The sequence below is a fragment of the Vicia villosa genome, linkage group LG3 (genome assembly GCF_029867415.1).
Source record: "Vicia villosa cultivar HV-30 ecotype Madison, WI linkage group LG3, Vvil1.0, whole genome shotgun sequence".
NCBI classification, from domain to species: Eukaryota; Viridiplantae; Streptophyta; class Magnoliopsida; order Fabales; family Fabaceae; genus Vicia; species Vicia villosa.
The window spans coordinates 39,316,290-39,388,378 of record NC_081182.1 but is presented as its reverse complement, the minus strand read 5'-3'; the positions used below and the strand labels follow the sequence as shown (position 1 = coordinate 39,388,378).

Below are 72,089 nucleotides of genomic sequence, written 5' to 3'. Positions count from 1 at the left end.
CTTAACCGTGTTTAGAAAAGATTCAGGAAGAAAAAAACGCTTCATTTAAAAGATGGTTGATGAAAGTGGAAAGTCTACATCTACACCTGCATCTACATCTGGCTCTGCTGAGCAATACAACGGAAACAATGGTTATACTAGACCGCCGGTATTTGATGGTGAAAACTTTGAATACTGGAAAGATAAACTGGAAAGTTATTTTCTGGGTCTAGATGGTGATCTATGGGATCTTCTAATGGATGGTTACAAACATCCAGTAAATGCCAGTGGCGTGAAGCTGTCAAGGCAAGAAATGAATGATGATCAAAAGAAGCTTTTCAGGAATCATCATAAATGTAGAACTGTTTTGCTGAATGCTATCTCTCATGCTGAGTATGAGAAGATATCTAACAGGGAAACGGCCTATGACATATATGAGTCCTTGAAAATGACTCATGAAGGAAATGCTCAAGTCAAGGAGACAAAAGCTCTTGCCTTAATCCAGAAGTATGAAGCCTTCAAGATGGAGGATGATGAAGACATTGAAAAGATGTTTTCGAGATTTCAAACTCTGACTGCTGGATTGAGAGTTCTTGACAAAGGATACACCAAGGCTGATCATGTGAAGAAGATCATCAGAAGCTTACCCAGAAGATGGGGTCCTATGGTGACTGCATTCAAGATTGCAAAGAATCTGAATGAAGTTTCTCTGGAAGAGCTTATCAGCGCCTTGAGAAGTCATGAAATAGAGCTGGACGCAAATGAGCCTCAAAAGAAAGGTAAGTCTATTGCATTAAAATCAAATATCAAGAAATGCACTAACGCTTTTCAGGCCAGAGAAGAAGATCCTGAAGAATCAGAATCTGAAGAAGAAGAAGATGAACTGTCCCTGATCTCCAGAAGGCTAAATCAACTCTGGAAGACCAAGCAAAGGAAGTTCAGAGGCTTCAGAAGTTCAAGGAAATTTGAACGTGGAGAATCTTCTGATGAAAGAAGATTTGACAAGAAGAAGGTCATGTGCTATGAATGCAATGAGCCTGGACACTACAAGAATGAATGTCCAAATCTTCAGAAGGAAAGTCCCAAGAAAAAGCTTCATAAGAAGAAAGGTCTTATGGCAACCTGGGATGATTCAGAAGATGAGCAGGCCAACTGTGCGCTGATGGCGACAGAAGATGACGGATCAGAATCTACATCAGAATCAGATTCTGAAGAGGTATTTTCTGAACTTACTAGAGATGAGTTAGTTTCCGGTCTAACTGAACTTCTGGAACTCAAGTCTCAGATTAGTCTCAAATACAAAAAGCTGAAGAAGCAATTTGAATTTGAAACAAAGAAGCTTGAGTTGGAAAATTCTGAATTAAAAGAAAAACTTTTAAAATTATCCAATAATGTTGGATCTCCTTCTGATTCAGAAAAATCCACTCCTAGTCTAAACCATATTCTGAAAGAATATGATTTAAGTTTCAGGAAGTTCTTATCTAGAAGTATTGGCAGAAGTCAGCTAGCTTCTATGATATATGCCGTATCTGGAAACAAAAGAGTTGGCATTGGTTTTGAGGGTGAAACCCCATACAAACTTGAACCTGTTGATGAAATGAAAATTACATATAAGCCATTGTATGATCAGTTCAAGTATGGCCACTCTCATGATATTAGGCACACTTCACATGCTCAAAGTTTTCACATAACACACACCAAAAAGCATGTGACACAACCTAGGAAATATCATGAAACTCACATTAAGAATTATCATGCTGTTCCTTCTATTGCTTATAATGTCAAACCCAAGTTCAATCAGAACTTGAGAAAATCTAACAAGAAAGGACCCAAGAAAATGTGGGTACCTAAGGATAAGATTATTCCTATTGCAGATATCCTTGGCTGCAAGAAGGACAAAGCACAACATGTCATGGTACCTGGACTCTGGATGCTCACGACACATGACAGGAAGAAGGTCTATGTTCCAAGACCTGGTGCTTAAGTCTGGAGGAGAAGTCAAGTTTGGAGGAGATCAGAAGGGCAAGATAATTGGCTCTGGAACTATAAAGTCTGGTAACTCTCCTTCCATTTCTAATGTACTTCTTGTTGAAGGATTAACTCATAACCTCTTATCTATCAGTCAATTGAGTGACAATGGTTATGATATAATCTTTAATCAAAAGTCTTGCAAGGCTGTAAATCAGAAGGATGGCTCAATCCTATTTACAGGCAAGAGGAAGAACAACATTTATAAGACAGATCTGCAAGATCTTATGAGTCAGAAGGTGACCTGTCTTATGTCTGTTTCTGAAGAGCAGTGGGTCTGGCACAGAAGATTAGGTCATGCTAGTTTGAGAAAGATTTCTCAGATTAACAAACTAAATCTGGTCAGAGGACTCCCTAATCTGAAATTCAAATCAGATGCTCTTTGTGAAGCATGTCAGAAGGGCAAGTTCTCCAAACCTGCATTCAAGTCTAAGAATGTTGTTTCTACCTCAAGGCCATTAGAACTCTTGCACATTGATCTGTTTGGACCAGTCAAAACAGCATCTGTCAGAGGAAAGAAATATGGATTAGTCATCGTAGATGATTATAGCCGCTGGACTTGGGTAAAATTCTTAAAACACAAGGATGAGACTCATTCAGTGTTCTTTGATTTCTGCATTCAGATTCAATCTGAAAAAGAGTGTAAAATCATAAAGGTCAGAAGTGATCATGGTGATGAATTTGAGAACGGATCCTTTGAAGAATTCTTCAAAGAGAATGGTATTGCCCATGATTTCTCTTGTCCTAGAACTCCACAGCAAAATGGGGTTGTAGAGCGAAAGAATAGGACTCTGCAAGAAATGGCCAGAACCATGATCAATGAAACCAATATGGCTAAGCATTTCTGGGCAGAAGCAATAAACACTGCATGCTATATTCAGAATAGAATCTCTATCAGACCTATTCTAAATAAGACTCCTTATGAATTGTGGAAGAATAGAAAGCCCAACATTTCATATTTCCATCCTTTTGGATGTGTATGCTTTATTCTGAACAATAAAGATCATCTTGGTAAGTTTGATTCCAAAGCTCAAAAGTGTTTCCTTCTTGGATATTCTGAACGCTCAAAAGGCTACAGAGTATACAATACTGAAACATTGGTTGTAGAAGAATCAATCAATATCAGGTTTGATGATAAGCTTGGTTCTGAAAAACCAAAGCAGTTTGATAATTTTGCAGATTGTGATATTGATATATCAGAAGTTGTTGAGCCAAGAAGCAACGCATCAGAAGCAGAGCTCCTCAGAAGCAAAGAACCAGAAGATCAAGTATCAGCCTCTCTGGAGGATCTAAGTATTTCTGAAGAACCATCTGTCAGAAGATCATCCAGACTCATCTCTGGTCATTCAGAAGATGTCATTCTTGGAAAGAAGGATGATCCAATCAGAACAAGAGCATTCCTTAAGAACAATGCAGACTGTCAATTAGGTCTTGTATCTTTGATCGAGCCAACTTCTGTTGATCATGCTCTAGAAGATCCAGACTGGATAATTGCTATGCAAGAAGAACTGAATCAGTTTACAAGGAATGATGTTTGGGATCTTGTTCCTAGACCAGATGGATTCAATATAATTGGTACAAAATGGGTCTTCAGAAACAAGCTCAGTGAGAAAGGTGAAGTGGTAACAAACAAAGCCAGACTGGTGGCTCAGGGTTATAGTCAGCAAGAAGGGATTGATTATACAGAAACCTTTGCACCAGTGGCCAGGTTAGAATCTATTCGTCTATTAATTTCTTTTGCCACTCAACATAACATCACTCTCTATCAAATGGATGTTAAGAGTGCCTTCTTAAATGGTTATATAGATGAAGAAGTTTATGTCCATCAACCTCCTGGTTTTGAAGACTCTATGTCTCCGAATCATGTGTTTAAACTAAAGAAATCATTATATGGATTGAAGCAAGCTCCCAGAGCTTGGTATGAACGCTTAAGTTCTTTCCTTCTAGATAATGGTTTCACTAGAGGAAAAGTGGACACTACTCTCTTTTGTAAAACCTTTGAAAAGGATATTTTAATTTGTCAAATATATGTAGATGATATTATTTTTGGAACATCTAATGCTACACTTGGAAAGGAGTTTGCTAAGTCTATGCAGGCTGAGTTTGAAATGAGCATGATGGGAGAACTCAAGTATTTCCTTGGAATACAAATAAATCAAACATCAGAAGGAACATATGTTCACCAAACCAAGTATGTGAAGGAACTTCTGAAGAAGTTTAATCTTCTGGATTGCAAAGAAGCCAAAACTCCTATGCATCCAACATGCATCCTAGGTAAGGATGAGGTAAGTAAGAAGGTAGATCAGAAGTTATACAGAGGTATGATTGGATCTCTTCTATATCTGACTGCTTCTAGACCTGACATTCTGTTCAGTGTTTGTTTGTGTGCTAGATTCCAATCAGATCCTAGAGAATCTCATTTAACTGCTGTTAAGAGAATTCTAAGGTATCTGAAAGGTACTACTAATGTTGGCTTAGTTTACAGAAAATCTAAAGAATACAACTTAGTAGGATTCTGCGATGCTGATTATGCAGGAGATAAAATTGAAAGAAAAAGTACTTCAGGAAGTTGCCAATTTCTTGGAAGTCATTTGATCTCTTGGTACAGCAAGAAGCAAGCAACTATTGCTCTATCAACGACAGAAGCAGAATATGTAGCTGCTGCTGGTTGTAGTACACAGATGCTCTGGATGAAGAGTCAGTTAGAAGATTATCAGATATTTGAGAGTAACATTCCTATATTCTGTGATAATACTTCTGCTATATGTTTATCTAAGAATCCTATTCTTCATTCAAAAGCTAAACATATTGAGATTAAACATCATTTCATAAGGGACTATGTTCAGAAGGGTGTCATATCTTTAAACTTTGTTGATACAGACCATCAATGGGCTGATATCTTTACAAAACCCCTGGCTGAATATAGGTTTAAGTTCATTCTGAAGAACATCAGTATGGATTTATGCCCAGAATGAGAAGATGAGAAGTTCTCATGTATGAGTATCTTCTGAAATGAATGTGGAACATTTTTTTTGTCAGAAGTTCTGATTGAAATCTTTTAGAAATTATGATTCGGTTATTACTAACGTTTCATTGTCTAAGTTGATTCAGAACCTCTTTTAAAGCAAAACAGCTGTTACGTTTTATCTCGGGATGGTAAACCTGTCGTTACTATTCATGGATAAGCGCGCGTGCAGTTGAAGGGACGCCGACCATAGGTAACTGTGCTAGTCACCTCATTTGTCTTTATTATCTCTCCTCACGTCACGTAACATTAAATGCTTTTCTTCATTCGTTTCACTTTATTTTCTTTTAAATACTCTTCAAAATGGTTTTTGGTTTCCTATCTCTTTGTCTTCCTCTTAAAGTTTTTTTTCTCTCTCTCTCTCTCTCTCTCTCTCTCGTTTTTCATTTCTTCTCTCAAAACCTAGCGTTCACTCTAAGTCTGTTGAAGCTCCATGACTCAAAGGCGACAGATCTCTGTGCATCTCGGGATGGCTCTTCTAATACCGCTCAAGTCAGACTCTTCTTTGATGTTGTTATCAACTTTCATCCAAAGACAGAAGACTTTCTTGAGTTGTAGGAAGATATGCTCAACTTTTATGTTGAGTTTCTTGACCGAATGTTGTCTTTTTTAATTTTTGTAGTCATTTCCTCTTTGGAAATTCTACTTTGTATTTGCTAGGAATGTTTTTTTTTCTTGTTAAAACATAGGAACCTTTTGTAATATCTTTTGATTATCAATGAAAAGTTTCTTTGTGTTTTACATTCCAGTAAATATTTTATTTGTCGATTTATGCATCTGAATTTTTTTTAATATCCTTTTTTGATGTTATGACAAAAAGGGGGAGAAGATAAATGATAAATGATTTGATTAATCTATCAGTTGCTGGGTAAAGGCTCCCACACATTCTCTAACAAGAACTGCAAGTTCTATATGGTTTAAGTGTTTTGCAGGTACAGAGAAATGAAGTGAATCTTCAGAAGCAAACACTAGAAGCAAAACCATGGAAACTGAAGCAAGCTGAGTGCTGTCAAGCTTCAGAGATCAGAAGCAAGAAAGAAGAATGAATCAGAAGCACTGATAATAGAATTTGAATATCATTGTCTATCCTGTTCTGACAAAATTCTATTTGCTATGATACATATAATGTTATGGCTCTGATACATTATTTGCTCTGATACATTATTTCAGCCTATATGGCTCTGATACATATAATGTGTTCAAACATACATTTTATGTTCTAACTCGTTCATGCTGACTTTTGTCGTTTAGTTTTTGTTCTGTAACATTTCAGGATGTAGAGATGCTCTGATGATGCTCTGGTACATTCAACAATGTTCTGATACAAATCTAGCATGAAGTGATGTTGGTAGACATTCAAAGTTCTGAAGCTATCCGAGGGAAGCAGAAATCGGAAGATGTGAATGTTCTAAAAGATCCAGAAAATTCAAGTTCTGAAGCTGTCCTGAATGGAAGCAGAAGTCAGAAGCTGTGAATGTTCTGAAGATCAAAGAAATTCAAGTTCTGAAGCTGTCCACGATGGAAGCAGGAATCAGAAGCTGTGAGTGTTCTAAGGATCTAAAGAAATTCAAGTTCTGAAGCTGTCCAATGGAAGCAGAAGTCAGAAGCTATGAATTCTCTGAAGGCAGAAGCTTATATGATCGTCTCTACCGAAATAATCAGGGAAGTCTTTTATCAAAGTTCTTCGAGTATTTATTTCAGGGGGAGATTATTTATCTCAGGGGGAGATTGTTAATCTCAGGGGGAGACATATTCATATGCTTATGCTATAGCTGTGTAATTTGTCTTTTGCCGTCTACTCTTTCTGATCGCAAATTCATATCATTTATATATGTTTTTGTCATCATCAAAAAGGGGGAGATTGTTAGAACAAGATTTGTTCTTATCAATTATCTTAGTTTTGATGATAACAATAATATGAATTTTGCTTAAGATAATATGGTACTCTAATCCAATGCAATTTCCCTTTCAGGAAATATATAAAGAGTACGCATAATTCAGCGCTCAGAAGTTGTATCTCAAATGGTTCAGCATGCAACATCAGAACATGGTCTGGCAAGACATCAGAAGATGGTCGAAGCAGAATCAGAACATGGGTCTATGGAAGCATCAGAAGAACATGAGATCAGAAGCACTGAAGATCAGAAGATGGTATCACGCTCAGAAGCACTTCAAGGTCAGAAGATCAGAAGATGCTATGCACCAAGCTGTTTTGACTCTGATGATATTCAAACGTCGTATTCACAAACATCAGATCAGAAGGAAGTATAGGTGGCAGACTACGCTGACTGACAAAAGGAACGTTAAAAGCTACTAAAGGCTACGTCAGTAGACACAGCGTGAACAAGGCTCGAGGTAGTTGACAAAAGCGTATAACATTAAATGCAATGCTGTACGGAACACGCAAAGCATTAAATGAATTCAACGGTCATCTTCTCAACGCCTATAAATATGAAGTTCTGATGAGAAGCAAGGTTACCAATTCTTATCAACTCTGAACGAAAATAAACTTGCTGAAACGCTGTTCAATCAAAGCTCAGAATCTTCATCAACTCACTACATTGTTGTTGTAATATTTTAGTGAGATTAAGCTTAAACGTTAAGAGAAATATCACAGTTGTGATTATCGCTTTTAAGAAGCATTTGTAATACTCTTAGAATTACATTAAGTTGTAAGGAACTAGAGTGATCAGTGTGATCAGTATACTCTAGGAAGTCTTAGCAGTTGGCTGAGCAGTTTGTAACTAGAGTGATCGTGTTGATCAGAATACTCTAGGGAAGTCTTAGGAGTGAACTAAGCCTAGAGTGATCGTGTTGATCAGTAGACTCTAGAAAAGTCTTAGAGGGTATCTAAGCAGTTGTTCCTGGAGTGATCAGTGTGTGATCAGAAGACTCTGGAAGACTTAGTTGCGGACTAAGTGGAAAACCATTGTAATCCGTGCGATTAGTGGATTAAATCCTCAGTTGAGGTAAATCATCTCTGCGGGGGTGGACTGGAGTAGCTTCGTTAACAGCGAACCAGGATAAAAATAATTGTGCAATTTATTTTTATCGTCCAAGATTTAAAGTCACACTTATTCAATCCCCCCCTTTTTAAGTGTTTTTCTATCCTTCAAGCTACAACTGAAAGATGATAGCATATATAGAAAATGCCAATTATGTCCCCTTTCCGATAGCCTAAAACAAAAGATGCACTATTATCCAGCATATCAGTATATAAGGCCACCTTTAGTGCAGCATCATTGAGTTGAAGCTTCTCAAGTGCATCCCGTAGATCAGGAAATCTGGTAACAGAACAAAAAGAATTATTATTAACTCCAGCAACATTAATGAGTAACAATACAACTCTCTAGTTCAACAAGAAAAACAAAAGCAGATAAGAAATCAATACTGGTCAGCATCAACGGGAAACAGGCCACAGAACACCATAGGAGTGGCTTCCTCGTATCCAGGTAGTGAACTGTCTGCCTTATTAAAATGGTGAGTGATTGTGTCACCCACTCTAGCATCAGCTACTGTTCTAATTGATGCAGATAGATAGCCCACCTATTAGAGCAGAACACAAGATATCAATATTCATAATGAATTATAATTGTTTCTTTTATATTTCGATACAAAATTAACAGCAACAAAGAGTCATTTCAACACAAAATTGTGAAGCCATAAAACATGCTAGACAAACACAAACATATTCAGGAGAAACAATACATCAGTGTCACATATTATCTCTCATAATATTTGTTATGTCAATTTAAAAGTTGTTTATCTCTTATTTATTTCCACGCTTCACATGGCACAAGCAATGGAAAAGGATGAGGAGATAGTTGAAACAAAAGTACTATACAATAACAACAACAGCCACTAGATTTTGTTTTTCCACAAGGTGAGTGACTTCATGGATCAATCGATGCCACAAAATCTTTTCATGTATTAGATCCAAAGGGCAATGGTAGACATTTTCATGTATTCAGGAGAAACAATACATCAGTGTCACATATTATCTCTCGTAATATTTGTTATGTCAACTTAAAAGTTGTTTATCTCTTATCTATTTCCACGCTTCACATGGCACAAGCAATGGAAAAGGAGGAGGAGATATTCGAAACAAAAGTACTATACAATAACAACAACAGCCACTAGATTTTGTTTTTCCACAAGGTGAGTGACTTCATGGATCAATCGATGCCACAAAATCTTTTCATGTATTAGATCCAAAGGGCAATGGTAGACATTTTCATGTATTCAGGAGAAACAATACATCAGTGTCACATATTATCTCTCATAATATTTGTTATGTCAACTTAAAAGTTGTTTATCTCTTATCTATTTCCACGCTTCACATGGCACAAGCAATGGAAAAGGAGGAGATAGTTGAAACAAAAGTACTATACAATAACAACAGCCACTAGATTTTGTTTTTCCACAAGGTGAGTGACTTCATGGATCAATCGATGCCACAAAATCTTTTCATGTATTAGATCCAAAGGGCAATGGTAGACATTTACTACTAAATCTCTCAGTGATTTGGCATATGGTTTTCTTCATCTCAGCAGTTGTATTATCCTCCATCGACTAACCCTCGTCATTGTTGCAACTAAAGGTCTTTACACACATACATGCCACCTAAAATGATGCTCTACCAGACTACCATATTTTCTAGAATTACTACTACTTGCTTTTCTCTCTAATGATAGCATTTTAGCTCTTGTCTTATCTTTTGTAACTACTACTCACCCATTGGTAACATTCGCATCGCTTCAATATGTATTTTACTTTTTGCCTTTTTACTACCTATTATTATTTTTCATACAACATTGTAGTTCTTATTGTCGTTCGAAACATTCTCCATTTCATTCACCATGCTTGTTTCCTATGGTTTATTTCCCCCACTTTGTATGGATGACCGAGGGCACGTCAAATAAGAGAATAGTGGTACTATATGTTCTCCATTTTTCACTTCTATGTCACAATTTGTGTATATATTGCTAAACGTGCATTCTATATATATACTATATCTTGCTTCTATTTGAGCAGGAATCATGTTTCCAATATTTGACTCCATATCTTTGACTTTTCATTTATTTCTTTTTCCTGACTTTTATGTATTTGATTTTTCATTTATTTCCCTCACGAGTTTTTATTTATTTCATAGACCTTATAATCTCATTAAACAATTTTGTGAGCCATCCTATGTCTTTTGATCTAGACTGTTTGATACTTCAATAGATATATTATTTGATTCAACTTCCTTACCATTAGTCATTCTCTTTAATGTATTTTTACCTCAGATTCTTCAATTCTTTGGTAGTAGGAGTAATTTGGATCCCCATCTCTAGCATTGAGGTTGTTTTTGTTTGAGTTCAAATAATAGCCATGGTTTTTATTAACAAGTTTATGAAAACAACTCCTTCATCTTTCTTTGATATCTTGTTCCATGACTATTACTTTTACCCCATCATCCTTACAGAACCAAAAACAGTAGTAAACACTGTAGGCAATATGAAACATGTCCATCAAAACAATCATTTAGAAGTATTACTTTACCTCACCCGCAAACAATTCTTCAGCCTGAAGTTGATTGGGAGACAAAACTCCAATTTCATCGGCAAAATAATCCTGTAGATAAAAAATAAAAGTATGACCCATGAGAGAGAAATATCATCTTTCGTATTTATCATCTCTAGAGGACATATTTGTGTTGAAAAGTGAACTAATTTAAATAAAATAAAAAATGAAAAGAAATAAAAAAATAAAAAAATTCAAAAATTTGCGAGTGAAAATCAATTAAATTTAGTTAAGTTTTAACTATAAAAATATATGAGTACAAAAAAAAACTTTAATTAATCTTTGGTAGAAGAGGAAGGGGGACATAAAATAAGAAAGGTACTTTACCTTACCACTGGCCATAAAGGTAACTCTGTCACCTTTCTTTATAGTGCCATCTACAACTCGAAAGTATACAATAACACCTCTATATGGATCATAGTAACTGCACTAAGATTAAAAGAAACAATTTATATGAGAAACTGAAGGATAAATAGCACTTGTAAATGAATATTAGCTGACACAAAATGCAAGGGAGGTTAAAGCTACCGCACAAACTAAAGGAATTTTAATATTTCATGCATGTAAAATACACATCATTTGTGTGTGCGCGCGCGCGCGCGTGAGAGTGTGTGTATAGTAATTTTATGGAAGCTATCTGCATAAAATGAAACAAAATATCCTTGAACTTACATTAACCTTCAAGGAACAAAATCATAACGCAATATAATAAACTAAACTAAAGTACGGAACTACCGATAGAACCTCATAAATGAAAATGAAACCTTGGGACTTAAATAAGTCAACCAATTATCAGTTGAATTGTCCATACGACACGTTTTAGATTAAGGAGCTTACCAAAATTGATTCACAGTATCAGTATCATTCAAATCTTAAATAAGGGTCGGTGTGAATTTATAGTATACAGGCAACATGTTGTCTTCGTTTCATCAACAAATCGGTTGGTTTAATAAATTTTACAAAATCTAAAGAATACCTATCAAATATTAAAGCCCTCAATGGCTTTTTTGATGTATCAGCGGGTGGGGGAATTTTTGCAACAATTTCATTGAGAATCTCCATTATACCTATTCCTTCCTACAAAAGAAAGTAATTTCATTGTTTACAAATAATATAGGTATATAGAGTATCCTAATCAGAATTCTATATAACTTAAAGTAGTAAACAAAACAAAAAAAGTACATAAAAGAACAAAAACCAACCTTTGCAGAGCAGAGAATGGCATTGCTACAATCTAGACCTATAACCTTCAAGAAATCAATTCAACTTAGAAATTTTCTTGAGAATATATCAGCATCATTCAAGAATTCATGAATTAAGAATAAAGCAATAGGTAATGCTAATGCAAGACAGCCCCAGTTAACATACTCTCAAATTTAAAATCACCTGATATGTAAACTGTAACCACTCCAATTACTATGAATGAAACTAGGAACTGGAAGACTTTAGAATGTTAAGCAAATAATTGGTATATATTTGCTTCAGTCAAATAACAAATAAATCATGGCATCATAAGATAGCAGACTTAAACTTAGAATTGTAGAGTCTCCCCCCTAGAAACAGAAAGGTTAAAAGTGTAATGACATCAAGGGTCTAGTTGGAAAAAGAAACCTCTTCAATCTCTTGAATAACTCGATCTGGTTCTGCACCCGGAAGATCTATTTTGTTCAAAACCTGTTACAGAATTTCTGGCATTATTATTAAAATAAAAATTAAATAAAAGAAAAGCTAAGAGCAGAATACTAAAACAAAAAACTTACAGGGATAATTTCTAAGTTGTTAGCCAAAGCTAAATAAACATTAGCTAGTGTTTGCGCTTCAACCCCCTGTTATTTGGAAGCAAATTTCATGACAAAACACAAACCAGCTCACAGTGAGAATATCACCATAAAATCATATAGGTTATTATTTATAAATTTAGAAAGGAAACAAAAAAATTAAAACCATGGAGCTTCACCTGAGATGCATCTACCACAAGGAGAGCACCCTCACATGCAGCAAGTGATCGAGAAACCTAGCATAGATGAATAGTCAAAATCATACTATTACCTTGATAATGTTTTGGTGGGTTATTACCAACTAAAATAAGAAGAAAAAGTGTCCCTGATGGGGGATGATTTTGTAAAATTAGCCACATGTAAATATGTAACACATGAACTCGAACAAATAATCTGACAAAGTGAAATGGCCAAATTAGTAAGTCAGAATGTGATTGATTTAACTCTTTTTTTCAAATCCTTCTTTGTTCTAAAAATTGGGTAAGGTAGAAAACGACCAAAGACTTGGGTTTAAATAAAGACATGCGATGCAACAGCTTACTACCAGAACGTCAAGGTTTTTTTGGATCACCGTATAAACCTTCTCAGAGACAATACTTTTCCAAAATGGTTTCTGATGAAGAACAACATTTTCTCTAGTTTTAGTTTCCATCACATGAAACAATTTATTTTAGCAAAATGTTGTTCACCTATAAATTCCTGAAATTACAACTAGACAATATAATAAAAAGGCTCTAAATTTTCTTTCCAAGTTCATATATGTGTTATATCTGATGATGGCTCCAGAGTTTTAAAAAAAAAGAGGAAGAATGAAACAGAGACAAAGATGATGCAATACGATAACATAATAAAGAACATAGAGTTTGAAAAAAAGAAAAATGGAACAGAGACAAAGCTAATGCAATACTATAAAATAGTAAACTATTACATTCACATACCTCATACGAGAAGTCAACGTGTCCTGGAGTATCTATTAAATTCAAGCAATATGGTTTATTTTCAAACACATAACGCATTCGCGCTGCCTGCCATGGTTAAAATTAGGTCAACGCTTTCTCCAACATTGCATACAAACTTCAATTCCCACAAAGCATTTGAAAATCAGATTTTCCAAAATATAATGAAAAGATCCATCTATCTTAGAAATATTTGCTCTGCACACTAGGTTTTGATTATTTTGGGATGAAAAACAAGCTTTATCTTTTTTAAAAAGGATCTCACAATAATTGACAAGTTACTTTAAAACTAAACCAAACTAATCCAAAAACATACTTAGAAAGAACACCATAATCAAATTTTCAAAAATTCATACACAGCATAAATATTCTATCAACTCGGTTAAGATAAGAATAAGAAAATAGAAACCTGAAGCTTAATAGTGATGCCTCTTTCTCTCTCCAAATCCATGTTATCAAGAAATTGTTCCTTCATCTCTCGCTGAGGAACTGTACCAGTAACCTGAAGCAATTTATCTGCTAAAGTTGATTTCCCATGGTCAATATGAGCAATGATGGAAAAGTTCCTTATATTAGACACCGGCACCTTAACAAAAAAAACAGTTAATTAGTTAGTTAGTTATTCAGTTTCAGTTATTCAGTTATTCTGTTTTGAATTTCAAACAAGTGATAGCGGAAGGGTAAATTGGGAAATAAAACCTTAGCGAGACGATCCTGGCCATCTTTAGCGGTGGAGTCGGAGTCGGAGAGTGTATCGGTGGTAGCAACGCGGCAGAAGACGGGGGAGTTGCGGTGGTGAAAGGAGGAGGCATTTGAAGAGCGGAAAGAAAAGCGAGGTTTGGATGAGTTGAATCTTGTGGCGGTTGTTGTTGTTCGTTGAGAATGGAGGAATGGCTTTTGGCGTTGAAGTTCAGTTTTAACGGATAAGAATAGAGACCCGCCACAAATTTCCGTGGCCATTGAAATTGTAACTCTGCTACTCTACCAGACCATGGTGAAGATGTAACACAATCCTTCATTTCATTTCTGTGATTGTGGCACCATGGGGTCCACTTGCTTCATAATTCAATTGGGCCGAGTGGGCACTTTAAATTTCGGGAGAAATCTAGCATGCCACCTAATTTTTTAAATTAGGCACCCCCTATATTTTTTTAACCCAATTTTATCTCTCTATTGAAAAAAGTTGAATTACAAAGAATTTCCGATATGCACTCCAAAATTTTCGGTATAAAATATTGGAAAATTTTGTTATAAATAAATTTCTAATACTTCATACCGAAAATTGTAGTTATTGTTAAAATTTTGGTATACCGAAAATTTCATTATAGTTAAAATTTTAGGTATGTTTCAATTTTTGGTTCTTTAAACAGTTGAGGTTTTACCGACACTTTTGGAGGGTCCTGATTACACTGATACATTTGTATGGTCTATAATGCACCACCATTTGTATAAATAGAGGTGTTAGGGTTATTGGACACACCATTTCAACAAAATGCCTCTACCTCAATATTTGATTAATGTAGAAGTGTATTTCAATGGCCTCAACTCTGTTGTTCAAATCAAGATTCTAGATGGGCCTGAATCCTTTTGCCACCTTGAAAGAAACATTAAATAATTTGCTTCCTGATTTCGATAACAGAAGGGTGACAAAGATTGAGTTTCGGGAGGACTGGATTGATATAAATGGAAGGGTGAAATACAACTTAATCGAGTTGAAGAATGATGAAGATGTGAAGGCCATGTGGAAATCATTTCGCCGTAGGATAACTAAAGGTCCGATGGAATTGGATGCGCAGATCCAAAGATCAGTGGACAACAAAATGAAGTGTATGATTCATCTAGAGTCTTTCGTTAGTGCCTAGGTTTTCATGTTTCGGAGTACTGTTTATGCTCGTTGTTTTCATCTGATGTTTGTTAACTATGTTTGTTTGTTATTGATGTTATTTTCTTTATCTAGTCGAAACATGTACTAGCCAAAAAGATTATGCAATAAAAAAGATGTCCGTAAAAAATATACAAATAATACAAATGATACAATCATAACAAATAAATCTACATAGGTCCTCCACGGGCAATATCCGCCAACCTAGGTAAAATACTGTGATCCTCACCATCTAGGATCACCAAACCCATGAGGCTATCCAAGTGAACGACGATGTACTGCAGGCGGATGTCCTGGTCACCTGCGGGAGGTGGTGGTGGTGGATAGGAAATAGCATTTTTTTTAAAATACAAATACCGAAAGTTTCAAAATTTTTCGGTATAATAATTTGTACCGTAAATTTCAAAATTTACAGTATGGGAATTTGTACCGGAAATTGTGAAATTTCCGGTACAAAATACCGGATATTTTAAAATTTCCAGTAGAAAATACCGGAAATTGTGAAATTTCCGATACAAAATACCATAAATTTCACAAAATCTACCGGAAACCTACTTGTTTTTGCCAAAATTCTGGTATGCACGCAAAATTTCCAGTATCGCCTAAAGATTGTAAAAATCCGGTGTCTCACGTAGATTTGCTAAAATGTGGTAATGAAAAAATCTTTGGATATTTTGGTCATTTCATACCTTTTGGGGGGGTCAAGTCTAATTAGGGGGTGACATGTAGATTTCTCGAATTTTGGCTCTCTCTAATGACCTGCTATTCACATTCGGGAATTGTTCAATGCCCCCACCCACCCATATGCCTCTCTCAAATCCCGTGGAAACACAAAATTACCCTTAAGCATTGCTCGGAGATTAAAATTCGGACACAACAAAATACAACAAGTCTCTTCATCAGAAATACACCCCATCTAAGTAAAAAAAAGTTTCGATTGCGAACTTTCCCAAGAACAATATTGTTTGTGTGTACTTCATGTAAGATAACAAAAAGGTAAATCTAAATTTCAATCTCCGAATAAACCCCCTACACTGTATTGAATGTTTATTTTTTTATATATTCATAGGTTGAATATGGATTTCAATATTCGAACACACCTACGAGATTTCAAAGAGGTAAATTCGGACAAACCCTTGAGATTGTAATTTATGTGTATTATGTGATACCATGGGGTGAATTCGAATTTCAATCTCCAGACAAACCTCTAGACAGTATTATAAACATATGGATAGTATTATATATAAGTCATTATACATACATTAGTCACACAACCATATATTATTCATACAATAAACCATACATAACTCATTCATTCATAATGTTTATATCAAACCATATATTATCCATACATCAGTCATAAACCATTCATAATTCATAATTCAATCATTCAAAATGTTTGTATCGAAATACAAGTTAAAATACAACTATTGGGTATATCTAACTCCTTTAACCCTCCATTGTATCTTATATTGTAGTGTAAATCATGCCTCTAATAATATCGCATCCAAAGTAACCCTCTCAAGAGTGTTGTCCTGAAAAACTCATTGATCTATGGAATTTCTTCCAATCACAACAATACGGTTACATATAGGTAATAAATTCACAACATGGTCAGCCCTTGCATATTTCTCTTTTAGTAACTTGGGATGCGTTGGCCTAGGGAGATTTCTTTCTAGCACTAATGCCTTATAAGGATGATACTCTCAATAAAACCATTGAATATATTTGTATATCATACTCCATGCACAATGAGATAACACACTACGTACATTCTCTAGCACCAGATGCTCATGGTAGTCGACAAATATTCCATTAGCATCTCTACGGAAGATAGTGGCAGAAGCATCAACTATGTGGTCACTAGAAACACCCTACAAATACTCAAACGGTTGCAGTACTTTCTTAGACATATATGGATGCATATATCGAGACCCATAAGTCAGACATCCAGAGTACCAAGATATCAACTCCATATGATATGTCTGATATGTTCTTTGTACGATGAGAAACAAATATCATCTGCCAGAATACGAACAAGAGCAAGTCTTTACGACTTAGATGTTAAACTCCCCCTTAGTGGGTTAACTGAGCACTCACGCGGAAAATCTTCAATGTAGTATGAAATAATTCCCAACAACAATACATAGGAAATACTAGAGGATCTATGCTTGAAAATGGTTCAAATGAAATATCACTAAGGGTGTAGAACAAGTAGTGTGAAAGTAATAAATGACATGTAAATACATGACGTAAAATAGACAATTGCATTCAGTCATTTGTCTCGTCTTCCATTTACTACCTTCAGCTAACCTGGAGTATAGCTAAACCAAACAAGTTGCTCCCAATTGTACTCATAAATCAGCTCCAAGTCCATGAAGTATTTAAGATAAACTACATCGACATATGTCACACTTAGTTAAATAAAAATGAATGTGCCAACCAAAATAAAAAATATGTCTCCAACGCGCATTGTCTATGGTAGGAAACATGTGCATCATCACCCACATTATTTAGAGTTTCATTCAAGTGGTCAATATATATTCTCGTTGGGAATGAAAATTTGACATGAGCTCATAATCTGGTGTCTTCCACCTCTTTTTTGGCCTCACTTGCATCAGCTCACAATTTTGCCACCATTAGGCCAAGTGCCTCATATATATGAAAGATACAATGATTGAACAATCTCTATGTGATAGGAATATTGATCGGAAAAATAGCAAGTGTACTATTTTGCCTCTGTAGTAATAATAGGGAAATTCCCCGAATGTCGATCTCAAGGACTGCACGTTAATATCGAGTTTCAATAGTGGTTCAATTAAACAAAAACTAATATTGGGGTTGTGTTTGGAAATTGTGACTAAACAATAATTAAAATAAGCAGAAAAGTAAATTGGCTTTTTGACAAATATGAGTATTATGCTAGGGTAAAGTGTGTGATTGTTCCTGTAATAACCTTGGATTTAGATCTCCTCAACAAGTTCATACTATTCAATTACCAGCCCTTTAGGATATTTTCCCCTAATTCCTTAGCGGGAAAACCTTTGAACATTCATCCTAAATCCTAAGTCCTTAGAGAATTATGATGAAATCAAGCCTTTATTTTATCAAGAGTTAACCGGTAACTATAGGGTATCCCTAGTCCTAGGTGATATCTACTATAGTCTAATTGTACAAAAACCTTAACAACCGCTGTCCAGCTGGTTGTTAACCGTAAATCAATCTTGTTGGTCCGACAAAGAAAGTATAAAAACCTTATACAATTAAATTAAATAAGAAAACAAATCTATTGATAAATTTAGGAATTCAAAATCATTACAGAGTCAAATCAGGGACACCCCCTAGCATTAGGGTTTAGTTACTCATATTGTTCAAAGAAAACAAATTATAAAATAGATACATTACAAGAATTGAGATGAAAGTTGATCTTCAATCGCTTCCGTTCATGAAGACCTTCTTCTCTCCCAAACCCTTGTTTTCTCCAATCTTCAATCGTGTCTTCTCCTAGCCAAAAAGTCCCCTTTTTCATCATTAAAACTCTTCTATATAGTGCATACTCACTTAGGTTGGTTGGAAGTACCCAAAATGCCCCCACAGCTTAACCCATGGAAAAAAATATGAAAAAATCATAAAATCAGCGTCACATGCTGACACGGGCCGTGTCAGCCAACACGGGCACCCGTGTCAGACTTCTGTCATCTTAAAACTTTTTTTTTCTCCCAGGCCTCCTGACACGGGTGCCCGTGTCAGGTAACACGGCCCGTGTCAGCCCATAACTTCATATTTTGGCTTTGAGTTATTCATCAAAGTTGTAGCCCTTTTCGTTAGCGAAATTTTGCAACCGGAACCGCGTCAATCGGAGTTACGAAGCTCTAGTTATGATCAAAATACTACACACCTGTCACGATGAGAAACATGCTGAAAATTTCCAGATCTCACACTTGCTAACACGAGTCGTGTCAGCCCCGTGACTTTCATCTCTGTTGCATTTTCTTGGCCACGCTTCATCCTAACACGGCCAGTTTCAGGTGACACAAGTGGTCGTGTCAGACCTCATGTAGCTTGATTTTTCACTTCCTTCGAAACTCCCCTTTTTGTACTTTTTCGCATTGATTTGTCTCGATTTATTCCTTTGAGCCTGCAAACAGTAAAATACACAACCAAAGCATTAAATTTAGAAGAATGAAGTAAAACGCTTGACAATATAAAGCAAAGACGACTAAAATCAATGGTAAATAAACGTGTAAAAACAACTGATCAAATATGAAGGAGACATGATACATCATCAACGTGATGCTTATCTCACCTACAGGAAGAAGAAATGAGGATGTATTTGTATGTCATCTATGAACAAATGCAGACAAAAACTATAGTCAATATACAAATATACTGTCCTACAGAGGTCTTTCATACCATATAGCTCCAACACGTCTTTCATACCATATAGCTCCAACACGTCTTCAAACCAAGGTTCATTTGGATTAGGTATATTTGTTATGTTTCTATCATGGTTTATGCATTTCAGTGTGTCACGGTACTACAACAAAATACATCAATGTCAGACAATACAAATTGTTTAAAATAAATGTTAAAAAGACTAATTAAACATTTATGCTACCTTTATTTTCCACACATGCTTAGAAGTATGGTGTTTATAAAATGGAAGCAATGACATGTCATATATGTTTTGCTTGAGTATTCATCCGAGCCTCGCGTCGAGTAATATGAAGAAAAAATAAGTAAAAAAGTTATTGTAAATATGGAGTGTTCGTTTGAGTTTATATACCACAACAATTCTAGTTTATTGGGTGTATTGAGGACTTGGGTAGTTGTGTGTCTAGAGATGGTTTACAATTTTTCCGTAAAAAAATTATAGTTGAGAAGGTTTTCTATTTTTCCATCCAAAAATAGTTGTTGAGAGAGTTTTCAATTTTTCCGTCCAAAAGTTGTTGTTGAGAGAGTTTGTAATTTTCCATCCAAAAATTGCAAGTTAGTAATAAATTTTTGGTTCTCGGTTTATTTTATTTTATTTGTATTCAATTTTTGGAGATTTACTCTAGTTATATTTCCAACAATATGGACCTCCAAGAAAACCACCAGGTGCGACAACAGCAAGTCCAATTGCATGATGTAGGTCACGTGCATGTACAAAAGCACCAGGTCACATGCATGTATAAAATCACTAGGAGCGTGAAAGAGAGAAGTGGGTGCTTCGTCATGATTCGAAGATACATGACCACAGGAAAACGACTCTTAGCAGCCCAAGATGATTTTCCAGTAACTAACAATGATTTGGCTCTCTCCCTACGTATACTAAAGCATATTGAGACAGTCGATCATGTTTGTACTTTGGTTGTTCGTCGACTATTTTCTATAATCATACAAGACAAGACAATATCATTAGCAAACACAAACAGAATGACACAAAACAATAACAAGCATAAAATCTTTTTCTATTCGTATTAGGCTTCGGACTTTGAAATCCCAAATTTCAAAGGGATGAATACGGATTTTGAAATCTAAATTTTCTCTTATTAATGAGAATCTCAAAAAAAAAAAAAAACACCCAACAATCCCAATGCATAATGATTCAAACGAAGGATGTAACTTAATTTAGTTTTAAGTATTTTCTATTGGATGTAACTTAATAAAGGTTAACTAGAATAATTTAAGAATTTGCATTGCATGCATCAAAAGTATAAAAAAATGAAAAACTAATCAAATGTGAGAAATGAAGTTATTTGCCTTGAATGGAGAGGAGTAAATCTTGATGAGGTTGTTTGGTTTGAATGAACAGTAATAGATATTAAGGAAAAAGTGATTTTTTTTTGTTTAATAGATTGTGTGTTAATTTTGTTCTTGTCACTACTAGCTTTTTTTATTTTTTTTTTGGTAATCTCTTGTCACTACTAGCTAAACTATACTCATAAGACAAAATTATAAATTTCTCATTTTCGTTATTAGAATGGTATACCTACTATTAATTATAAGACTCTTTTAGAATATTTTTTCTTTAAATATAATATGCTATATAAATGTATATATGTATTTTTTTAATATATATTTTACTAATATTATCAATTTATCTTAAAATAAACAAAATATTGAATACACATAAAAATTGAATATACGACCCTTGACCTTTTTTTCATTGTCTTGTATATTGTTGTTTGCCTTTGCGCTTCACTAAATTTGAACAAATTGATCTTGTAGTATTCAGGTTTACCACATTGATAGTATGTTATTTGTCTTTTTTCCTTCTTTTTATCTTCACACTTATTTAGTAGATTAGACTTTCTGAATTTCATTAAATTCTTTTCAAAATGTTTAAGAACTTTTTTCTCATAAAATTATCGTATCATCCAACGAACAATCTCATCTCTTCATCTGTTGAAAAGTTTTCACTAGTATTATCTTCATCATTCTCTACTTTAACCTTGGAAGTGGAGGCTTTTAAGGAGATACTTGTATTCTCTTCTTGATTCTTTTATTTATGTTTTGTGTTGCCTTCGCTTGCTTTAAATCTTTTCAGCTTATGCCCATGTTCAGTGAGCTTTACAAGATAGGTTGACATATCAAGTGACTTTAGATCCTGAGATTCATTGATGAGAGTTACTTTTGGCTTCTACCCTCTACACATAAAGTTTAAAATTTTGTTAGCACAATCTTAATTAGACATGTCTTATCCAAATTTTCTAACTTGTTGATTATATAGGAGAACCTCACTTACATGAAAGTCACTAAGTCTATGAGTTCCATGCGAAAAAGCTCATACTCCTTTGTTAAATTGTTTAACATCTTCAACTTTCTCATGGAGAACTTGAAATGCACCCCACGTTGTTTTAGATGTTTTATAATGCATAATTAAAAATATATACATTAGAGCTAAAGTTGGATATCAATAAATTCCTTGCATTCATATCGTAAAACGTCTTTTTAATTTCTTATCAACCGACATAAGATGCACGTACATCCGATCTTTCTAATATGTCTAACTTTCTCTCGGAAATTATATGGGAACTCTATTATACACACCCTTCAAATTATCCTTACCTACATTCATAATTTTTATGGTCCAAGATCCAAGTTTGATGTACAATGATCCTCCCTGTTTCATGACGGATCAACCAAAATCATTTCTAATTGTCTTGGATATATCACCAAAAATCTTAATCAATGTACCGTAAACATTCCACAATGTTCATCTTAAACCTCTCAACCATTTTTTATTCTAGAAAGAAATAAAACATATTCTAATTAAAATATGATTAAAAGGTATAAATCTTTTTTTTTCTCTTTTGATATCAAAATACACAAATTATGTAAAAATTATACAATTTTTTTTTTTTAAATTAATGCATTGCCCAATGAATGCCCTCTTATGCGTATATGCCAAACCCACCAGCATTAGTACTCTGCGTTTCACAAATGTGATATGTCAAACTAAGACAGACACAAACATTTCCATTTTATGTAGGTGCAGCCACCCAAGCCTGTATATGTCTGCCAAGTTTCAACTAATATTTCCATCATCTTGTGTTGTCAATTGCTTGCTGTTGCTTGTGTCTGTGTCTCTTCCTCCACACTACTATTACCACTTGTTCCCACCCACCCATGTTCACCATTTACTACTCTCTGTTAGTATCTTTCACCATCACAAGCAACGAATTTCCTGCTTTACCAACTCCATATCTCACTCTTATCTCCCAACTTTCAAAATGAATCAGATTCACTCCTAGTCATATACAGTATCACTTTTGTTACTGACTTGTGCAGCAGTATGCGTGCCTTCCTGATTATTGTGCAATTTTTTTACAAAATCTATACACTAGTGATTCCATTAAGTTGAAAATATCAAAATGCTTAGTACGTAAAGATGAAATGACAAAAGATTGATAATATAAAACGAAACTGAAGAGACACCAACACAACTAGACATGGCAGATTCAGTACCATAGTTGGTAGAGCTGCAACGCATGATCATCTAATAGACGATTATAGCCCCATTACTAAAGTTATTTTTACACGTGCATGTTATTTTCTCATTAAACGTATCATTAGTTATGTGTTTATTCTCTTACTTTTAGAAGTATGATTAGAGTGAAAGAAATAGTGTCCTTGTATTTACATTTAAAACTCATATATTTACTTTGGAATACGACGATAATAATTGTGAAATCATCTTAGAAAAAAAACTTACAAGACTTAGTTGCAGGAAACAATGAATTTTGATGGACATTATCACATTTTCATCACTTTTCTTTCTCTAATAGGTTTAAATATTGGAATGTTAATTTTGCAAGTCAGTCATTTCTCCGTTGCATTGGAAGCTTGGTTTGTCATACCAAGATCATACTTTGTTCACCAAACAATTCTAATTCCATATCAAGAATAATGACATTGTATGTGGGAATTAAAATCTAATTTATATGCAATTTTCCACATTCAAATTTCCTATAATCTAAAAATACATATCTCTTTTTCTAAAAGATTCATTAACCATGATGGCATCGAAAATCACTCGATCTTCCGGTCGACGGCAAGTTGTTGTTACAAATGTTAGAGCTCTGCCTCTTCCTCCTCCTCAAGCAAAAGACATACTCATTATGGCGGCGTCTCCTTCTGACTATACGCAACAAGATCACGCTCCAGCCAGAGTTAGCCAATGAGCATTCCAAACATTTCGTTTCATCGGATAATTCACCAAGGTGAACCATCAATCGACCTCCTCTACTACATGTCATACCTAAAAGAGAAATGTTCTTAAGTCTTCAGTTCTTACATGCCAATCTTGGAGTACATGGAGCCACCGACCTGCTGGACAAAGTTTGGAATTTGGTGCATCACCTAAAGTCGCAACTCTTAGTAGAGAGGTTATTAAGAATTGAAAAAAGTCTGCAACACGTTGCGCCAAGGAATAACACTATGAGAGAAGCAGCCTCCCAAGGCAACAAAGCCATTGTACTAAAGTTGATCTCTATTAGAACATCAACGCCACTAAGAGAGGCTTTGAGGTCGCCAGCGCACAACTGACATCGATGACATCAAACTCCTCTGCCTGGTATTAAATGGAGGAGCGGTAACCACACTCTCTCAAAGGTCCACCGTCCTCAAAGAAGTGAAAGGTATGACGAAGACGTTCTGATCCTAGAGCTAAAAAAGAACATGTTGTTAACATGCATCCTCGATAGAAAAATTCTGAGGTAATTAAAGAAACCTCCAAAGCTACAGAGATAAGACGGAACCGAAGATCCAAATGAGCATATTGAGCATGTAGACAATTGACTAGACAACTACCACGCCCAAGGGGCAGTAAAGTGCAAACTCTTCGGAGTAACCTTGATTGGAGCTGCAATGACATGGTCCAATACCCTCCTAAATGATAACATATATTCATGGAAAGAACTATGTGAATCATTCAACTCCATGTTCACCGTTCGAAAGCGACAACCTATGATAACTACCATCCTTAATGGAGTGATCGGTAAAATAGCAAGTGTACTATTTTGCCTCTGTAGTAATAATAGGGAAATTCCCCGAATGTCGATCTCAAGGACTGCGTAGTAATATCGAGTTCAAATTATAGATCAATTAAACAAAAACTAATATTGGGGTTTTGTTTGCAAATTGTCACTAAACAATAATTAAAATAAGCAGAAAAGTAAATTGGCTTTTTGACAAATATGAGTATTATGCTAGGGGTATAGTGTGTCATTGTTCCTGTAATAACCTTGGATTTAGATCTCTTCAACAAGTTCATAACCTTTAATTACCGCCCTTTAGATTATTTTCCCCTAAGTCCTTAGTGGGAAAACCTTTGAACATTCATCCTAACTCCTAAGTCCTTAGAGAATTATGATGAAATCAAGCCTTTATGTTATCAAGAGTTAACCGGTAACTATAGGGTATCCCTAGTCCTAGGTGATATCTACTATAGTCTAATCGTACAAAAACCTTAACAACCGCTGTCCAGCTGGTTGTTAACCGTAAATCAATCTTGTTGGTCCGACAAAGAAAGCATAAAAACCTTGTACAATTAAATTAAATAAGAAAACAAATCTATTTATGAACTCAGGAATTCAAAATCATTACAGAGTCAAATCAGGGACACCCCCTAGCATTAGGGTTTAGTTACTCATATTGTTCAAAGAAAACAAATTATAAAATAGATACATTACAAGAATTGAGATGAAAGTTGATCTTCAATCGCTTCCGTTCATGAAGACCTTCTTCTCTCCCAAACCCTTGTTTTCTCCAATCTTCAATCGTGTCTTCTCCTCGCCAAAAAGTCCCCTAATTCTTCTTCAAAACTTGGTTAAATAGGTGACAGTCATTTAAGTCGGTCGGAAATACCTAAAACACCCTTACAGGTCAGCTATTTGGCAAAATAACACAACTCTCATGAATTTTTCGAGGCTTCTAACTTCTTTATCAGCTTTTAAAATCATCATAGAAATGTAGCTCTTTCTCTTAGCTTTCCAACGAATATTAGAACGCGTCGATCCGATTCCCGTAGCTCAAGTTATGAACTATTTAGTGAAAACTGATCAATCAGCGTATTGGCTGACACGGGTGGCCGTGTTGCACCTGCTGAAGCATGCTAAAAACTTTTCCGAAACTCCGAATTTTGCATTTTTTTCGTCCTGATTTGTCCTATTTTATTCCTTTGAGTCTGAAAACACTAAAACACACAACCAACGCATAAAATAAAGAAGAATGCTATAAAACTCTTAATAATATTAATCAAAGATAACTAAAATAAACGATAAATATATGTGTAAAAACCACTGATCATGGAGTCATTCATCAAAAGAAGGAATCCTACGCGAGTTCATTGACCGCTTCACTAAAGTGGCAATAGTAGTGGGGGACAAATGATAGGCTGAATTGTTGGTATTCGAGAAAAGAGTGAGTCAAAATTGCATGTTCTTGGAAAAGTTGGAGCTCAAGGGAGCCTGTACTCTAAGTGATTTGTTGATTAGGGCACAATCCTATATCAGTTATGAAGTAAAGCTCCTGGACAAGGAAGGGGAAAGAGGTAGAGGAACAAGGAACTTTTAATATAATTGGGCACCAGAAAGGGACATCGACCGTTGTAAAGAGGAAGGGGGTCATATAACCTAATCCAGGTTCAACACTTACACTCCCATGAACACTTCAAGGGATAAAATTTGGAAATAAAGTGCTAACACTGAGTTCAAAGAAGCCAGGATTAGGAATCCCTACCCGATCAAAGAATCATCCATGACAAGCAATTCTAAATACTATTGTTTCCACAAGAGTCACAACCATAACACAAATGATTACATCCAACCAAAAGATGCAATATAATTATTGATTAAGAAGGGGTGACTCACTGATTACTCCTAGGATGATAAAGGGAAGGGAGGTTAATACAATAAGAGAGAGTGTAATAACCGAGAAGATTTTGAAAGGTTACCCCTGCAGAGAAAAATATCCCAATAAGACTATTCAAGTTGTCGCTGGAGCCAAAAGAGGTAGCAGTATCAATAGTGAAGCAGAGGAGGGTCGAAAAGGGAAACACCAATACACCACATCAATTAGTGGTGGTCTTCCAAGAGAAATTAACCCTTCCAAAAAGACCATCAAAAGAAAGAGTGTTGAGTTGATAGTCATTAACAAAGAAGATGGGGAAACTTCGACCAGGAAGTCAGAAAGGCCTATCCTCAGGTTCCTATATAGCGAGAAAATGGGCGGAATCCCAAATGAGATATTTCCTCTATGAATAACGGCCGCCATTACCAATTTTGACACCTCCTAAATCTCCATCGATGGTGTTATCTCTTGCGATATCACGTACTCAAACCTTTTTGAAAAGTTAGGATTGAAGAAGGAGAAATTGTGGTCCTATGAAGGGTCTAACCTGCAAGCTTTCAATGACACAATAACCTAATCCCTCGTGATAGGTAAATTAATGGTCACCCTCAGATAAGAAAGAGATGTAACACCCTGTAATACGGTGGAAGAACTGACTTTTTTAAATGTCGCGGTTAAGCAAGAGTCGCCACCGACTTTTATTTTATCCAATTGTAAAGGCACAAAGAACAGGAAAGACCTTTTAAATACTTTGAGTTCGGGGGGTAGGTTATACAAAGGGAAGGTGTAAGCACCCTTTGTATCCATGGTTATCCATGGGCTCTTAATTGCTTAGTTCACTTGTTTGTTTGATTTGTTTGAAAGAGTGTCATGTGTGAATTGTAAAAGATTTTGAATAAGGACTTTAGCTTGTAAAATAAGCGTAGCCTTTTTGAAAGTATTTGAAAAGAGCGGGAAAAAGATTTGAATTTGGATTTGAAAAAAGAGTGGGTGTGAAAAGTAATTTGAGTTTGAATGTGAGTAAGCATTTAAGAGCACCTACCCTAAGATTGTCTTTCTTGTTCTTTAAGTTTTTCGTTTGAAAGGGCTATCCATACCATAAGGAGGGTAGGTAGTCCTTTCATTGGATGTGTGGGTCATCGAAGGGTCATCAAATCCTTATAGGGGCTATCCATACCATAAAGAGGGTAGGAAGACCTATGTATAGGATGTGAATAGTCATAAAGGCAACAAGTAAGGATACCTTAGCATTTGGAGGGACGATCATCATTTATCGAAGGCAACATCGAGGGACGAGATCATTTTATCGTAGGCAACTCGAAGGGACTATGATCTTTTTATCGAAGGGACTATGATGATTTGAATCGAAGGCAACAGGCTAAGGTATCCATAGGCTCGAAGGGACTTGACTATTATAATCGAGAAGCATCAGAAGAGGAGTTACCCTACAGGTGGGTGTGTGCAGCAATCATGTGATTCTGATTCAATTATATTATCTTGTAAATTAGTGATCTAGAGTCAATTAATAGTCTTGCCACTCCCTATTGTTACTAACCACGCAATTAATATCATGTAGAAAAATAAAGTGCGGAAATTAAAAGTTCCTACGCTATTACAAGGCTTCGGGGAGGGGGTTACATAACCAAAACGGGAAAGGCAAAAAATAAATGCAGAAAATAAACCTACAACTATTACAAGGCTTTGGGGCAGTTACATAATAATTAATAAAATATGTGGAAAATAAAAAGCCTAATTACTATTACAACCCTTAGCAGTTACATAATATGAAAAACTATGAAGAAATAAAATACGGAAATAAAAATCCTAATTACTATTACAAACCAGGAGCAGTTACATAAATTATAAAAAAAAATTACGCGAGAAAGTAAATAGCGGACGAATTGAGAAATCGAGAAAATATTTAAAGAAGAGGATGAAAAAGATTTGATGTTTAGAAAAATATTTTAAGTTAATGTTAGTTGAATCCTAAATTAAATTATGAATATCCTAAATCTAATCAATTATTGAAGAAATTATCTAATTATTAAATCAAATCAAATTAAATCTAATCTAATTAAATTTTAAATTGAAATTTAGTCTTAATTAAAAAATCTAATCTAATCCTAATTATAGTCAATTAAAATAAATGTTAAGACAATCAAATCAAATTAACTATTAAAACTAAATGTTTTTGTGATTTTATGATTCTATGGAAATTAAATGAATTAAACAATCTAATTACTAAAATTAAATTAATTAAACAAAAAGGTGAAAGAAAAAATAATTAATAGTCTAAACTCTAATCTTAGTCCTAATTAGTTATGGGTTAATTTTAATTATGCGGTTAAATAAAGAAAATTATAGAGAAAGAAGAAAAAAAACTGACAAAAAGAAAGGGTAAACCTGGGGGCCGAACCCGAGTTGGGAAGGTGATTGGCGCTTGTATGCCACCAGCTGTGTCATCGTGCTTATGGTGTCAATGGATGGATTGCCGGCGGTTAAGGCGTGAAAGAGTGATGCGGATTCGGTTGATTTGGTGGTTCTGACTGAGTTCCACTTCTCTTTTGTTTTCCTCTTCTACGTCTTTGGTAGATTATTTTAAATGTGATTTCATATTCTTCCCCATATGTATTCTCTCTTCTCCATTCACACAAACTAAATCAAATCAAATCAAAAGAAAACAACACTTTCAGAATAATAATCATGGCCATCAATTGAACCAATAAAAAGCTAACAAAAATAAAAAATAAACAACACCACCTGAGGGCTTCGATGGCGGTTTGTGGAGGAAAGATGCACGTTGAACCACTCGGTTCTACGGTGAGAGGAAGATGTAAGTTCTTGAGTTTCTTTTTGAAAGTGTTCTTGATGTTCTTCAACAAGCTATGAAGTTGTTATGGTATTCATGAGAGAGTGAAGTTTGATCTTAGAGAGAAGGAGGAGAAAATAATTTTTGTGTTTGTGAGAAGAGAGAGTGTGAGAATAAGGGTTAGAAAGTTGTTGTGAATGCCTAATGTGTAAAAATTAGTGATATTTATAGTGTAACTTAGGTCAACAAATATGGAATAAAAAAATCAAATATTAACTATTCATTAAAAGCTTAAATCAAAAATAATTTGATTGTGATATTTTAAATGATTAACTAATATTTTCTTAAAAAGATCTTTACTTGTTACCCAAGTTGTGAAAGTATTAAAAATTGAACAAATAAAATTAAAAACTTTCTTTTTTGGATTTTTTTGAATATTTTATGATTTTTGGTGATTTTTTTTACTAAAAAATGCATAAAAGTGAAAATTGACTATTTTAAAAAAATGCCTATTTAATTAGTGCGAAAATTAAATTAAAATAATAAAAAAAATGCAATTTTTATGATTTTTGAATAATGGAAATAAAGTTAGAATTAAAATTAGAAAACAAATATAAAAGGAAAAATGTTAGAAGTGAGATTCGAGCCTAGGACTTCTCGCTCATGTACCTTTTAACCTCAAATTCTTACCAACTGTGCGACGTCACTTATTTGAAATAAAATGACGTTTGCAAATGTATGAGGGCAAATTTTAGGGTATGACACACCCCAAAAATCTGAATTGATTATTTAATTAGTTATTTAATTAGTTATTTAATTAATTTAACATGAATAAATGAAGTATTTTATTTTATGACGCTTTGGTGGTTTATGTGAAAAATTGATGATTACGGTGATTTTGTGATGTTCGTATGAATTCGGGAAATTAAGGCGATTTTAGAACAGTTAAGATAATTAATCGAAATTATTTTAATTAGAATAAATAAGAGTTATTTTGGTGTTAGAGACATTAAGAGCAAATATACTCTTTAGTGGAGATAAGTGAGGGTAGATTTAGAAAGACCACTTTAGGGGTAGGGGTTATATAAGGAGAAGGAAGTTGAAATATTCATTGTGTACATTTGTGGAAAGAGGAGGCAGAGAGAAGAACAAAACAGAGCTAGGGCACAGAGAGAGGTAAATAGGAATTGTAGAACGCAAGGAGGAATTGGAATCAAGCTTCAATTAAGTTAAAGGGAGTCTGTCTTGATTATTATAATTGGTCTAAGTGTTAGATAATTGTAGGAATTGTGTTGGGGGTTTTGGTTCATGATAATGCGACACTGTGATGGGAATTGATGAATTGGTGGTGTGATGTTGCAATAGATTGATAACCATGATGAATAAATAAGTGTTATAGGTTGTTATAAATGTTATATAATCGTAGGATTCCGAATTCTGAAACTGAAACTTTTTACGGAATCAAATTCTGAGGTCCAGAAGGCCTCCAAATGTGAAAAACGAAATTGCAGCGTTCCTTATGTGTGACGGGCACCATGAAAAATGTCTTATTGGGTCAAATTGTCCATCTATAAACATAAGACCCTGATTACGACAAGTAGGGCTGGAAACAAGTCGAGTCGAACTCACCTCAGCTAAGTTCGACTCGTTAAGAAATGGCCGAGTTCGAGTTCGTGACGAACTTTTTTTCCAACTCAAACTCGACTCGTTAAGAATTGGCCGAGTTCGAGTTCATCACGAACTTTTTTCCAGCTCAAACTCGACTTGTTAGAAGTTCACGAACATCTCGATTCAACTCGTTAGTTTTATCTTGTTAGGTTCAACTCGCTTATTTCACGGACGTAAAAGTAATTTTTTTAAGTATATATATATATATATATATATATATATATATATATATATATATTTGACATTTTAAATTAATATTTTTTAAATAAAAAATATAGAAATAAAATAAAATTTATATGATTGGAATTTATACGATGTTAATTTTATTTGTATAATTATTTGTAGAAATATTTTGCTCACTTAAGAGTATAAATTATCAATTAAAACGATTAAATTAAAATAAAATATAATACTAAGATTTAGAGCAAATCTTTAAACCTACTCTTAAAGACAATATAATTTATCTCATATATAATCGAATTGACTCATGAATCTAACGAGTCGAACAATGTATAGTTCAAGTTCAACTCATTTAGTTAACGAACTTAGTTTTTACCTCATATTCAGCTCACTTGGTTCATGAACTTAGTTCAATAATTTAATTTTCAAATCGAATTTCGAATTATTTTCGAGTTAGCTTGGTTCATTGCCAACCCTAACGACAAGAAATGGCTTTGACACCATAACTTAGAGAATATTCTGAGTAGTTGTAGGGTGGCCTAGGGTCTATCGAGAATATTTTAGCATGAGCTTCTTTGTTTGGAGGAGTAACCAGTGATGATTATCTATCATCATATAATTTTATTGAGCATTTGCATATCTCTTCTTACTCGTCCAACTAGGAGTGGTAATAGGTTGGACTGAGTTAAGTTTTGACAAGTCTAAGTCTGACATGTGATCAATGCATTTTGATGCACATTATTCTATTATAGTACTTAGGCATTTCTCTACTTTGTTTTATTAATTTTACTATTTTATTGTGTCTTTAAATTTAAGTTTATCTTTTCCCTTTATTTATTTTTGTATTTTATTTTCAGCAAAAGCAATTATTTAATACTTTTCACTGTGCAGACTATAACTTGAGCTACACGATGTCATTTTGTGCGTTCTGATATGCGTTGGAAAGTTAAGAAAAAGAGCTACAATTTTTTTGTTGGAGCCAAAAGTTAATTCAGAGTTAAGAAGCCTCGAATTATTCGTTGAAGTTACATTACATACTAGTTAAAATAATTAGAATTGAGTTGTTTACTTTGTGTTTTCGGGTCGGATTGCATCTTGACCCGATTTACCTTGTATTATAAAAGCTAAAAACCACATCTACAATACATTCTATTTATTGTTCATGAAAAATACATTGTTGAGCACGAATCTTATAGAGAACTAATTCCCAAGGGTTGATCTGTCGTAATCGTATCGTCGTTAACTTTGAGATTTTTATACTTTCCAACCAATTTCAATTCCTTTTTAATTCTATCTATAATTCTGATTGCTTTATTCATTTTCCATTGTTTGCTTAATTCAATTGCATATTTATAGAATAAGATTGGTTTATTTTGATTTGATATATATATATTTTGTTGATCGTGAACGCGTTTACTTAATTTGTGTTTGTGTTATCTGTTTGCTTAATTCAGATTTAGGAACATAAATCATATATTAGTTTCAATCACGCTTGTTATTGTTACTGTAATCGAAAGGGCTTGAGAATTATGTAACCGATGATTAGTTGGAGACCAAACAGTAGATTAACTTATTTCATAATCACTTATTATAAATTGAAACCGAAAACCCCCCTTTGTCACAATTAGTTGGTTAATTTATTCAAGTATCCTTGCGATATGATACTCAAGCGTCGCTTCTCCCTTACTATAGTTTTTATTTGCTCATTTTTTACCCGTGCGCGACAGCTGATCAACCTGCTAAAATCATCAAAGCCTATATTTTCTCCATAGTCTGTCATAGATTTATTTTTGGTCTGAGTTTGACCTTTTTGAAAGCCTGACTAGTTTGTTAGTCTACTTTAAAGTCTATCTTATTTGAACATTATGTGAATAAACAATTTAATTAATGTTTATATAGATTAAAAACTAAAAGATCAATGATACTAAAATTTGTTTGCATTGACTTGTATAAGCTTACCCAATAACATAAATTTTGTGAAACTATTTATTCAAGAAAACTCATGAAAACAACTTATGACTTTGTTCATAAAGTGTTTTCATCCTATTTTCACAAATGTTTCAAGATGATTAAGTTTTATTTTTAATTTTAATTCAAAGTATACTATAATAATGATAGTAAAATTATTCATATTTATTTAAATAGACCGGTTAGATAAGTTAAAAATATTTTTTCATGGCCTGAGGTCTAACATTTTTACCTAAATAGACTTATAAAAAGACAATTTCTTTTCCCACCCTTATTCTTTCTAACAAATCCTTGGTAAAAATGCAAAAATGTCCATAACTTTCGAAGATGCATCTCCCAACCAATTTTTGACAAAAACAGGATAAAATGCATTCGAAGATGCATCTCCAAAAAATTCTAAAGACAATTTGGAGTTTTCAAATGTATGAATCACACCATAAAAATAGAAAAAGAAATTGCCTGGAAAAAACCTAGACCTTCTATATTAAAAAAAAAAAAATCTTATCTAACTTAAACCTGTATAAACTAAGAGTAGACTCGTGTTAGTCACCCCCAACATTCAACTAAACACTATTTTAAAATCTTTCACCTTCTCTCCCTTTCCACTCCATTAAAATCTCATCTCTCCTCCCAATGTATTAACCAAACTTGCTTTTTTGTTGGAAAAACTTTTTTATTATTTATACCGAATGCGTAGGCCTCTCTTTTATGCCAAGTTTGTTGAACCTTTGGATTATTAAAATTCAAAAGCACAAAAAGCATAGATAGCCATCGCTCTCACATACCAAACCGATTCATATTACGTGCCCAAATTTATTGCTTTGTCGCGTTGATCGTTTATTGGTATTGTTCAAAAGAAGCAAAAAGTACATACTCTTGTATTATTGTCATTATGCTTTTTCAAACTTGGTTATAGAGTGACAAAGAAAGAACATTAACCAAGGAAACACCCAACTCTTTCTTTCTCTTCTTTTCATGCTTTATGCTTTACTCACTGCAAAAGTGAGAAAACACCCATTTGAATGCATACTGATACAGCAGAGAAAGCTAGAAACTGACAGAATGAGGGGTCCTCTGTAGGAACTTTTCTTTCTTGCTCACCAGGCAAATCATCAACTTTTTATCTCTCTCCAATCCAATCCAACCAAAGATGTTAACTCATTCATTCATTCATCATTTCATTCAATTTCATTGTGTCCATCTTTGACTGTATGTACAGTTATTTACCCCACCACCTTGGTCAAATTTGAATCCCTCCCACTCCATAATCCACATGCATACACATTTTTCTATTTTCCCTATACCCTTTTCCATAACCATAACATAAAGAAATAAATAAATCTCATCACATGCCCTATGATGCATTGCATTGCAATGGCTATGAGAAAAATTTAGCCATCAATAGCAATAAGCAAGGCTTCATTTCACCAATGTGTGTCCTGGTTCAATTCACCTATTGCCTCTCTCCAACCATGTTGTCATTTGTCCTCTACAAAGATTCTGTGTATGAAATCCCTAAACCTTTTGGAATATAGCTTGGGATCAACGGCTGAGATTGAGGCGGGGTCCACTTGTAGTGACTTGTATGCATGCTCTAGCTTTTTGCTAATATCATAGTCTTGGAGAATGTCAATGATGCCAAAATATAGGATTACATCAGAGATCTCACCACTACTCTCTGAAGAGGTTAATTTGCTACTTCCAGTGTGCTGCTGATCCAATCCAGCTTTACACACTCTCTCAGCTCTTGCTGGCATGTTTATTCCCAGCCGGATTAGAGGTCCCCTGATACATCAAGAATAATAATTCAATTAAAATATTTGAATAGTTGGAATATAAAATCACCTATCAAAAAGAGAGCTCAAGAGAACCAGATTACTAAAAATTAAGACTTAAAATTTAAATTCGCGTATATCAGAAGTAGTGACATTTTTTAAATATGTAATTGGCACGAATACATATTTCCTAAGCCTTAAGTCCTAGATTTGCAGATAAGGTTCTTCTCTTTTCTGAAAGATCTAAATCACTCCAGCATTTGCTGTCAACAAAACTTACTACAACTTGGCCATGACAAATCAAGTCATTGTGGTCCATCACAACAAACAGGGTCATATTCAGAGAAGGAGATAAATATGTCACTTCTAAATCACAGATAGAGAGGACTGAAGAATGCTGATTAGTCTGCCATTGCTTTATTTCTACATGACCAGTGGCCATTTCATCTCACCTACTTGCATGCGCATGGGCCACATTGTTAGTTTGTGGTGGAAGAGCATTTTGCATCTGTTTTGTATTATGCTTGGATCCAGATGGACTCTAGAAGAAATGATGGGTTGGGGAATTCAAATAACAGCTTAAGCTAATAATAGAACCGCATCAGAATTTCTGAATCCTTAAACCTTGTCTCTTTAGGACTAAAATTGGAAAATTCAAGGAGGACAATTTTAGTGGTTCATTTATGTAATTTCATAAGGATTCAATCATCATGTTGAAACAACAAGAACAATCAGCTTCATAGTTAAATAAAAGAGGACATACCTGCCTATGGGTATCCACCTCATGTCCTGCATGTCATCATTTTGTATGTCTCTCTTGCCTGCCAAATCCATAATCCCGCAGATCTTGTAACTCGCGGATCTAACAAATTCACAGTAAAGGAAATATGGAGGTAGGATGAAGTAAGAAACATTACCTGAACTCAAGTCATTAGGTGAATTTTTCATTTCATCGGTTAAGTAATCATCACGAAAATGAAGGCCAATGAGAAAACTGTAGTCCATTATTCCCTCTGCTTCCAGGAACTCACAGTCTTTATCAAGTTGCCTGAGAAAAGTCATTACAGAAAACTAACTCTAAGAACATCATAAAAATGCTAAAAGTAAAAGAAATATTCTACCAGGCCTAGGGAGAAGGTGTTGTACCATTTAAGCTCTTGAAACCAAGATTTCTCCAGGCGAAAGATATAACTAAGATCGAGGTCTTTAAGAGTAGTAGTCTCATCAATCTCCTTATGGGGCTTATCGGTTGTACGGCCATGAGAAGAACCTTTAAGGTCAAACCGCTTATGAATCCGATACTCCGAACAAAACACATTTCCCATTACAATAAACCGAGTCTGTTTTACCATAACAATACAACTATTCATTAATCCTTATACTATGATAAAGATTCATATACTACTATCATATCAGTTTAGTGAAAAAAATAAATTAGGTAGTCCAAACCTTTTGACCTCCAATAGGTTTGACACAATGAACTCCCAGGAACTTGGTAACCAGCGAGTTCTTGTACTGAGAAACATGCTGATAGTAACTAGGAAGCATCTTGATCAGCACCTGACATGGCCACCAACTAATCATTGAAAAACAGAGAAAAAAGTATGGTGACCAAAAGCTGAAACTGAGATTTCACCTTGCTCAACACCGGTTTTATGTTAATAACTAGCAACTAACCTTGACTTCAGACTTCTTCAAGGTCTTGATAATAAATCGGTCATCTTGAGTGAGGTAAAAGGAGCTTCCACTTTTGCCAGGCGAAGACATTTCCCTCAGTGTATCATTGCCACAAATCGCAAGCATGTAATCAGCCGGATCTATAGCGAATAATTCTCTAAGATGCCTAAATACCCAACAATAAACAAATGAACAAAAAAGCACCCACCAAAATACAGACATTATTAATATCCACACACACAAAAAAATCAATCAACATTCAACAGAAGAAAATTGATGTAGAAAATATTAACACCTGAACACCACTGGATTGTAGTCTTTCCACCTGAAGTCCACCGATTGATGCGGAGGCGTAAACTTTGAGCCTTCCGGAGGGAACCTCGTCCAGAACTTCTCCTTTGGATCAAAATCTCCTGACCTAAGTTCTCGAGGCACCGAAGCATGCTTCCCAACACAATATCTAAAACCAAAACAAATCCAAAATCACACTAAAAAGGCCAAACTCACAAAGATAAACCAAATTCTAATGCTCAAACTAGCAATGTATATACCAATAACTCACCTAATACCCAGTTGAAGATTAAGGATCAAATCATAGCTCTTATGCCCCTTAGAAACAGTAAAACCAGGTTTCTTAACATCCCCATCAAGCGAATAACAAGGACTCTTCTGCGACAACCCTGCATCTCCACCACCATTCTCCGATTCACTTCCGTCTCTATAAAACATACACGCCTCCACATTATCAACAATATCACAAGTAATATCACCAGCTTCCCCATCAAGTTCCCAAATACAAATCCTCGGAAAAACCACACTCTTAGAACCATCCACAGACACAGAAACAGAAACTCTCTTATTCACATTCCTCTCTTCCTCATTCCCCCAATTCCCAGCCGAAACACTCCCATCGCGCCACGTAAACACACCTTTCCCCTTCGGCACACCGTTATCCCAACAACCTTGATACCGGTTACCATTCTTCCACATCAACATCCCATTCCCCGATATAGCTCCACATTTCCACTCTCCAACATACTCATTCCCGTTCTTCCACATATACTTCCCTTCCCCATCTTGCAAATTGAACCTCCACCATCCCTCATACACATCCCCATTCGCATAACATTTCTCACCAAACCCATGCTTCCGATCACAAACCCAACTACCTCTATACGTATCACCTTCCACACCAACAAAACTTCCAGAACCTTCCATCCTCCCAGAAACAAACTCACCTTCATAAGTCGCCCCTGAAGGCCACGAAAACCTCCCTTTCCCCCACGCTTTTCCCTTCTTCCATTCACCTTCATACATACACCCATCACACCAAACATACTTCCCTTTCCCGTGCGGCGTGTTCCCGGACAAGCTTCCACTATACACATCACCATTCGGAAGCTCCTTCTCCACCGTCGTCGGCGACACGCGCCGTGTCCGCGGTGGTCGACGGCACGGTGCTGCAACCACTACCACTTCCATATCCTCTGATTTGTTCTTCTTAGCATTATTAGTCTCTTGAAGGTGTTGTAGCTCTGAAACATTTAACAGCGTCTCTTGCATTGTGATTTTGTTTCTCTAACCGTCGGTTTAGTACTTACTACGGCGGAAGAGACATTTACTGTTACTGTTGTTATTGTTGTAGTTGTTGAATGCACAATGTTTGAGAAAATGCTAATACGAACATTACCAAAGTTGGGTAGTGTGTTGTACTAATTGGATTCCACGTGAATTTTTTTTTGGTAGTGTAGAAGTAGTGGTTGTGTGGTTCGTCGGTACCTAAAATTTGGTTTGATGGAATGGATTCATAGGGATCTATGCGAGGGTATCCTTTTCTACGGTTTTTGTTTACTTTTAACCCAACAGCTATTGATATTTTCTCTCTTTTTCTTTTTCTAGGTGGAACAAGGTAGCGGGCATTTTCTCTGTTATATCAAATGAAATGCAAGTCAAACATGTAAAAACCCAACCATTTTAGTGTTTTTTTTTTTCTAATGAATTGTGAATTGTCAAGGTTGTTATTATTAATTATACAGTAATTAAGTAAAGTGTTGTTATTAGTGTTGATAGTTGGTATCACGTAGTATAATCAAGGACGTGTTACGGTGTTTACTTAAAAGCTGTTGATGGAGTGATTTGGATTGTGTATTCTAATTTTCATAATCATGGTAGTAAATAATTGTATTCTAATTTTCATAATCATGGTAGTAAATAATTATATACATATTATATACATACTAGTGTTATATAAGATAAAGCTAATTAGTGTCTCCGAAACACTGGTTACAAAATTAAAAAAAAATCCCTCTATCCTAAAATTATATATATATATATATATATATATATATATATATATATATATATATATATATATATATATATATATATATATATATATTCAATATATTGAAGATAACATATTTTTTTTATTTGTAATTCTTAATCAGTGTTTGAACATTCGTTAACATGATCCAAAAAATATTCCTACAAATATGAATCATTTAAATTTTAATTTCAATGAAAAAGTCAATGTAATTTTTTAATTTCTAAAAGAGTTTAATTATTTTTATTGATATGGCATACACAATCTTTGTTGACATAGATTATAATAACGATTATAATAACATGTTGACTTATATAATTTTATCAATTTAATTGTATTAATTAATTCATTGTAAATAAAAAAAATTATTTATTAAAAAAGAAATATAATGAGTTGAAAATTTTTTAGGTTGGACAATTTTTAAAGATGTAAAAGGAAATTCAACTTAGTTGAGGAAGAAGGGGGAGACGAAATGGAACTAATTTGATGAAGAAAACAAATTGAGTACAGTTTATTTTTCAGTCGATTTAAATTTTCTTATAGTATGTCTCATTCACTCACATGCAAATTACATTTTAATTAATTTTGCTTTTGTCGCACTACTACATATCCAAAGCATAGTAGCACTTGAAGGACTTTATCTACCTATAAATTGTGTGTAATGGCATCAGATTAAGCAATATAATTCAAAATACATATGTATCTTCCATTAAGAAAGTTCACAACTCAAAGTATAGATAGTGAGGCCCAAAACTACCTTATCTAAGATACTCACCTCAGCATACTATGATGACACAACAAAGTAATTCATCTAAAAGCCATTTATGCCACTTATAACACGTTTATTACTCAAGTATTTAAAAGTATCAACATGGTCACATAGTTTCAAATTATATGGAGAGTATATAGGTCCCTCGACCTATATTGGAAGCAGTTACACATAGTACAGCCTAATCTTGCACCTAGTCCAATCTCTAATGGCAAGTCATCAGAAATTCGTTAATTTTCCACTAATTTGAAATTTACAAGGGTCTTTTGATACAACAAATAATCATAGACAAAATGAAAAATTTAAAACCAACTGCTAAGTAACACATATCTAAATCTTGATTCTCTTGCTGCTATTCATAACTCACTAGATTAAAAATCCTCCAAGATCTTTACTAGACCTTGAATTAATTCACCTTCTCTTAACCAAATCACTCCAAAAAATTTCTATAGCGATCTTCACTCAATCCTACCAGAGAAACCAAAAACTCCATAATTTTGTCTGCAATGTAAAGGTTCAAGAAACACAAGAAAATGGGAGATTTGAATTGGTTATAAGTATGATAATTTTTCGCGCAGCTCAAACACAATATTAACAATGATAAAAAAATACTCAAGGATTTTTTTACTGGTTCACTGTTAACTAAGTTAATATAGTCCACTTGTCAGAGTGAGTTTGCCTTCTCAGTAAGGACTTAATTCACTAATCAATCAGATTACAACTCAAATACCAATTGTCAATGGCTTCTCGAGGCTATTGACTAATCCTAGTCCCCCAAGGAATACAATATCAAAGACTAACTGGCAATGCCTTCTTGAGGCTACATACTAAACTTAGTCCCATAAGGAATACAATTAGAGTCATAATACAAAGCTTGTCTATTTACAATAATGCTTCTTAACAAGTGGAATCTTGAAATTCATATCATATCATACATGTGGTCTCTTAGGGGCCAAAATTGTGCTTTATTTTGTATTTAAGTCCCTCATATCCCGTTGAGGCGAAGATTTCTATCTTCTTCTCCCCGGATAGAAGAAACTTAAATAGGGGCAGCTGTCATACTCCAATTTTTAACCCTAAGATCTCACCTCATTTGCATTACATCCAAAAAAAGTGTGATCACCATTATCATTGTTCATAATCATTCATGCATTACTTGCTAACCAAATAAGCAAAAAAAAAGATTGTGTTTGTTTGTTGCTTATTTCTTAGATAACCAAATAACCAAATAAAGTTCAAATGAGCCTCCCTATGCTCTTAATTAAAACTTGCAAAAACCATTGGAACCATAACTTTCACATTTCTTCACAAAGAATCAAACCAACACCATTTGAATTTGGTACAGCCAATTGCTCTGATTTTCCCCCCACAAACCATAAATTGTGCCTATAAATAGAGGCCATTGCCTCTTGATCCAAACACACCAAAAAATTTCACTTGAAAGCTCCAAAATTCCTACTTGCATAAACTTTGATTTTTGAGTTCCAAGCAATTTCCATGTCAAGTAACCTCAAACACTTCCTATACACCATATAGAAGTTGTTCAAACACCTATATCCCATATGTAACACTCATATCATCATCCTTCATTTCCAACTTCAAGCATTGTAACTTGATTTGGGTAGGAGGATTTAGACTACTTCAAGGTGATATAAGCATTCAGTTAGCATCACCAATGTCCCAGGAAGTTGTTCAAATCATCAAAACTCATCTAAAAATGCTCTAATATAGTCTTCGATCTTTATCTGCAGATGTAAGTTGTTCAAACTCAAACTCTAGCGTTTGTGTACCATTTTCAACAAAACTCGATTCTATTATGTTTGTTGCAATGTGAGGGTTAAAAACCCTCAACTGTTGCCTATTTGTTATATGTCATTTAATTTAATTTTGAAGTTTTAGGGTTCATATGGTTTTCTGGAAAATTATTGAGTTATATTTAAAATAAATTTATGATTGATGCATATTTGAAATTGTGGTGAAAAATATAACAATTTTCATGTTTACAGTTTCTCATTTGGTTAAGAATTGAATGAATTGCGTTTTCCAGAAATCCTTCATCTCAAGGTTGAATATGAAGTTGATTTTTTGAACTTTGAGGCTTGTTTTTAAATATAATTTTATGGAAGTGTGTTTTACAATAGATGTATGGCCACCCCAATGGTAGAAGTAGGCATTTTAAGTCTCTCATTGCCTTCAAGGGTGCGGGTTTGTATCCTACCTTTTGCTATTTTGGTAATTTGTTTGATTTATAACCTATTTTACTATATAATTGCTTGAAGGCACCTTATGATTAACACAGACACCTGACTTGGTGGCTAAGGATATAAGTTGTGATATTGAGAGTGTGGGTTCAAGCCTCCTATGGCCCCAAACCTGATTTTTTTTATCACTTGTCTCATTTAATTTCTTGGCAACTTTGATAATTAATTTAATATAATAAATCAATTTATTTTCACTTGATTTTTTGTACATCCTTCATTTATGTGACATTTTTTGTGAATATATTTTAAAAATCCAAAAGTATTATTTATTTGATCAATTTTTTAATTAAATCAAAAGTGATGTTTTTATACTTTTTAAAAGGTCTTTAAATCAAATGTTTTCAAATGTTTTCTTCACCAAATGTTTTGATTAAACTTGTGTGATTATTTTAGGGTCAGCCTTGGCTTCTTATGAATTTCATACCACGATCCTTTAGTTCTTCAATTAGGGTTTATTCAACTTTTAAAAATGATTAGGTTAGTGTACATATTAAAACCCTAATCATGAAATTCTTTGATCTTTTGAGTTCAATGCAAATACTTTGTTGATATTAACTTGATTACCATGGTCTATCTTTGCTTATCCACATATGCTTGTTGATTTATATCTTTGTACCATGCACCTTTGGTTATGTTATTACCTCTGTACTTATATATATATAACTCCACATGCATGAGATATCCATCCATTATCACATCATACTCACACTTACATGATATGATCTTGAGGTATGTCATCCATTTTATTGATCAAAATTTTAATTGAATTTATTAACATTGATATCTTAACTCACTTTTGTTTATATCCATGATACATATAACATGTCTCACACACCACTTGAGATACTCACCTTTAAATGCTTGCTTGATATGTTTGATTCCTTATTGTTGCCAAACCTCCAAAGGAATGAGATAGTATTGACTAGAATTGTCAAGGTACTCATTCTATTTTCCTTCTCTTTTACTTTGTGCTTAATATTGTTAAAGCTTAACATCTCCCCTTGTTTTAAATCTGGTTTTGTATTGTTAAAGCTTAATCTCTTTTAAATCAGCCCCGGTTTTGTATTGTTAAAGCTCAACCACCACTCTTTTAAAATCAACATTTGCCTTGTATTGTTAAAGCTTGGCACCTTTTAAAACTTAATGTGTATTGTTAAAGCTTAGTGTTGATATTTGTAAATATATAGTGTTAAGAATATTTGTATATAGAATAGTCAGATATCGACTACATCATGTAATTATTTATCATCTATCTATATATAATAAAGACTCAGTAGTGCTTTACAAAACACACGGTTTATTCAAATGTCTCTTAGTCTCTCGTATTTCAACATGGTATTAAAGGATGGTGTAAGATCTGGTGGGCCACTTACTATCAGGTTTCCACTATCGGACCACCCACTATATATTTCTACGTTCCAATTGTCTAGTCCTGGGCGTGAAGGGGTGTGTTAAGAGTCTCACGTCGAACAATATATGGCCTGATCATGTGCTTGTAAGTGAGGGAAATCCTCACCCTATTATATGGTTTTGTAGGGTTGAGTTAGATCCAACCACATTTCTTAACATGGTATCAGAGCCTATCAATTGGACCATGGACCGTCCACCGTTAATATCCACGCACCAAGCCCGAAAAAAAAGATGTTTATCGTGAGGGGCATATTAGGAAGATCCTAAAGTCTCTCATTGGTTAGAGATAGAGCATTGAAATAGTTTATAATGAGTGACACTCCTAACCTTACCAACCAGTTTTGTAAGGATGAGTTAGGTCAAACTCTAATATGGTATTCTAGCCCTACGGTTGACCCCCACTTCAAACATATCAGCTTTGTCAATGCGCGTCTATCGTACATATCCCTGAGACAATCGTACCTATCCCTAAGACAATACCTGTCCCAGAGGCCATTGCAGACTCTCTTCCGACGCCTTCGCCATCATTGGATCTGATCCCGCAACCTGAGTCTGATATTTTGATTGCTCTTCCAAAAGGTATATGTCAAACACGAAATCCTTCTCCACATTATATTGATTTATGTTATCATCATCTTTCCCCTTTGCAGTATACTTGCTTGTATTCTTTGTCTTTTGTTTCTATTCCTAACACTCTAGGTAAAGCAATATCTCACCCTGAGTGGAGGCAAGCAATGATTGACAAAATGTGTGATTTTTAAAGTAGTGGTAATTGAGAACTAGTTCCTCTACCCCTTGGGGAATCTTTAGTAGGTTGTCATTGGCTTTACACAGTGAAGGTTGGTCCAAATGGTAAGATTGCTCGATTTAAAGCTCGCTTGGTAGCCAAAGGACACACTCAGATTTTTGGGTTGGATTATAGTGATACCTTCTTGATTGTAGCCAAGATGAAATCTGTTATACTTCTTCTCGCCATCGCACCCATTCGACATTGCCCTCTTCATGAACTTGATATCAAAAATTCCTTTATACATGGTGATATTTATGAGGAAGTATATATGGAGCAACCACCTGCATTTGTTGCTCAAGGGGAGTCCTCAAATATGGTTTATAGGCTACACATCTCTCTTTATGGTCTTAAGCAATCTTTGAGACCTTGTTTTGGCATATTCAACACTATAGTACAACAATTTAGTATGGTATGTAGTGAAGCTTATCATTCTATGTTTTATCGTCACTCTGCCCAAAGGTGTATCTATCTTATTGTATATGTGAATGATATTTTCATAACTGGCAATGATCAGCAAGGAATACTCTAGTTAAAACAACATCTCTCGAATCAATTTGGACAAAAGATCTTGATAAACTCTGTTATTTATTGGGTATTCAAGTAGCCCAATCTAAAGATGGTCTGGTGATTTCTCAGCGGAAATATGCTATGGATATTTTGGAAGAAACGGGTTTGTTGAACACTAAACTAATTGATACTCCTATGATCCAAGTGTCAAACTCCTACCCAATCAGGGGGAGCCCCTATATGACTCAAGAAGTTATAAGAGATTGGCTGGAAAGTTGAATTATCTCACAGTCACTCATCAGGACATATCTTTTACAGTTAGTGTGGTAAGTCATTTCTTAAATTCTCCTTGCCAAGAACACATGAATGTTGTTGTCTGAATTCTGAGATACATCAAATGTGCTCCAGGAAAAGTCTCGTTTTATGAAGATAAAGGACATACTCAGATGGTGGGATACTCCGATGTTGATTGGGAAGGGTCACCCATTGAAAGACGATCCACCTCTGGGTATTTTGTACTTGTTGAAGGAAACCTTATATCTTGGAAAAGTAGGAAACAAAATATAGTTGCAAGATCAAGCGCCTAGGAAGAGTATAAGGGCATGGCAATGGCAACATGCGAACTCATTTGGTTAAAACAGTTGCTCAAAGAACTTCAAATTGAAGAAGAGAGACCAATGACACTTGTTTGTGATAATCAAGTTGCATTGCACATTGCTTCAAATCCAGTCTTCCATGAGAGGACCAAACATATTGAGATAGATTGTCACTTTGTCAGAGAGAAGATTGAATCAGACGATATTGTGACAAGCTTTATCAACTCCAATGATCAATTAGCAGATGTGTTTACAAAATCCCTGCGAAGTTTCCGAACTAATTATATATGTGGCAAGCTTGGTGCATTTGAGTTATATGCTCAAACTGGGGGTGTTGATATTTGTAAATATATAGTGTTAAGAATATTTGTATATAGAATAGTCCCACATAGATTATATCATGTAATTAGTTGTAATCTCTCTCTATATAATAAAGTCTCTGTAGTGCTTTACAAAACACACAGTTTATTCAAATGTCTCTAAGTCTCTCGTATTTCAACACTTAGTATTTTAAAAAACTCATTGAGTATTGTTAAAGCTCAACACCCAAAAATATTTTTGCCACCTTGGCCTTTTGTTTTCCTTTTAAGAAAAACTGCAAATGCTCTGACTTCCCTATTCACTTAAGGGTATGTAGGCACAAGATTTGATGTTTTGTCGAGCACACTTTTAATAAAAACTCTTTTCCCACCATCCCACTATTTTTCACATAGGTTCCTGTAGAGTACTACAGATGTGAGGGGTGTCAATACCTTCCCATTGCATAACCAACCCCCGAACCTAAGATCTCTGTCTTGTTTTATTAATTTTATTTTAAAAACTTCTTTTGGGTTTTATTTCGCTCTTTTTCCCATTTCCTTTGGAAACTATAAAGTGCGATGGCGACTTTCACTAAAATACGAGTCGGATCAGTCAAATGGCCTCGGTCTCAATTTTTCACCGCTATAGTGACTAGACTCATTTTTACTATTAAAATCAATCAACAAACCAACATTTGCTATTCACAACTACGCATCTTTGAATTCTCCATTGCACTAGGAGATACGCAAGATTCATCATCTTGTCAAGCACCCTAATAAAAAAATTTTTTTTCCCTTTATTTCTTTCTTTTGTAAATATATCGTAATAAGTAGAAGAAATCAAATACTTTAGGCTAACATTTTTATTTACAAAATTGATTAGACAATTCTCGTTGATTACAACGGATGTTGCGAGGTGCAAAACTGCAAATATCTTACCGCACATAGTCGACTCTCTAACTAGAATTTGGTTGCGATGACCATATTTTTGTTCTTTTAGATTTTTATTGACGTTTCCCCTTTTAAAAGTAAACTTCAATGACGACTTCATTAACTTTCGAGCGTTTATTCGCTCGGGTATTTTTCGCGTTGCAACACAATATATACTTTCTTTAATAACTCTCAATTAACCTGATAATTAGAGGCTTTTTGAAATTCTAAATAATTTTCTCACCAACTACAAGTCATTTTTTAGTCATGAATAAGAGTAAAATAAAGAAGTCATAATGCTTTATACTGAAAATACATTGAACATGGAAAATAAATAAAAACATCAAACCAAACCAAATAATAAATTGAAAAGATAGTAAAATGTAAAATATATGAAAAAATATAAAGAAAACATCAAACCAAATTTATAATTGAAAAGATAGTAAAATGTAAAGTATATAATTAAAAACAACTTTCAAAATAATAAATTTAAATGTTTGTTTTCCAATTTTTTACTACATTTTTCATTGATGGAGTCTAAGTATTAGACTTCCCCTTAGTCCAAGTTATAGACATCCTTGAATGGGTCTTGTACTAAAAAATCATAAGAAACTAAGTAAACAAAAATAACATATCACTTTTCCATAGCTATTTCGGTCCCAAAAGAACTATCAAATAATCAAATTTCTTTTTTGCAAAAATAAAGCATGAAAATGTTGTATTTTAACAAACATATAAGAAGGAACAATTAACAAAACGCATAAAATATCTATCTATCTATCTATATACATTTAATTACAGTGATAATTTTTGAACATACATGTTCCTACAAACTCAACTACATATAAATAATGATAACATATATGGTTATGAATATGTAATCATAGAAAAAACTTATGCAGTTGAGTTAAATTCTTGATCAGCACCAACTGTGATTTGGCCAAAAATATCACCACAATTTTCCCATTTTCCCTTTTCTCTAGTCTCCCAATATCCACCAACATAACGATAACTCTTACTGTTATTTTCCTTAGCAAACCATCTTGGTTTCCAACCTGTCTCTTGCATGTTTCTCGCCTGAAACATTATTGCATCATAATATTTTAACAATAAACATGTACAATGTTCCAATTGACCTTAAGTCTACATCACTATGACTACTAGGTATGTCTACTTTGAATGTGAGAACCTTCATAATTTTGTCTGCTAGAAAAAATGCCTCGTTGAGTTGAGAGATGTATGAATGTTGTATATAAATTCCAAGTCTTGATTCTCAAACAATGTGAGACTATTTTGGCCAGTTCGGAGTCGAAGCTAAGGGAAAGGTGCGGGCATGTGAACCCGGCCCATCCTTCCATCTCATATGTTTTTAAACCCAACGAGACGTCTTTTTTAAAGAACAAAGCCGTGAGGACAATATCTTATAGCCGCAGTAATGCAAAGGTCGACCGAAACAAACATATTAACCAACATCATGCAATATATCTAACAAATTTTCAAGTGTAACAATTATATGTTTACCTGTCGTTGTCTTGTTTCCAATCTCAACTTCTCAGAATTGGCCATTTCATATTCTCCATTCTCCAAACATCTTTGATCAGGCCTTAGCCTTGAATCTGTTGGCGGCAACTTCTCCTATTGGTATTCCAAATGTTATTAAGAATTTTTTTTATAGATTGATTCAAATGTCGAAACAAATTACCTTTAGACCAGGTGTGATTTCATTTAATGTAAATGCGAATTCTGTAAAATTGTATCTCGTTTGGTGCTCTGGTAATTGGTTTCTCTTCCACAACATTTGCGGTTTCGGTGACATATTGGACCTTTTTCCTTTTCCAGATAATGCTCCAATTACGTAATGCAAACTCTCATCCCACTTCCCAAATATAGTTGCTGCTATTTTTCCATTCTTATCTTCAACTATGCCTTGCACCTACAACAAAACTTAAGTTGCATATCACAAGTTACATAGTATGTTCATCAACTTTGCACAAAAATAATCAATCATTCATTTCAAATTATAACCTTATAATTATGTAGTCTAATTTAAAACGTTACAATATTTATAATGTCGCACGTCTCAGAGCATGCAAAAATATATTGAGATTCAACCTGTTAAGAAAATAAATAAATTCTCACTAAACGAAGTAGTAACATTAATAAGATATGAAAAGTACCTGGTGAGGGTTTCTATCAATGATTGATTGCTCTTTGAATTTGACCTTACACGAATGCTCACGATTCCCCTCTATGTTCATTGTACCATAATGATCGCAATAGAGTTTTCCTAAAATTAGGTTATAAATGGATGTTGTTACCTGATGATAAATATTAATCAGTTATCTAATAAACGTGATAGTTCTTAAATATTTGTAATTTGAAACAAAACTATACCTTGCTCCAATAAAAGACTTCACCGTCGTCAAACTCCACGGTTAAATAGCCAATAGGGTCAAGTTGAATCGATCGACCCCAAAATTTACTTTTTAAATTGCTATCACCCCAAAATTTCCAACCACGACCCTCACAATGACATGCTAAAACCATAGGATGATGACTCACCTAAACAAAATGAATAGTTAGATTTATGCAAATAGCATGTGCTATGGCAATTTTTCATGAACAAAATGATACACATGATTGTACCTTCTCAGAGATAAATCTTATGCCTTTATCTGGATAATCAGCTTCATATGTTTCACCCAATAACGGATTAAATGGTTTACAACTTCTACCATTAGTGTTTGCATACCCCGAAACTGCAAATGCAGCCACGTATAGTATCCTCATTAGATTGTCACCCTGTGCAAAATATTGGATATTTTATCACAACAATTCTCAATAATGCATCTTAACAATATATAGACCAGATATATTGAATAACTAACCATTTTACCACATTCATAAGCTTGATCGAGAAGGTGAGAGTACTCCAAATCTTCAAAACATTTCTGTAATGAAGAGATTGGCTCATTAAAATAAACTGGAAGACAAACTTTTGTAAGATCTTTTCCAATGTTGTCTTTTATTATTGACCATAAACTAACTCCAGTTTCTTTCTCAACAGGATCAGGTAACTTCTTCCGTCGCTCGATATAAGGATAGTTTGATCCAGTAGTCGATTTAGGATCACATTTTCCTGTTGAACTAGATGTCTCCTCAGATTCAGATTCCTGGATGGATCTCAAATGATCAGACGATCCATTACTTCTAATTGAACTCGCTGAAAGGATTTCGTATGTATCGAAGAATGCGTCGTGCTCGTCGTCTGTGTTATCCTCTCTATCATGCTCATCAGAATATTCACTTCCACTTCCATCTAAATTATTTCCAATTAACAAAACCAAATGAGTACAATTATAGAGAAACATGAAAAACTAACATGAAATCATGAACAGACAAAAGATGTAGATTATTGATCTCTATAAACGTGGCCATTTTAAGTTCTTAGATGTGTTGGTTAACTATAATTCAACCCTAACGAAACAAATAGGAATTCTGGTTAGTTATGGTTTAACCATAAAAGATAATGTAGCCTTATCTATCCACAATTTTATCCTTGAAAAAAATTTGAAGCCCTGCGCTATAACTCATATTATACACCCTCAAAGACGGCCATAAAACGTACCACTATAACGTTCTTGTGATGAGAGATATGAATCCACTTCATCCTTAGTTTGTCTCTGGTCTTCGACAAGTGTGTTCTCCAAATCAACCTTCTCAGTCTAAAACAACCAAATTCAACAAATTAGCATCGATCATTAAACTACTATAGAACAATTCATAGTACATTTTAGAGAGTAATTAAAGTATAAAACCTCTAAATTACGAAGTGTGTCTGTGAGTAGCAATTGTTTCTTTTTAAGGGCAACAATGTATGTGTGCAACTGAAACATCTCCGTTCTCATGATTTCTTCACATTCACGGATAGAAACTTCATTAACACCTTCTTGCAAAAGCCGTTGTCTCAACTTATCGGTCGAAATCACGACGGAAACCGAAGGAGACATGATTTCTGATGTGGTAGGTAATCGAGGATACATGGTTTTCACTGTCATCATTGCTTCCATCCACATTGTTCTATCCTCTTTACTCTCCGCTCTTAAATGTATTCTCTTCTTCGTCCCGGTACATATGCAAAACCTCTTTTCGTCCGACTTGTTCTCTCGCACCGAACACACCTATTCCAGACATAAGGATCAGTTAGATTTATTCAATAATTAATGTATCTGAATATGCTGTTATGATAAGGATCAGAGAAAGAGTGAGAGACCATTAGGTGGATTTCACTGACAGGATTTTGACGACGGGAAGGACAATGACGGTGGCTAGCGATACGGCGGAGGGATTCGTCTCCGATGACTTTCGATCGTTTCTCGACGTCACGGTTAAGAATAAGCTTATCAGGACCATGGATTTTGTAATAAGATAAAACACCGTCATGGAGGAAAAACCACCTCGGCCTCCACCCTCGGCCGTAGTTTACCCACTTATACAAGATACCGGAGATTCCGTCACCGACGATATCGTTAAGCATGACCTCACGTGAGGAGTTTTTACGAGCCAATCTAGCGGAGGCGGATCGTTGAACCGCGCGGCTTGACGAGGGGGTTCGGCCGGTTCGGTTGCAGCTGGAGAGGGAGCGGAAGCTTGGTCCCATTTGGTTCTTGGTTGATGAACCGGGTTCATCGTCTTTTTGTGTGTTGCGAAAGGAACTCATGGGGGGAAGATGAGAATCTGGATTTGCATAAACTTGTTTTTTGCTTAGCATTTTGTGTTGTATTATTGTTGTGATTGGAGGAGCTTTCTTAGCGGCTAAAAACCATGCAAGAGTGGTTTGTAGTGAAAATCGCACTTTTTTCTTTTTATTTATATCTATTTATTTTTGTGTTATTTTTGTTTGTGATGATTAAGATAGCAGCATTGACTAATCTTTATTGTTTTATACGTTCACTTTATGAAATCTAATGAGGTTTTATGCAATTTTTAAAGAGTAAGAGAATGTCATGAATTTTCTAGGATCCTATCTATGCCACCAAATATATTTCATTTTTAATTTACATTGATTACGTTTTAATATTTTTTTATGTACCGTTAGATTTATTTTTATAGGGACACTAAGACCCGATAAGATGGATCCAGTGAGATGAAGACCTCGTCAACACTCTAGGAAAGACCATCTAAGAAGAAGGTGGGCTATAGTGAGTTTGTAGCGATAACAAAAAAGCTTGCCCTAAGGAAGGGTGTGTGGGTTGCCTCAGTGCTCAAGATCTGACTGGTCTATAATGAAGAATTTAGCATTACCAACCTAACTTGATACCAACACATAGGAGACAGCCGAGTAAAAAGACTTTATTGTGTATATAATCAATTTAAGAAATATTAATGGTCATAAAAAGTTAGACTCATTCAAGGGGACAATGGTGTTAATAGATATTAACTACTCTTAAACATACAAATAACTCGTATTTGTATATAAATAGATTGAACAAAAAGAAAAGGAAAGGAATTTCATAGGCAAATCATTCATAATATGACCGAGAATTTATTGGCCGTTGATGGTAAGATTTAATTAGTCTACTCTTACGAGCACATTTAGTGTCTACCACGGGTTTCCACAAAACTAACTTGGACCACACTAATCAAGTCATTTTGCTAGTCCTTACTCTAGTTCAGAATGGTAACGGTAACAACTAGTAGTTTAAACAATGACAAAGCGACCATAACAGAGATGTTTGTCGTTATGGAAGAGTTGCATCATCAAAACAAAGTAGTATAGGATAGCGCCTGTGATTTACAGCAACAACAAACGCCACTAGTTATTGACAAGCAAGAAGAATTCATAGTTCCTTAACCACTCTCTATTTAAATTTGGGACGTTCTAGTCCCACAAAACTTCAAACTATCATATCTAGCAGTATTAGATGGCAAGAGTGACCCAAGGAACATATCATTGCTATTAACTCTTAAATGGCTATTATTGGAGCGATTGGCTCACTAAAAGTAAGCTCGAACATATCATTGCTATTAACTCTTAAATGGCTATTATTGGAGCGATTGGCTCACTAAAAGTAAGCTCGTGACCAAAATTTAAAAGAGTCCTCCGGTGGTATATGAGTCTCTTGAGCTTCTCGATATCGAGCTAACAAGAACTTGTAAAGAAAAATAAGCTACCAATTATTGGATAACAAGCATCAGAAGGTCTTCACAACAAGCTTGTTCAACATGCACCAAGGCCATTTAGAGTCTCTGCAAGAATATTTGGCATAGTTTAACGAAATTACACTTTAATTGTCCAATCTAAATTAGGAGATATAAATTGGAGCCTTTTAGAACAAGTCCCTTGCCCAGAAGTCGACGACATCAATGGAAGAAATCATGATAAGGGCGGAATGTTATATCAAATGAGAAAAAACAATATAGAAAAGAGATATGAGATGTAAAGGAGGCGGGTGGAGGAAAATATAAAGCTTCTGGCCACCGAAGAATTTAGGTCATGATACCAATAAGAGATAATGGCGCATTTAAACCTACCTGAAGGCCCCTTGAGAATTTCACACCACTTAACACAAGGAGAGAGCAAATATTTCACGAGGTATATCACACAAGGGCCATTCCGGAACCACACAAATGGTACAAATACCACAAGATAAGGGGTCATCACATTGATGATTGTCATAACTTAAAGCGAGAGAGAGAGAGAGAGAGAGGGCTCATCCAAGAGGTTCGGTTAAGAAGATAAGTGCGAGCAAGCTCACAAAGCTCGGAAAGAAGATAATCCTAACTATGAAAAAGATTGACAGAGAATCCCTAAGCAAGAAGGGGCAGGAACTAGGAAGATAGAAGTGATCATGTACAAACACGCCACACCTTGAATACGATCACTAGAGGCTTTGCAAGGGTATAATGCAACTACTTTGAGGGAGTGTGAATCGATTCATATGTGAACTGTCTAATATGCCCAAAATAGATTCAAACACAATATATCACCATGTTTTTATCAAGCTCTAACAGTCATTGTTGAAGAGGTGAAGAAATTAAAAGAGGTTGGGTTTATTCAAGAAAATTTCATATGCAGCCTGTTATCCAAACTCATCAAGACCAAAACACTGGGCCTTAACAAAACAATGATATAAGAGATCCTACCTAAACTAATCACGAATGTCAAGGCCATTTAGATGATAGCCACCAGTCGGTCATCCATGATCACACTAAAATAATCCATCTCACTAAAGTTGAGCTTGAGTAATAATCAAAGACCAAATATATGGGTATTACACACACGTGGACAAACAAAGACCAAAATTCGCGTCCAGCAAAATAGAACGATGCCACTGCGGAAATCATTGTTATTCAAGTGACAAAAATGTCATGTAATCTGACATAATCTTTCTGTGATAATGATATGTATAATCACCCTTTTCACATATATAAGACATATTTATATCAGTCTTGTATAGTCTAGTACTGTATTCCTAAATACCTGAGTATACTTAGTGATAATAAAATAAGCTAAACAACTCATATTGACTTATTTAAACATGATCATGCTTTTTACATTCATACTTAATCAAGAGGTTTGTAGATATTAGTCATGTATATTAGAAATCCTCTTTAACCGATTTCATAATTGTCTTGTTTCACACAATGTTTGACAGTACTATAGTGATCAACTTCTCAAGTAGAGACTATAGTGATATTTGGTTAATGAGTAACATACACCATGAAAATAATTTATGACACTTACATAACATAATGTATACTATTCTTATGATGAATCAATCATATATAAATATTTTTAAATATTTATACTTATATGAAGACTCAATATCTCATAACTATGATTTGTAAAATATATGATTATAATAAATTTTAAGATCACTTTTATCATATTTGAGAACAAAACTTACCTAGAGAGACTTTAAAATGTCATTCTCATATTTAATAATATCACACGTAGTGATGTGAGACAATTAAGTCACTCATATGGTTTTGTATTTCAAACCCAATATAAATTGATCCACCCACACCCATAATTAAGAACAAATATATAGGTATTACACACACGTGGACAAACAAAGACCAAAATTCTCATATTTAATAATTTAATAACTTGAAAATTACACAAAAAGTAATCTTAATTGTCGTAGACAACTTTAGACAAATCTTCATTTTGAATATCCACACCGCCTTCCCTAGCCGCCAATGAATCTTAATGATATGTAGTCACCTCCTCCATCGCAACTGGGTTCCCAACATTCTTGGTCTATTCATCCAGTTCCTAATTGATCTCAAGGTCAACCTCTTCCACCAGCCGGCCATACATGACCACACTAAAACAATCCATCTCACCAAAGTTGAGCTTGAGATATAAATAGTGGATTCACTCTTTCACCTTTTCAAATCCTAGATATCCAATAAGGAGACCGTCCATATTAACCTCCTTTAGCTCCCACTAAAGAGCTTAAATAGTAGATGCATGAGTTCCTTACGCCTCTTAGAGGTTGGTCACTTCAACCTCTACTTTAACATGTATTACACTCAGATTGTGGTTGCTCTCCTCTAGAGTTTTCTTTTACTGTCTCACCTTTTCAAGGACGACTTGCTCATCTTTAAAATCATTCTCAAGAACAATTATCCTCTCGTTAGAAGATGTTAGTAGGGCTTTGTTGAGTTCATAAGCCTCTTTCACCTTTTTAAGGTCGGACTTCAATGTCGTTTACCGCTTCTTTGAAAAATTTGACTCCCCAAACAGTGCCTACCTAGCACGACATTTCTTTTGATACAGTTGGACAATTAACTCTTTATTATAATCCATCATATGAATTATTTCCAACTCTTTCTTCTAAATATTTTAATCTTATTGAATTTAGGTTAATTAAGTTCGCCTCAAAAAGTAGCAATTGAATATTACTTTTTATTTCATCACATCTTAATATTATAGAATATGTACTTTGCGTTGGGAGAACCCACATTTACGATATTAGTCTTGATGAGTGCTAACTTTTGAAAAGCAATTAACTTGATATTTAATTGAAAGAGTTGTTATCAAGTAATTTTACCAATTTTTGTATCTCATACAAGTCATCTCTCACAATAATTATATATTGCACATCACACGCACACATATATAATTAAAGTGATACGGTTATGGACCTTAACATAATTATGCTCTCAAGTTAACGAGAGAATCTTAGCTTAACATACGAATGATCGTGCTTCTCTAAGATTTGACCTCATGGCTGTCCTCTGATGATTTTTCCTTCTTGTCTTCTCCAATATAATACATTAATGAGAATACTCATTATAATATATGACTCATAATCATATAAAACATACAATCACACGAAATAGATACATGGTTTTGTAAGCAGATATAATACCACTGAAGGGAAATCGTGATAAACACATAGCATGGGCGGTTCTAGCATACGGCCAGCTTGGGCAATTGCCCGGGCTCGGTCCGGTCCAATATTTTTTTTAGTGTTCATATTTAAAAATAAAAAAATAAAACTAAGGGTTAGATATGTTTTTTTGTCCTTATAAATAAAGGGAAATGCTAACCACTGTCCTTAGGGCATTTTTTAAGTGATTAAAGTGGTAAGTTTTTATTAAAATATGCATTAAAATAAGTGGTAAGATTTTATTAAAATAAGCTTTTATTAAATGTTAACTTTTATAAAGAATATTTTCCTATTTAGTATTCTTAAAAAGTGCCTAAGAACACTCGTTAGCAAGACCCATAAATAAATTAACATTCAATTTTAGTCATTAAAAGAATTTTCTACCATGAATGGTCCTTTTAAAGTATTTTTAAAATTTTTTTCCTACCTCTTTAAAGATTTTGCGCATGGAATTTTAATCCACGTTCTTTTATAAAATTTTAAAAACAGTTTAATTACTCTTTCATTTTTAAATAATTCTTTTTATACATGTTTAAAATAGTGTAAAATAGTTATTTACCAAATTTTAGAATTTTTTAAAATGAGAAGAATTAAATATGAAATTTTCAAATTTTAAAAGACAATGATAAAAGTAATTAAAATTTTAAAATTTTGAGTTTAAGGATTTTTTTAAAACGTTCTAAACTTGTCTGTAAAATAATCATTCAAAAATACACATTAGTTTAACAGTAAGGACTAAAACCACACGCATAATAATTTTGTAGGAACCAAAATATGTAATTTTCTTTTATAGGTACAAAAATAATATTTGGTATTTTATATCGACCAAAAACTTATTTAACCCTAAAATTAAAAAAAAATCTTTTTCAAACTGAAATTAGTTTACAAATTTATTGACTAAGCTTTGATATTGTCGGTGTCGACTATATCCGTTGAAAGAGCTTTTTCAGCAATGAAGATTATCCAGTCTAAATTGCACAATAAAATCCACGATATGTGGTTCAATGACTTGATAGTATGTTACACCGAGTCTCGTGATGTTATTTTACATGTTATTGTAAGGTTATATATTAGGGAAAAGCTAACATGTGCCCCAAGGGCACAAGTTAATGAGATATTTATAGAAATATTTTCTTTAAACGCGTGCATTCAATATATTGAAACTTTAAACATGACTCTATTGCATTTAATTACATTTAAATTTTTCTAATTATAGTATCATTAACATGTGCCCTTAGGGCACACGTTAGCATGACCCTATATATTATCTCTTTTACTTTTACTACACTTTTGTTGACAAAATGACGAGTCTTGTTTATTTTGATTGATAATTATTTATATATTATATACAATGTAAATTTGCGGTCATTAAAATTTTGCCCGGGCTTTATAGTTTTGCTGGCTCCGCCACTGACACATAGCACAACATACAAAAAATATCTCGTACGATGGATCCTGAATAATGGTCATGAGTCAGTGATCGATTGATTATCTCTTGTAGAGTAGAACTTTTAATCGTCGAAATGAATTGATCACAAACCCATCATGAACTACATCAACTTTATTCAATCTACATAACAAAATCCACAACAAATGATTGCTCTGCCTACAATGCTAGTTGTGAACGAATGGAAGGTTTATATAGAACACGAACTCATAATCCTATTACAGATAAGATTTTGAGAATACGTGAATGAGTGATTTTTACATTAGTACAATAGTTCTATTTATGTAACCACATATATCTGCTGTAGCTTACTGTGTACTGAGTTTATCTAATTAGCGTTGATGCATCGTAAGAATGTACCACTAAATCATAAATGAATATTATTCATCCTTATGTGTGTGACCATATAGGTTCTTGTAATGTAATCAATAATATTAGATCACTTATTTAACATTATAAACAAATAGCGGTATCTAGTATCACATCATTGTTATTCAAGTGACAAAAATGTCATGTAATCTGACATAATCTTTATGTGATAATGACCATGTATATTTTCCCATATATAAAACATATTTAGATAAATCTTGTATAGTCTAATATTATATTCCTAAATATCCGAGTATACTTAGTAATAATAAATAAGCTCAAATGCTTAATAACTCATATTGACTTATTTAAAAATGATCATGTTGTTTACATTCATACTTAATCAAGAGGTCTGTAGATACTCCTCATGTATATTTAGGAGAGACAAATCCTCTCTAGGCCTTTTATATCTCTTCACACGACTCGTCGAATAACCATTAAACTGACTTCATAATTGTCTTGTTTAAGACAATGTTTGAATCACAGTGATCAACTTCTCAAATAGAGACTAAAATAATTTTAGGTTAATAAATGATATACACCACTATCACTATAAAAATAATTTATGACACTCACATAACATAATAACATAATCACACATAATGATGTGAGACAATTAAGTCACCCCTATGGTTTTGTATTTCAAACCCAATATAAATTGATCCACCCCCACCCATAATTAAGAACAAATATATGGGTATTACACACACGTGGACAAACAAACACCAAAATTCGAGTCCAGCATAGCACAATGATGCCACTGCTGAAATCTTGTCCCAATCAGCAACCCTCCCTCCTTTTCACATGGATGTGATCACTATTTTCTCCTTTAACACTTCACACCTACCCTTTTACTTTACCCAAATCCTAAATCACATAAAATACAGAACACGTGTCACACAAGAAAGAGGAAAATAAAAAATCACAATTTAATATCTTTAACAGCTCCAGGGTAATAACGTAAATTGCTCAGAAAACTACTGTAAACTTTAGTAGCTTTTGAGACAAAAGACAGCAGTCGTGGCGGTGTCATGTTTTCTCCTCAAATAAGGAAACCGTAACACCCATCTTAGATTCTTTTTCTTACCATTTTCAATTCATTTCTTTCTGTAATACTGTACAATCTTTATTTTTTATTTTAATATTTCAATATTTTAATATTTATTTTATTTATTTATTAGTTTCGCAAACAACAGTAACACACACGCAAACAACACTCTCTTCGTATATTTTCTTTTCCTCTGTTGTTGTTTTTCTTCACAAGTAAACAACAAGTCCACAAACCTCAAATTACATACTTGTCCATTTCTCAACACTTCATCATCATAATCGAAATACCCAAAAAGGTTAAACCTGAAAAAGCAACACACAAATCACATTTCATCTTCCATTCATCAAATCAAATCAAATGCTGAAACTTTCACTCTCTCTTTATCTCTTCCCTTCTTCACAGGTAATCCTCACTCTCCCTCATCAAGATCAAACCCACCAACATTTGTTTTTGTTTTTTCTTGAAATTTAATTATGTACTAGTATTTTGTAGCTAGTTAGTTGGTTAGTTAGTTGTGTGGGTTTTGTTGATGGGTCTTAATTTAGATCTGAGTGTAGCTCAAATCACGATTTAGTTTAATTGTTGAAAAAAAATTAATTTTTTATGAGGTTAATTATGATATACCCATTTTTTAATCCTTGCTTAAGATGAAAGAAAGTACTGAGCAATGAGTAATTGATGAAAGAAAGTGCTTTTCTGCGATACAGTTGCTTTGCAATGATACTGAAGTTGAGTAATATGATAAATTTATCTGTCTTTGATTTTTTCTGTTGCAGGATAGTTTGTGACAATCTGTTTTCTTCAGGATTAGATTTTTACTAGAATTTCATGCCGTTTTTCGCTACCAACTGAGATCAGTTTATTGGAAGGTATATTTTTAAGTCACGAATAGTAGTGTGAAATATTGCGTAAATTGATTCGAAGATTGTTTCAAACTTGCCTCAGTTTTGTTTTTTTTGTCTTCAGGAAATATTGATAAACCTCTAGATTCAATTGTTGTTGACATTAACTTTTTGTTATTCCGTTCCGTGTTTGCTTCTTCTTGTGATATTTGTTATAACTCTTGTTTACTATTTAAATTTTTAGATTGCTATTTAGAAAAAAGATGGCAGCTGAGTTAGTCAACGCTGCAACAAGCGACAAATTATCTGAAACTGATTGGGCAAGAAATATTGAAATATGTGAGCTGGTTGCACGTGATAAAAGGTACGACAAAGCTCTCATCTGCTTAATGGATTATGTTTCTTTTTTATCATTCAATATTGTAGAACGTCGGGAAATACATTGTTGATGTCAATTGTATATTAGGATAATCCTCGTGGTTATTGTTTCTTACCATCGTTTCCTTTGAATATGAAGGCAAGCTAGAGATGTTGTTAAAGCTATCAAGAAGAAACTCGGAAGCAAACACCCAAACACTCAACTTTATGCTGTCACGGTGAGTATAACGAATGACTTTGTTAAAGCTAGAGAGGTTGAATATTACATGTTTGCTTTCTTGTTCCATGGATTTCTACTGAGTTATCTTTGATCTGTTGATTTTTCTAGTTGCTGGAAATGTTGATGAACAATACTGGAGAGCATATTCATGAGCAAGTGATTGATATCGGAATTATTCCTATTATTGTGAAAATCGTGAAGAAAAAGGTGAGTTTTCGTCTTCGCTGATTCTTGATTAGCTTGGCCGGTTTTTACTTTACCTGATTTCTTACTTTCTTAGTTTCTTCATTGCAGTCTGATTTGCCTGTGAGAGAAAGGATATTTCTCCTACTAGATGCCACACAATCATCCCTTGGCGGTGCTTCTGGAAAATTTCCTCAGTATTATCATGCATATTATGATTTGGTGGTAGGTACAACTACGCGACACAAACTTGTAGTATGCTATTATAGAGAGGCTACTAGCTAGGCTATTCTTGTTTCCAAGTAAGAAAGAATGATATTAATCAAACTATATGATTTCAAAAAATTGAAGAGGAGGCTGATGTAGCAAAATTTATCCAATTAGTCGGAAAGTGACTCTTAAATTGCATACCGGTAGGACAAGTGTTTTTATGTTCATACTTGAGTAGAATACACGGTGCTAACCATAGCCACCAGGTTTATAGTTCGCTTTGGTACCTGGTACGGATTCGGATACGCGGTACCCGTACGCAATGCTTGAAGTATTTGGTATGTGGTGTATACGTCAGAGTTATTATTCCCAGATAGCGGAGCGGAGCGGCCGACTCCAAAAACGGGATAGCGGGATAAATTTTTGCACTTATATGAATAATCTACCTATATATTTAATGTAGATTAAATAAGTTTTTGGACTAATTGTAGGAAAAGAACAACCTGAAAACCAATAGAAAAACAATTAATAGAGAAGAACATGATAAAGAACAAAATAGAAAAGCCGAAAACAGAAGTAGAGAAGAAGAATAGAGAGAAGTTTGAAGCAATTGAGGCGGAGGAGTTAGGGCAAGAGAAGCAGCGAGCGAAAAACGCGAGGAGCAGCGAACAGAAGAAACGCAATGGAGAAAGGTGAAAATGCAAATGAGAGAGGAGAAAACACGAACCCGCTCCTCCGTAGTTGAGGGTTGCTGCACCGGAAGAGAATCCCGGGATAGCGCCTGGAGCGGCCGCTATTAATAACTCTGGTATACGTAGATGGTACACTATTTTTGTTTTGATTCTTGGCTTATTAGGAAAATTGTGGAGCATTGTATGTATTATGGTGGTATTATTATATTAGAGATCAAGCTCATTGATGGACTGAAGTTATGTTGGATATTACCCATTTACAGTTTCCCATGTTGCTCTATTTAGTATATTTGTTACCAAAAATAGGAAGAAGAAGTAGTTGCTCGAGGACACACACAAAAGTCATTATACGCCTTTGAATGCCAATACTTACGACCTTTGATTTTATACCTTTTACAGAATGCCGGAGTGCAGTTTCCTCAAAGTGCTCAAGTGGTCGAATCAAATCATGCTAGTTCACAACCTAGTAGTACTGGTAGTATACCAAACCGGGAACAGGCTCCACCTAGACATGAAGCGGTTGTTGTACCACAAGCAGAGTCCAAGACAGTTCCTGAATCTAGGTGACTTATGTTTGAGTTTAGTTTTTTTGGATGAATTTATTTTAGAAATAGCTGTCTGTATCTTCATTTTCATTTGCTTGTATATTGTAATCGTCTTTTGCAGCATCATTCAAAAGGCTGGTAATGCATTGGAAGTTTTAAAAGAAGTCCTTGACGCTGTTGATGCTCAGCATCCTCAGGTGACTCTAGAAGTTATAGTTATAGAATCTGTAAACAATTAGATTCTAGCTTTCGCTGAAAAACTTTCCATTTCTTTCGTAGGGAGCAAGTGATGAATTCACCCTTGACCTTGTAGAACAATGTTCATTTCAGAAGCAAAGGGTAATGCATCTTGTGATGGCTTCTCGGTAAGGCTGCTTTTACGGTACTGTTTGTTTTTCACACGGTTAATTTGTACCTTAAACCGGTATTTTCATTTTTCATCTGTAGAGATGAGAGGACAGTTTCTCGAGCAATTGAACTAAACGAACAGCTTCAGAAAGTTCTTGCAAGACACGATGACCTTGTTTCTGGCAGAACTACAACAACAACTGCTAATGAACCGGTTCCAAAAGTTCTTCCAAGACACGATGACGTTGTATCCGGAAGAGTTACAACAACTTCTAATGAACAGTTTCCAAAAGTTCTTCCAAGACGTGGTGATCTTGTTTCTGGCAGAGTTACGACAAATGCTAATGAACAACTTCCAAAAGTTCTTCCGAAACGCGATGATGTTGTATCTGGCAGAGCTACAGCAACTGTTGCTACTCATTTCGACCTCGATGAATCAGAGGAGGAAGAAGAGCCTGAACAGTTAGTGCGAAGGTAAACCTAAATTGTTCTTAATAAAATGATAATACTGTATTTTGTATGTTAATGCATCTTGGTATAACTAATGCCTTGCAGATTACGCAAAGGAAAGGCTTGTGCAAGACCTGAAGATGAACAAACTGAAAAGGACATCTCTCGCATGCGTATGAACGGGGAGAGACTCAACCGTCCTTTAATACGGCCACTATCCTCAGAACCATCTCGAGAAGCTTACAATCCTGCTCCTCCACCGGCTTTAATCCCTCCTCCACGTCCAAAACAGACCGAGGAGCTTCCTCACGTGGCGATTCCACCACCACCTGCAAAACACATTGAGAGGGAGAAATTTTTTCAGGAAAACAAGGATGCTTCTAATCTATCTGGCCACTTGAGAGGTCTCTCTTTACATAGTCGTAACGGAAGCAGCTCTCGCAGTGGAAGCTTTGATTTTAGAGACTGAGATATTTAACAGCAAAACATCTTTTAATTTTTTTTTAGTTGGAATTTGTAAGTTGTGAGAAGTTTGTGGTTTCTGTTGTAGTTTTGTTGCCTCTGGGTGACTTTGGAGAGGGAGAAAAAGAAGGAAGGACATGTCTCCAGTTCTTGAAATACTTGTAATTATAAAGCTTACAACACCAAAGTTTCAGGTGCTAGTGTGATATAAATGAGATATATATTCTTCCCTGATTTCTACTAACCGCATATTTTCTTCTTATTCTAAACATTTTTGAAATATTCAAATGCCACTTTTAATTGGTTTGGTCTTTTTTTTTTTCTTTTAAAAAAATAAAGTCAAATCATAATACAATCCCTAAGGGTTGGTCTAGTGGTGGAGGTTTGGATTTTGAGAGTGTGCCCCCCTCAAGATCTTGAGTTGGGATATGTGTTTATTATTGTTATACTCAAAGCAACGTTGCATTGTGATGCTACGGTCCGCCATGTTGTCCAATTCCAATGACATCTTGTTGAAAAAAGTCGTGTTGCTATAAAATCCTTCTTAAAATCATAAGTAAATATATGAGATAACCATGTTGTCCAATTCCAATGACATCTTGTTAAAAAAAGTCGTGTTGCTATAAAATCCTTCTTAAAATCATAAGTAAATATATGTTTTATCTCTTCGTTCCATGGCCATACATGAGCAGAACGACATACATACATATAATGGAAGTAGTGACATGTTTTTTGAGCCTACATGGAATCTCTCATGTGTGGTAGGAGCAAGTCCGACTGGAATATGTAAGACAACAGCACGTGTACGGCCCCAAGGTCAGTCATGAGTCCATGATCCATGACTATGTGACGACAATGAAGAAGCAATGCCACATGATTGCCCTACTTCACATTGTGTACTTTCAAATCTCTGATGATTTTGCTTTCTCTGCTTACTAAAGCATGTTGTGATAATCGACCATAGAATCCTAACCCCTAAATTTAACAAAATCAAAACTCAAACAAAGAGTAGCCATAGATAGAACTTAGACTTTTAATGAGATATAATGTACTCTAATTCAAAACTAGAAAGAAAACAAACACATCATAGTCACAAGTAATGTGAGAACGTGAAATTGTAAACGTAGGATTAACGAACTTAGTTTTAATGAGTAAACGTAGGAATTGAGATATTGTAACTAAATGTTGATAGCTCACGTGAAAAGAGTGGTTTGGAGATCTTGGTTGCACGTAGGAGTGGCAAAATGGGCGGTGGCCCGTCGGCCCGGCCCGCGCACCCGCCAAAAAATGGCGGGTTGGATTAGGATTTTGGGCACGCCACCCGCCTAAACTCGCCCCACCAAAGCCCTCTAAAACCCACCCCACCTATTTGTTAATCTAGTCTCGCCTTAAGTCCGTCATTTTTTAGTTAATTCTAATAATTTAAATTCTAAATGATTTTATTTTATACATTTAATTGTAAATATATAGAATATTTTTTAAGTAAAATTTATTTTAAATATGTTTTATAAATAATTGTTCTAAAAAATAAGTGAAAAATTTAATTGAAAGGTAAAAAAAAAACTATTAATCTATTAAAAAATAAATAAAAAAATAAGCGGACAAGCCCGCCTCCCACCAACCCGCCACCTTGGCGGGACGAACATGATTTTTATGCTCATTTTACTTGGCGGACTTGCCCGTCCCGCTCGCTTTTTGGCAGGCATTAGGCGGGGCAGGCGGCCCGTTTTGCCACCCCTTTGCACTTTGGTATAAATTTAATGTATTATATTAAGGGTGCATCTGAATTGTATTACACACAAAACAAAATGAGCAATTTCAGAAATTCATAGAATTTGAAAGAGAAAAAACATGAGGTGTAATCAGTAACTCCTAAAATGACTTGCTTCTGAAAATAAAAAAATTAGCACATGCTGCTAACGTTGTGCATGTACGCAAACAAACTAAATGGATTTTATTTTGATCTACTGTCATGTTTTTTTCCACTGTGATGTAATCAAGCATCCACACATTATTATATATAGAATGAGCTTGACTAAAACGACAAGAACTTCTTCCCACTAAGTAGGATTTATTATAGAGTAATGCTATGCTTACACCCCATATGTACACCAATACTTACACCAAACACTGTTCACCGTATTTATACGGTGAACAGTGTTTTTTTAAAATAAAATAATAATATTTATTTTTATTTTTAAAATTAAGGACGACACTGTTCATGTACGGACGTGCATTAACCAACTTCATTACTGCATTAACCAAGTTTTTACACTGCATTAACCAAGTTTGATGACTGCTAAAAATTATTTTTAATACCTGAATATTGCATTAACCAACTTCATTACTACATTAACCAAGTTTTTACATTGCATTAACCAAATTTGAGTAATGCTATTCTTACACTCATGAACAATATTTTACAGTAGTCATCAAATTTGGTTAATACAATGTAAAAACTTGGTTAATGCAGTAATGAAGTTGGTTAATGCAATATTCAGGTATTAAAAATAATTTTTAGCAGTCATCAAATTTGGTTAATGCAGTGTAAAAACTTGGTTAATGCAGTAATGAAGTTGGTTAATGCACGTCCGTACATGAACAGTGTCGTCCTTAATTTTAAAAATAAAAATAAATATTATTATTTTATTTAAAAAAAACACTGTTCACCGTAGTGTAAGTATTGGTGTAGATATGGGGTGTAAGCATATCATTACTCTTTATTATATGGATCAAGTGATATAACAACACCATCAATATTGTATAAGAACACGATTTGATGGTAGTGTTAAAAACTATACACTGAATTATCAAAATTGAACTCAAACTATAAACTCCAATCTTTGAGGACATGGCTGAGATTGATTCACCTAAGAGAGGACATTAATATTCCCCACTGGTGAAAAACACTATCAGGCGTGGTGACTTCAAAAAACAAAAGAAGCAGCACAGCTAGCATAGCTACTCTTCCATTCCATGTTTCAGCACTTTTTGTCAAACCCCATTGCCACACTATCACCGGCGATGGCAACTCCCTGTGTTGTGAGTCGTATGTTGCCAATAACTCCTCTACACTGCCGAGCGGAACCAAAGACTGCCAAAGAATCCATACTTTCAATGAGACCATCACAAGAAGCCAGATTCCAGAGATTAAAAAGATAATTGAACACAATTATATCTAATGGAAAAGAATACCTGTCGTGCATTGACGTTTGAAACTGCCATGGCACCAACATATGGGAGGCTTTCAATCACAGCATCTGCCAAATCAGAGATGAAGGAAGGTTCGCATCCTAGAGCAGGAACACGGCCCCATTTTTCTATACCAGATTCTAGAGCCAATTCTTTGTATTCAACATCAATTTCTTCTAGAGTTTCAATATGTTCACTCACAAAGCTGCGAGCGAATAAAACCGCACAAGTTAACAAAACAAAAATGCTAGTCGCTTACACTTTGTGCATGTCTGAGAAAAGGGCGAGAAAGATAAAGAAATAAATCGTAACAGGAGTAATATATTTACCTAATTGGAACAGCCAAGAGACTTTTCACTCCCCTTTTTCCAAGTTCAACAATCGTCACGTCCGTATATGGCTTTAACCATTCCACAGGTCCAACTCTACTCTGCAAGAAGAATTACTATACTCAATTACTAGAAAACTTCATGATTTATTTCGAAATTATTGCCTAATGGATAACTTCAGCGAGGACAATATACTAGAAGGTAAGTAAGGTTGATACATATTCTAAAGAGAAAAAAGTTATAGAAATCAAAACACTAACAGCAGAATCAAATAACTGAAAAAGACAAAAGGTACCTGATAGGCAAGGGTGTAAGCATTTGTTATCTTTCTTCTCTCAAGTTCTTCCATGATCAAATCCACACATTCTTCCATTTCTGCTTTGTAAGGATCACCAGCCTCTTCCACATAAGCAAGCGGCACCCCATGGGCACTAAAGAATATCATGACCTGCACAAATTAGCCGGACTTGATGCATACACAGCGACAGAGAAAAAATTGTAGCTCAATTTCAGAAATACTTCTCAGCATTGCCAAATAAAAATGGCCAAGATGAATAACCAAAATCGTTAACTGAACAATATCAACAAAAACTTTTTTTTGGCCAAAAATAGCACTTCATAGCTTCCCATGAAGTCATTGAAGCTACAAAAGAAAAAAAGTAGTCTACCTCCTTAGGGGAATCAAAACTCTTCAGCTCTTTCTCGATTAAATTTGACATGGCCTTTATGTACCCTTCACGTTGATACCATGAAGGTAATACAGTGTGCTCCATGTTGACTAGATACTCATCCTCTCTAAAGAACCAATTCATAACATAACATGAAGTTAGATAGTTTATATATTTGAAGAATAATCAATGTGGTAACAGTAATCACCGGAATATGCTCTCCAGTAGACGTAAGCTCGAGCCACTGGTTGATATTGAAAATTGTGGATAAAGTGGGAGAACGACCAGCTTCGTTATTCCATCTTTTTTAATCTACACAATATGTTTCAAAAGGAAACTAAATTATAATCACGTTTGAGCAATTATATCTGATTAGTATTCTTGATTTCTTTGATTCATCTTAAAATATTTTCCTAACTCTCTTTTAGATTACACAGAATATAATGAAATATTTTTAATTCATTGTAGATGTAAAATAATAACAGGGAAGAGAATCCCTGATGGCATAATCTATATCAAATTCATCATAGTATTTACATAGTGAACTAAGAATGAGATCATCAAGTACCTGTTCAATAGCTTCCTCGGTGAATGGATGCCAGTAACGCATACCAACATACACTTCAGCGGGGACATTCTTTGCAAAAAGAGATTTCTTCAAATCTTCAGCCTGTGTAGGGGAGATCGTTAGAAGAGAAAGGATAATAATATAATGAATATGTTCTGACCATAGTGCTAAAAATCGTTTGAAAACATCAACCAAAAATATAAGTCAATATTATAATCTTAAAGGATTAGTGGAACTTCCAACAGTTTGACTGAAATTATTGATAAAGATTACAGATGAGGTGACAATATAAAACTATACGATATGGTAAATTTCATGCATCAAGTACATAAACAGACAACTGTATAACAATGCCTGGAACAGCTCCTATTCAAACATGATTAGTTCATTTTCTGAATATTGAAATTTGAAGTATTGTACTGATTTGAGAGTGAAATATAAGTCATTATCAAAAGGGAAAAAAGTTAATAGGAAGTGTCATGCCTGTTCATCAGTTATACGTCGAAGTGGAGAACCGCCACCAATTGAAGCATAGCCTTCTCTGCTTTTTGGGGCCCTTAGAACAGACACAAACTGGGCCAATGGCTTTTGAAGAAAACTAAATATTCTTGGCAATCGTATAATATCCTGCGAGATTTTACGTAAAACACAACTTATATCTAATAACAACAAAAATAACAGTCTTAGGCTAATGTAGAGTGTGTAAAAGCTAGAGTATTACAGGGTCAGCAAAAAGGTTAAATAAAAAAGGTTGCACATCTTCTAGAGTCTCTGGACCTCCAAGATTTAGCAACAACACTCCAATCTTGTCATCACTATTAAGAGTTGTATCGGAAACATCTTGAGCTGTTCGAGTTACTAAGGCTTCCACTGAGAACACATGTTTGTTGAGTGATTGGCTAGAAACCAAGGGTTGTGCTTCATATCGCCGTGGAGAAAAACCGGCAGTTATGTAACTTTTCATAGGATTAGAGTTAACATAAGGCTCCACAAGGGCTCCAGAGGAGATTGACTTTTTTTGTGAGGTGCAGATTGCCTGTGGCAACAACCTGTGAAAGTAAAATTAAAATAAGCTTTAAAAAGCTACCAAGTAAAAGCATCAAGTTTAAAAAATAGCATCAGTGACATTCAAGGTTACAGTAATACTGGATTCTAAGGACATTTCCTGAGAAAAAACTACTATGTAACATAATGTTGGTTTCACGTTTGAAGTGCGCAAAATTGATTCTGATGTGTTTGATTGCTCTCTAGTAGAATTGATTATGTTATTCATAATTGATTATGCTTAAAGTTATGATTTGTAGCTTTTGAGCCTAAACGCAATTTTTACACTAAAATTTCCTGTTCAACTCACTTTTGCAAGAATTTATCTAAACATAAATCACTTTATCTTCAACTCACTTTTATCCAAAATCAGTTTAACAAAATTGATTCATTCAAAATCAATTTTTTTTTTTTTACGGTAGAACCAAACATACACTAAGTTGTAATGTAAAATTCAGCTAATATATACTGTATATTTTAGTTTAGTTTTTATAAGAGGTAAAAGCAATTCTAAAGGTGTAGAATTGATTTTGAAATAATTTTGAGGTGTTCGGTTCTTAATTCAAAATTGATTATAATAAGACTAGAATTTGTAGCTTTTAAATTAAAACGTGAATTTTATATTGAAATTTCCTATTCAACTCATTTTTACTTAAAATTATCTAAATATAAATCACTTTCCTGAGTCACTTTTAACTATAATCAATTCAATCAAAATCAATTAAACCAAATCTTTTTACAGCAAAATCAAACTCATCATTAATTGCACAATGCAATTGGAATAATCTTGTAGACCTACATCTTCTCCTAACATGGTATACCATTTTTAATTAAACATTGTTGGATTTCAAAAAGATTAAAAAAAATAATAAAAAGCTTACTAAGAAATAGTAGATTATTGGGGCAAAAATAGAAAGGCATGAAAGCATGAGATTAATGGTAAATATAAGACTTACATAGGGCGCTTGAAATTCGGAGAAGCATGAGTGAGTGTGTAGGAGGAAGAAGTAGAAGGAGATGACGTGGCATGAGTTGGATTTGGAAAGTTCATATCTTAATAATTGATAAATCAGCTGCAGCAGCAGCAATGTTTGGCGTAAAAAATAGCGAAAGAAAGGTGAATTTAGGAGAAAGGTGATAAGTTTACCCAAGTCAGGTGCAAATAGTATGGAGGAGAATGAGAGTTAGCACGTGTCTGGCGTGTGCTATGAGCTGTTGTTTTTCTTTTTCCCTTTGGTTTTGGACATATGGTGTAGAGAGAGCAAACGTTAGCCGTTGGGTAGGTGGTGTTGCTCCCTCCTTTAATCAATCGTCCATTGCAAATTAAATTATCTAAAAAAATAAATGGTGTATTTACTATATGAGAAAAAAAACTCTTTTTTGTGTATTTAATTTAAAATAAATATATCATAATTTTAATATTTGTAGATATGTTATTTTATGAAAGAAAGGAAGTTGAAATTGAAGTTAATAAGTTTCAAATAAACTCACACTTGTTAGAACTGGCTAGCGGGACGGGGAAGAGTCGAGTCGAGAGTTTTTGTTGCGGCGTGATGAGCTTCTTGGCTGACCCTTCGGCTTGTCGGGACGAACGACAACTTTACTTCTTTTGGGAACAGGTGAGCTTTGCTCCTTTCGAGGAGGAGTGTGCCCACGCTTCTTGGTAACCATAAGCTGCTGCCTTTCCAGTCGAGGGTGACGATCAGTTGATCGGGAAGAGAGGCTCTGAGACTCGTCCCGTTGGTGCTTCCGCAGGGGAGAGCGAGAACGGTCGTCTCTTCGTCTCGGGGACGTGGTACGAGACTTGGATCATTGGTGCCTCCTAGGGGAGCGTGATCGGCAATCAGTCTCTAACATTACAATTCATTAGTTTTGCTGGAAAATGAAGAAGTTGGTTTGGTTGATCGCCAGGAACAAGGCCATCGTGGTAAGGTCAACATTAAGTGGCACGTGAATATCTTTATAAGAGTCAATGGGCTCCTGCTGTTGGGCAGCGTTATGGACCGCGTCATCGGAAGAGGAGGAGGTAGTATGCCCGTCCATGGGGTCACCAATTTCGTGACCGGATGTATCGTTGTTGTCAAGGTTAGCAATAACAACGAAGGCTACATTCAAGTTATCGTCGTGTTGGCTGGCCATGATGATCAGTAGGTTTTGGAGATTGAATTTGCTTTAGTCTATTTCAGAAAAAGATGGGGAGCAAATGATTCCCACAGACGACACCATTGATTTTACCGGGATCAGAATAGTCTTCAGTGGCCTGCAACACTTAAGCTTTTGCGGTTGGTGCAAAAAAGAGGGGTGTACCTGCAAGATACTTTGAGGCCAAAGTAAGGTTCAGAGTCAAAGAGAGAGAGAGAGAGAGAGAGAGAGAGAGAGAGAGAGAGAGAGAGAGAGAGAGAGAGAGAGAGAGAGAGAGAGAGAGAGAGAGAGAGAGCAAGTACAAAGTTAGAGTATGAATTAGAATACTTGACCCTCTTGTGAAAATGGTATTTATAGGTCCCATAGCACTGGGCCAAAATCTTTATTGTGGGATGGATTATTTGGACCACAATAGCTGACTGACAGGATCATACGTGGGTAGGAAGATCAGCGCGTGATCTTCGTCTTGGGTCAACTGCCCCACGATCTTCGGGTGTTGGAAGATCGGTTCTTCTGGAGGGCAGCTGGTCACGTGCTCTGTAGAGGGGCATGTGAGGGAGAAGTTCCTCAATGACTATGACCGTTTGGGCAACTTCATTGGGCCTTCCTTGCAATAGTGTATGGCTAGGCCCTGGTCGACAGGGGGCCAGCCATAAGTCCAGTCCAGAACAACATTGATTAAGTGAAATAACATTAGTGCTATAAAACTTGCTAAAAATCCTTCCCAAGACACTCGACTAAGTATATTGATATTAGACAATATTTTTTAGGAACCACGTTGAAAAAGGGGGTGTCATGCTAGAGTACATTGGCAAAAAAAAATTGTTAGCTGACATTTTAAGAAACCAATTATAATCTGATCTTTTTTAAAAGATGTAGAGAAAATTAAATATTATAGATAATACTTGCTTTGAGTAGACAAACCCTAATCATTATAACTATAGTTTTGAGTTAACCACAATATTTTGCAGCTCTAATATTTTAGCTTATTATTTAAGCACATTGTGGTTAGTAAGAAATTCAATTATCAAGA

At 34.7% G+C, this 72,089-nt stretch overlaps 5 protein-coding genes across 5 annotated transcripts in view; 1 reads left to right on the top strand and 4 right to left on the bottom strand.

The window, feature by feature from the left end:
• LOC131661062 (translation factor GUF1 homolog, chloroplastic-like) overlaps positions 1-14,340 on the bottom strand; it is a 21,019-nt gene extending 6,679 nt beyond the window's left edge. The window contains exons 1-12 of the mRNA XM_058930466.1: positions 14,031-14,340; positions 13,741-13,917; positions 13,314-13,400; positions 12,555-12,611; positions 12,358-12,423; positions 12,209-12,271; positions 11,800-11,844; positions 11,574-11,674; positions 10,925-11,021; positions 10,577-10,648; positions 8,424-8,578; positions 8,259-8,316 (exon numbers count right to left, since the gene is read on the bottom strand). Of these exons, the coding sequence (XP_058786449.1) occupies positions 8,259-8,316; positions 8,424-8,578; positions 10,577-10,648; positions 10,925-11,021; positions 11,574-11,674; positions 11,800-11,844; positions 12,209-12,271; positions 12,358-12,423; positions 12,555-12,611; positions 13,314-13,400; positions 13,741-13,917; positions 14,031-14,291 (1,239 nt within the window). The 5' untranslated portion in view covers positions 14,292-14,340. The remainder of the gene's footprint in view (positions 1-8,258; positions 8,317-8,423; positions 8,579-10,576; positions 10,649-10,924; positions 11,022-11,573; positions 11,675-11,799; positions 11,845-12,208; positions 12,272-12,357; positions 12,424-12,554; positions 12,612-13,313; positions 13,401-13,740; positions 13,918-14,030) is intronic.
• A 19,124-nt stretch (positions 14,341-33,464) lies between these two features.
• On the bottom strand, positions 33,465-38,537 carry LOC131661061 (phosphatidylinositol 4-phosphate 5-kinase 1-like). The gene is made up of 8 exons (XM_058930465.1): positions 37,190-38,537; positions 36,923-37,087; positions 36,628-36,793; positions 36,400-36,510; positions 36,097-36,290; positions 35,868-35,998; positions 35,714-35,771; positions 33,465-34,960 (listed from the first exon to the last, which is right to left on the bottom strand). Exons 1-8 carry the CDS (start codon positions 38,188-38,190, stop codon positions 34,654-34,656), a joined length of 2,133 nt encoding a protein of 710 aa, XP_058786448.1. The 5' UTR covers positions 38,191-38,537; the 3' UTR covers positions 33,465-34,653.
• An 8,767-nt stretch (positions 38,538-47,304) lies between these two features.
• On the bottom strand, positions 47,305-51,286 carry LOC131655476 (oxysterol-binding protein-related protein 1C-like). The gene is made up of 10 exons (XM_058925337.1): positions 50,786-51,286; positions 50,331-50,693; positions 50,141-50,237; positions 49,401-49,831; positions 49,159-49,314; positions 48,907-49,074; positions 48,690-48,830; positions 48,215-48,445; positions 48,034-48,147; positions 47,305-47,589 (listed from the first exon to the last, which is right to left on the bottom strand). Exons 1-10 carry the CDS (start codon positions 51,281-51,283, stop codon positions 47,407-47,409), a joined length of 2,382 nt encoding a protein of 793 aa, XP_058781320.1. The 5' UTR covers positions 51,284-51,286; the 3' UTR covers positions 47,305-47,406.
• A 7,642-nt stretch (positions 51,287-58,928) lies between these two features.
• On the top strand, positions 58,929-63,357 carry LOC131661060 (TOM1-like protein 5). Its single transcript, XM_058930464.1, has 11 exons — positions 58,929-59,185; positions 59,560-59,652; positions 59,870-59,989; positions 60,143-60,221; positions 60,332-60,430; positions 60,518-60,631; positions 61,708-61,871; positions 61,975-62,050; positions 62,133-62,218; positions 62,301-62,675; positions 62,757-63,357. The coding sequence occupies exons 3-11, from the start codon at positions 59,889-59,891 to the stop codon at positions 63,118-63,120; spliced, it is 1,458 nt and encodes a 485-aa protein (XP_058786447.1). The 5' UTR covers positions 58,929-59,185; positions 59,560-59,652; positions 59,870-59,888; the 3' UTR covers positions 63,121-63,357.
• Positions 63,358-65,044: 1,687 nt separating this feature from the next.
• On the bottom strand, positions 65,045-70,205 carry LOC131661059 (ferrochelatase-2, chloroplastic-like). Its single transcript, XM_058930463.1, has 10 exons — positions 69,871-70,205; positions 68,592-68,919; positions 68,354-68,497; positions 67,871-67,972; positions 67,511-67,614; positions 67,303-67,429; positions 66,930-67,082; positions 66,635-66,735; positions 66,309-66,510; positions 65,045-66,207 (listed from the first exon to the last, which is right to left on the bottom strand). The coding sequence occupies exons 1-10, from the start codon at positions 69,963-69,965 to the stop codon at positions 65,980-65,982; spliced, it is 1,584 nt and encodes a 527-aa protein (XP_058786446.1). The 5' UTR covers positions 69,966-70,205; the 3' UTR covers positions 65,045-65,979.
• Positions 70,206-72,089: the final 1,884 nt, after the last annotated feature.

Coding starts and splice junctions, on each gene's coding strand:
- LOC131661059 (XM_058930463.1), bottom strand. CDS start 69,965: ATGAACTTTCCAAATCCAACTCATGCCACGTCATCTCCTTCTACTTCT. Junction 68,920..69,870: donor CCGAATTTCAAGCGCCCTAT/GTAAGTCTTATA, acceptor TTACTTTCACAG/GTTGTTGCCACAGGCAATCT. Junction 67,973..68,353: donor GACGTATAACTGATGAACAG/GCATGACACTTC, acceptor TCCCCTACACAG/GCTGAAGATTTGAAGAAATC.
- LOC131661060 (XM_058930464.1), top strand. CDS start 59,889: ATGGCAGCTGAGTTAGTCAACGCTGCAACAAGCGACAAATTATCTGAA. Junction 60,431..60,517: donor TGAAAATCGTGAAGAAAAAG/GTGAGTTTTCGT, acceptor TCTTCATTGCAG/TCTGATTTGCCTGTGAGAGA. Junction 60,632..61,707: donor ATGCATATTATGATTTGGTG/GTAGGTACAACT, acceptor TACCTTTTACAG/AATGCCGGAGTGCAGTTTCC.
- LOC131661061 (XM_058930465.1), bottom strand. CDS start 38,190: ATGCAAGAGACGCTGTTAAATGTTTCAGAGCTACAACACCTTCAAGAG. Junction 35,999..36,096: donor TGGTTTCAAGAGCTTAAATG/GTACAACACCTT, acceptor GACTTTTCTCAG/GCAACTTGATAAAGACTGTG. Junction 34,961..35,713: donor AGGTGGATACCCATAGGCAG/GTATGTCCTCTT, acceptor TTGATGTATCAG/GGGACCTCTAATCCGGCTGG.
- LOC131655476 (XM_058925337.1), bottom strand. CDS start 51,283: ATGCTAAGCAAAAAACAAGTTTATGCAAATCCAGATTCTCATCTTCCC. Junction 50,238..50,330: donor ACACACTTCGTAATTTAGAG/GTTTTATACTTT, acceptor TGGTTGTTTTAG/ACTGAGAAGGTTGATTTGGA. Junction 48,148..48,214: donor AAATCACACCTGGTCTAAAG/GTAATTTGTTTC, acceptor GAATACCAATAG/GAGAAGTTGCCGCCAACAGA.